General features: G+C 42.6%; 1 protein-coding gene across 3 annotated transcripts; it reads right to left on the bottom strand.

Annotated features, from left to right (window-relative positions):
• Positions 1-899: 899 nt before the first annotated feature.
• Positions 900-50,237, bottom strand: LOC311112544 (activin receptor type-2A-like). 3 transcript variants are annotated; one of them, XM_084155679.1, is made up of 11 exons: positions 49,073-50,237; positions 19,400-19,607; positions 18,341-18,462; positions 17,345-17,499; positions 8,292-8,441; positions 7,730-7,873; positions 6,922-7,067; positions 6,513-6,627; positions 6,096-6,234; positions 5,707-5,837; positions 900-5,004 (listed from the first exon to the last, which is right to left on the bottom strand). In XM_084155679.1, exons 1-11 carry the CDS (start codon positions 49,125-49,127, stop codon positions 4,810-4,812), a joined length of 1,560 nt encoding a protein of 519 aa, XP_084011805.1. In that variant the 5' UTR covers positions 49,128-50,237; the 3' UTR covers positions 900-4,809. The 3 variants fall into 3 exon arrangements, with proteins under 3 accessions (XP_084011805.1, XP_084011807.1, XP_084011806.1); XM_084155681.1 differs by having other exon boundaries at positions 18,353-18,462; XM_084155680.1 differs by having other exon boundaries at positions 18,341-18,459.
• Between the last annotated feature and the right edge of the window lie 3,452 nt (positions 50,238-53,689).

Raw genomic sequence — 53,689 nt, 5'->3', positions numbered from 1 at the left:
CTGTAGCTGTAGTTATGAGACAGTGAGCAAGACTGTGTTGAGCTCAGAACTTCAGTTATCATAGTGAATGAGTAAACATTATTTTAGGATTTATTCGATAGATTGTGAGGCAGGATTACTATTTTATTACACATAAATTATTTGGCCTGATTTTCATTCTTGAACTTTGTCTGATTATTGTGATAAAACACTTGAATTACATCTACGATGAAGAACCTTTAAACTTTCAAATGGTTCACAATGGTAAGGATGTATGAACAGAAGGCTATGTAAAAGAGGGTATATTATTGTTGGGAATTACTGTACATACATTTCCGCAACATTTTCGTCCAGAGGAAATCCCATTCTATACATTATTTTGACAAGCAAGTTGTCATCAAGGTGGGTCTGCATGACATCATCATCATCTCAGTAGAAGACAATTTCCTACACACTATCCATCATACGTTTTTATAATGTTTCTATAGTTAATTCTTAAGGTATCTGCGTCAACAATGAAGAAAGGTTTTCTTTTAATTTGAAGAGAGTCGATAAGCTTGTCAACGGTAATATTCTTCAATATTGGGTCCAGATTGAGGATTGGTTTTGGACAACCACTGAAAGACATGGGACCCCGAACCACCCCTCACGGACTGACAATAAATGATCAAAATGTTTCTGCCATGTGTACATTCACTGTGTGTAAATAGAATGATTTGGCTCTACTTATTGAATAAAGTCAAGCAATCTTTTCATCAGTGTATGACCCATAATTGTTATAGTGATGCATGAAGATAAAACCTTAGACCCATTCAATGCTAAACGCTGCCAACTAGTGGTCTGTTTTCGGAACCAACATTATTAGGTAAAAACAATTCACAGATGATTTCAGATGGACAACATCACAATGACACATCACATTGAGCAGTCACTATACTTTATTTTAGGGGGAATAGCATACAATTTCTCTGTACAATATTTAACATCCACTTCCAACCAGGCATCTGAAAAAGTTTGTGAAATAACTTGCAAAGCATAAAAATGTCCACCTGCCAATAGAACAGTAATTTGTGCCAAGTCGCACCGTTTGACTATCGCCAAATACTGAACCAAAGCTAACCTAGGTTTAGCTTTAGGGTTGTTTTGAGAGGAAGTGTGTTACGAGAAAACACTGTCTGCTGGTCACATACAAGGGATAGCATTCTTGCAAAACTGCTGGAATATTGTAGCAATGGTATCTCAATGTTGTAGTGTAACATCTGGGGTCTGAGCTAGGATGTCAGGTAAAACAATGACTGTTTTCACACTACTGAGCCAACCTGAACCATACTTTGCTGGCTCTGATATTTTCAGATCACATTGTAATTTTCAGCTTTCTTCCAGCAGCTATGGCGGATGCTTAACCAGGTCACCCCAGTACAACTCGGTTCGGCTTAGTTTGGCTCACCTCAGTAGTGTGAAAATGGTATAACTGTTGATTCAGGGTTCCATTTGAGGGAATTTTCATCAGACCACCTTAGAAAGAAATGAGTCTCATCTAGGGAAGGAAGAGTGACCGTTTCGGGCCATTTGGGCCATAAATTGATACAATTTAAAAACATAGATATACAAAATAAACAGGTAAAATCTAATTATGGAATAATTAATTGATCAGGGATTTTTCAGCTTCTTTGTGATATATTCTAAAAACAATAGAAACAACCTCATGCTACAATCTAAAAAACGACATGTATATTTACATAATGTGCATTTCAATATTCCAGTCAATCTGAAGTCAAATGTTATTGGGCTTTCTGAAGTTTATCTGAAAGAAATCAACTCTCACAAGAAGGCCAAGGTCTGATCAACTTAAGAAGATTGTAGTGTGGTTCGGGGTATAAAACGTCTGTACAGTGAAATCAGCCCTGTAAAAGTAGCTGTGGTTTAAAAATAAAATCAGGTACACAATTATACCCACAAAATATCAGAAATCATCAGGATCACATCATGGCTACATATATTTTTTCAGTCAGAAGCAACATACGACAATCAAAATAACGCAGTAGTACTGTAGTGATTGTATATCTGACTGTTGGTTCACCGCTAACTGCTTGGAAACTGGTGCCCCTTCCACTCTTCCTCCAATGCCCTTTGCTTGGTAGTTGCTATTGCTGAGCACTACAGGGTTCCAGTGTGTGGGAGGGGATTCACAGTAATGGCCACCATTTTATGGCTTCTCAATTCATCTTTCCTTGAATTGTCGCATCCCCTCTCCTCACCTCCTCCTCAACCATATTAGGCGAGGAGATAGGATGTGTCAAGAAAAGACGAATTGAGATACAGCCTACATCCGCTGCGAGACCACTGGCCAACTACAGCCTTCACCCCCAAGAGTAAAGACACAATCTAGTAATGCAGTTGGGCCTTCCCTAAGTCCCTTCCACTGTCTTTCAGAAAGAGGTAAAGTAGTGTTATTGTTTGAGTTGGCACCTGCCCACCTGCTCTCTGTCTAATCCTCAAAAGCTCAGGTCTGCTCTGCAAAGAATTAAAACACCAATAGACAAGATTAACTGTTTAAAAAATGCTACAGTTTTGTGAAAGTTGCTCCTGCAGCAATGCAAGTATGTACGCACTTGGACCATTCAGCACTGGTTGCATATACTGTAGTAATTACTGAAAAGCATAGTATTGAATCCCTGAACGTTGTTGATGTTGTTGTTGTAGTTCCAGTTAAAACACTGACTAGGTGTGAAGAGAGATAATGCAAAGTGTCAATGTCGCATCAGTGTCAATGTCACTCAGAAGGCAAATCTGAGCTCATACAACAAGCTATAAATGGAATACAGAACACATTCACAAATCAAATTCCGGAAGGACGACGAGAGACATCCTTGTTTTGCACAGGGTGGGTCTACAGTAGTAATGTTGTCACACTGATTAAAGGCTGAGGAGGAGGACAGAGTTGAGATGATAGAGATGCTAGAAATTGAGATGTTTTAGCTCTATGGTTGAGATGACACCAGGAAGAGAGAGTCAGTGTGAAAGGTCACTCGCGTCTCAAAGCAGAAGGGTAGTAGCAAGGGACAGGGAGAGACAGAAGGGTAGTAGCTAGGGACAGGGAGAGACAGAAGGGTGGTAGCTAGGGACAGGGAGAGACATAAGGGTAGTAGCTAGGGACAGGGAGAGACAAAAGGGTGGTAACTAGGGACAGACATAAGGGTGGTAACTAGGGACAGGGAGAGACAAAAGGGTGGTAGCTAGGGACAGGGAGATACAGAAGGGTGGTATCTAGGGACAGGGAGAGACATAAGGGTGGTAACTAGGGACAGGGAGATACAGAAGGGTGTTAGCTAGGGACAGGGAGAGACAGAAGGATGTTAGCTTGGGACAGGGAGAGACAGAAGGGTGGTAGCTACGGACAGGGAGAGACAGATGGGTAATAACTAGGGACAGGGAGATACAGAAGGGTGGTAGCTACGGACAGGGAGATACAGATGGGTAATAACTAGGGAGTCGAGACAGAAGAGTAGCTTCCTGAGCTTATTTAAAAAGAAGACCAAAGGATAACCAAAAGGCATGCTCACATCATTAAATACTCAGTTGACACAGCAAATCAAAATAAGAAAGAAGTGCTTTTTTAAATCATTTTCAATGACTTAGGGGGTTATTGAAATACTTTTAAAATGTAGGATTAAAATGTTTTCATTAAAAACAAAGGAAGGAAGGACAAAATAATGCACAAAAAAAATCGTACAAAGAAGAAAAACAAGAAGGCAGAAACACGTGTGTAAATGTATTGCCATACATTTCTTTGCGGACTAGTTTTAAAACTGTGGTGATAATTATTCTATTTGCCACAGCTGTACAGTATACAGTTCAATAATACCAAAGTAATGATGTCATCTGAATAGTTTACAGAGAGATTGTTGTAGTCATAGAAATATAATTAATAGAACTAGAAACAATAGTAGTTCTATTTCTATGGTTGTAGTGTTGTAATGAAGATGGAACTGAGGTATACCTTGTTGACTTGATGGAGGTCTATGGTTTTGCTTTCGAAGTAGTAATGCTTGGAAATGGATCACCCCCCCTAAAATAAAACTTGATTACCATTGTTTTGATATTATGTACAGCAGCAGTACACGTGACATTCAGAAGCTGTTTCTTATTGGCATTACAATTGTCATTATCATTATCATAACACAGAAAGAAAACAGCAAATGCATTTTGAAAACAAGTTGCCCTTTTTTTTTTACTGAGCTGTGAGAGTAATTCTTGGAGACTCCATCCTCTTCCTCTTCTTTTGCTTAGAAAATAGAACAGAAGTCTGTTAGGAGGTCCTAGTGTTTTCTTCGTATATATAAAAAGAAAATGTCCCTTTTGCCCAGCTCACAGGGTTTGTTATGACCTAGTGTTGTCCTTTTGAAGGATCCTTTTTTGCCCAGCTCACAAGGTTTGTTACAACCTAGTGTTGTCCTTTTGAAGGATCCTTTTTTGCCCAGCTCAAAGAGGCTGCTGTTTTTCTTTTGAAGGACTCTGTTTTACAGTTTGAGGCTCGCAATGGGAGTCCAACACATCATGATAGTATAAAGTGGGTAGAAACCAAAGCAGTGTGGGAGGGCACAGCCAGGTATTTTCCTAAATGACAGTAGTGTAGCGCCCAGCACTAAAACACACCACGCCATGCCAGCACGCCAATCTGAGGGGATCAGGGGTCAGAGTTTAACCCAGGATCATCCAGAGTTCATGATCCTGAACGGGCCACTCTGATTGAACAATGTATACCTGAAAACATCAAATCAAAACCGCTCCATGTCCACCACCTGACATGTCCAGTCAATGTCCGTCCATTCATAGGCTGGACTCTTTGGGCGGGAAGTCCACGTTGGTCACCATGGTGACGACAGTGACGATCTCCTCGGGGGCGATGATGTTGGTCTGGCGTTGCATCTGGATGATGCGTTGCTCCACGCAGCCCGCCGAGAGGCGTGCCTCCGCCTCGTGATCCCAGCACTCATCGATGGTCTCACACAGCATCACCATGCCCTGGGACAAGCATAAGAGTATATATAGGGTCATTTAAGCAGAAGCAGAAGCTTGAACCCATAACCCTGATGTTGCTAGCTCTATGCTCTAACCCAGTGGTTTCCAACCTTTTTCGGTTACTGTACCACCAACTGAATTTTGCTACTTAAGTAGTTTTTTGTGATATCTGTACATTACTATTTCTATTTTTGCCAACTTTTCTTTTACTTGAAGAAAATAAATGTACCTTTTACTACATACATTTTCCCTGACACCCAAAAGTACTCGTTACATTTTGACAAGAAAATGGTCCAATTCATGCACTTATCAAGAGAACATCCCTGGTCACCTCTACTGCCTCTGATCTGGTGGACTCACTAAACACAAATAATTTGTTTGTAAATTATGTCTGAGTGTTGGAGTGTGCCCCTGGCTATCCGTCAATAAAAATAAATAAATAGACAATTGTGCCGTCTGGTTTGCTTAATATAAGGAATGTGAAATGATTTCTACTTTTACTTTTAATACTTAAGTATATTTTAGCAATTCCATTTACTTTTGATATTTAAGTATATTTAAAACCAAATACTTTTAGACTTTTACTCAAGTAGTATTTTACTGGGTGACTTTCACTTTTACTTGAGTCATTTTCTTTAAAAGGTTTCTTTACTGTTACTCAAGTATGACAATTGAGTACTTTTCCCACCACTGATCCTCACTCACCGCGTGTTTCTGCCAGCACTCTCTGAGGCTTGGCCGTAACTTCTTGTGGACCACCACCTCCTGCATGTCCTCTAGAGACGGGTGCTGTCCCACCTCCTCCTCGAAGGGCAGTGTGTACTCATCCACAGGACCTGCAACAAAACACACACACACACACACACAGCGTGAGATACAGAGAAAACACACACACCAGCAGAGAAACCACACACACACAGTGACTCCTTTTGGGATCACATTCGGCACCGTAGGTATTCTGGTCGCTTCCGTCAGCTCTACATGGAGTCAGCAGTCGGCCTTGTCCCCGAGTCATTGATCCTTACTGAGACGCACAAGGTCAACATAACCGTTGCAAACACACGAGGACACACACACACGGATTTCCTTCTCACCGTCTGCAGCGGTGCAGCGAGCGGCCAGCTCCCACAGCACCAGCCCCATGGCGTACATGTCTATCCTCAGGAAGGAGTCTCTCTGGAAGTTGATGGCCCCCTCCAGCACCTCAGGGGCCATGTAGCGCCTCGTGCCCACCTGGAGAAGCACAACACAAGGCTACAAGGTCACACTCTGTCTCATGTCAACAACACACTGCCTTAAGGTCATAGTTCACTCCGGAATCAACGTTTGTCCGATATTCACACACCTCTTACGGACCTCAATGTGGGATATTACACCGTTTTTGAAGTCTGAAAATGTATTTGATTTTGAAGTGAACTACTGTATCACTACATTTGTGGATAATGTATTCACCGATTCTGCTCTTTCTGCAGGTTAATACAGCATCAGAATAACCAGCATCATTATTTTACCTGGCCGTGGGTATCTCCTGCTGACTTCCCAGCTTCAAACTTCAGGGCCAGGCCGAAGTCCGCTATGCAGGCTGTCAGGTTGTTCTTTAGAAGCACGTTCTTACTCTTGATGTCCCTGTTGGAGCCAGAGAGAGAGCGATAGAGAGAGAGAGGGAGATAAGAAAACAGCAGACAGAGGAACAAGCAATCGAGAAGTGGGCCTCAATTCTATTGATGTGATGGAATGTATTTGTTCTACCAGCTGTCAGTGCTCCGGTCAATGTGTTCTGTTGTATCATATTTGCCTGTGTGTCTGTTTTTGTCCCTGTGACCTATGCTGGTGACAAACCCAATTTTCCCCCTGTGGGGAACAATAAAGTTTTTTTGATTCAGGGTAGGACCGGGCCGGCCGATACCATCCTCCACCCACCTGTGTGCGACGGCGGGCTTGTGTCCGTCCTTCAGCCCGGGGATGTCCTCGTGGAGATAGGCCAGGCCACGGGCCAAGGTCTGGGAGATGTGGCACAGCTCGTTCCACGACACCACGTTGGCCTTCAGGTAATCAGTCAGAGAGCCCTGTGGGGGAAAACACAATTAGTGTTAGTAGTTGTAGTAACACTGTCCAACCACTGGAGGGCAGACAACCCGCTTCAGGGGCTGACCCTGTGCTGCTTCCAGCCTCTTGGTATATGTGTAGCAGAGGAGGCTGGTGGGAGGAGCTATAAGGGGATGGGCTTATTGTAATGGCTGGAATGGAATTAATGGAATAGAGTCAGACAAGTGGTTTCCATTTGTTTGATGTGGAACCATTTATTCCATTTCAGTCATTACAATAGTCCATCCTATAGCTCCTCCCACCAGCCTCCTGTGGTGTGTGGTGTCTGGTCGGTTGTGGTTTTAAGAACAAATAGACCAGGGTTCCCCAAATGGCGGCCCGCGGGACAATTTTATTTGAGACGCGGTGTGGGTGAACGGATGTCTTCAATATTATTCTACAATGTAGAAAATAGTAAAAATAAAGGAAAACCCTTGAATGAGTAGGTGTGTCCAAACTTTTGACTGGTACCATATCTGTTTGGGCTTCTTGCGGTCAATTTGCAATCTACAAATTATTTGTAAATATGTTCCGGCCCACTCACCATCCGCTCAAGAAAAAATCATCCCGCCGCTGAATCTAGTTCATGATCCCTGAAATAGACAGATGTCAATTTGGATGGACAATGAAGTTGTATACGTACGTTGTCGTGATAGGCTGTGATGAGCCAGAGGTCTATGTCCATGTTGTTGTCTCTCTTCTCCACGCCGATGAAGTGGAGCAGGTTCTCGTGTTTCATCCCACTCAGGCTGTAGATCTCATACTCGTTCTGCCACGACAGCTTGTCCTGCAGGCCACACACCAACACACAACATTAGGTCCTCTGTAGCTCAGGTGGTAGAGCATGGCGCTTGCAACGGCAAGATTGTGGGTTCGACTCCCTGGACCACCCATATGTAAAATGTTTGCACACATGACTAAGTCGCTTTGGATAAAAGCGTCTGCTAAATGGCATATATTATATTAGCTATTTCACCTTGTGTGATGTACAAATATGACATAAATCAAACACAATAACGTATACAGTGTTACCAATGACTCCCGAGAACAGTACTACAGTGTTTCACTTCAGTGTGCCTTAAAACATGAGGATCAAGCCAACTTTCTAAAACAGAGCTAAATCGTAACCAAACGACCAATCTATCAAAATTATTTATATAAAGTCCTTTTTATATCAACATTGTACCTCAACATCCAACTCATACCTGAATGGGGAAGACCTTGACAGCCACGTAGTCGTTGAGGAGCTGAGCCTTCCACACACAGCCGAAGCGCCCCCTGGCTTTGATCTCGATCAACTGCAACGGCTTCTGCCCCATGATGGGAGAGGGAGGGGTGTGTGGCCCCAGTGGGTCCTGTAGGAGAGGGCAGACAGGAAGACAGATAGACAACAGGTTGGTACAGGGATCAATGAAAACACTAATACGCTCTGTACTACTGCTGTGCCATAGGGGCTACAACTCAGTGTTGGGCTCAATTCAATTTCAATTCAGTCAATTGATTCAGGAGGTAAATTGAAATGCCAATTCTAATTTCCACTATTGCTTCTCAGTTGAGAATAGTGGCGAAAGAACAGGTGCATGGCCTCACAGTATTCAGTCACCACATGAGGCTGATACACCGGATACAATTTTATTGTATCTAATTAGTTCCGTCATTGCGCTAGCAGGAACAGTCCTTTTAAACTCTAAAAGCTGTGTAATTGCTGGGCACACACTTGGGAAGACAGATCATTATTAAAAAGAGTCCAGACTAGATAAGACATTGATGGGAACCTGATGAGATTTATCTGAAAGATTTTTATCAAGGAAGCCTGTATTAATTAGAGTGGTGTGAGCGTTTAAAACACTGTCCGACGACGCCAAGGTTGTGGGTTCGATTCCCATGGGGGAACAGTACGAAAAACAAAGTATGAAAATGTATGCAGTCGATCTGGGTAAGAGTGTCTGATAAATGACTGAAACTATATAAGTTGAATGCAACGGTGGTAGAGGATGGCTCCCTATGTAGTGCACATTGGACTCTGGTCAAAAGTAGTGCACTATATAGGGAATAGGGTGCCTATTGGGGCGCAGCCAGAGTCTTCTCAAAGATATCTCAAGGACTTCACAGGGCATTAGCACGGTCAGTCCTACTGTCTTTTCAAAGAAATGGACTGACATCCGTTTTCAATCAGATCATTCCATGTTATTAAAGGCCTATTTGAAGACCAAGGGTATCTTTTACAAATCCTCCCACATAAAAGGTAGAGTAAATAAGAGACAGAGGAGAAGAGAGGAGAGGTCTGGGACTTAGATGAAGCTAGGTAATAAAGAGAGGGGCCTTAGATTATTGGGATGTGTCCCAAATGGCTCTCTATTTTCGGAACTACTTTTGACCAAGGCCTACAGTGGCTTGCGAAAGTATTCACCCCCCTTGGCATTTTTCCTATTTTGTTCCCTTACAACCTGGAATGAAAAATGATTTTTTGGGGGGTTTGTGTCATTTGATTTACACAACATGCCTACCACTTTGAAGATGCAAAATATTTTTTCTTGTGAAACAAACTCTACCAAGTCAATACTTTGTAGAGCCACCTTTTGCAGCAATTACAGCTGCAAGTCTCTTGGGGTATGTCTCTATAAGCTTGGCACATCTAGCCACTGGGATTTTTGCCCATTCTTCAAGGCAAAACTGCTCCAGCTCCTTCAAGTTGGATGGGTTCCGCTGGTGTACAGCAATCTTTAAGTCATACCACAGATTCTCAATTGGATTGAGGTCTGGGCTTTGACTAGGCCATTCCAAGACATTTAAATGTTTCTAATTAAACCACTCGAGTGTGGCTTTAGCAGTATGCTTAGGGTCATTGTCCTGTTGAAAGGTGAACCTCCGTCCCAGTCTCAAATCTCTGGAAGACTGAAACAGGTTTCCCTCAAGAATTTCCCTGTATTTAGCACCATCCATCATTCCTTCAATTCTGACCAGTTTCCCAGTCCCTGCCGATGAAAAACATCCCCACAGCATGACGCTGCCACCACCATGCTTCACTGTGGGGATGGTGTTCTTGGGGTGATGAGAGGTGTTGGGTTTGCGCCAGACATAGCGTTTTCCTTGATGGCCAAAAAGCTCAATTTTAGTCTCATCTGACCAGAGTACCTTCCATATGTTTGGGGAGTCTCCCACATGCCTTTTGGCGAACACCAAACGTGTTTGCTTATTTTTTTTTTTAAGCAATGGCTTTTTTCTGGCCACTCTTCCGTAAAGCCCAGCTCTGTGGAGTGTATGGCTTAAAGTGGTCCTATGGACAGATACTCCAATCTCCGCTGTGGAGCTTTGCATCTCCTTCAGGGTTATCTTTGGTCTCTTTGTTGCCTCTGATTAATGCCCTGCTTGCCAGGTCTGTGAGTTTTGGTGGGCGGCCCTCTCTTGGCAGGTTTGTTGTGGTGCCATATTCTTTCCATTTTTTAATAATCTATGTAATTGTGCTCCGTGGGATGTTCAAAGTTTCGGATATTGTTTTATAACCCAACCCTGATCTGTACTCCTCCACAACTTTGTCCCTGACTTGTCTGGAGAGCTCCTTGGTCTTCATGGTGCCGCTTGCTTGGTGGTGCCCCTTGCTTAGTGGTGTTGCAGACTCTGGGGCCTTTCAGAACAGGTGTATATATACTGAGATCATGTGACAGATCATGTGACACTTAGATTGCACACAGGTGGACTTTATTTAACTAATTATGTGACTTCTGAAGGTAATTGGTTGCACCAGATCTTATTTAGGGGCTTCATAGCAAAGGGGGTGAATACATATGCACGCACCACTTTTCTGTTATTTATTTTTTATAATTTTTTGAAACAAGTAATTTTTTTCATTTCACTTCACCAATTTGGACTATTTTGTGTATGTCACATGAAATCCAAATAAAAATCAATTTAAATTACAGGTTGTAATGCAACAAAATAGGAAAAACGCCAAGGGGGATGAATACTTTCTCAAAGCACTGTATATGGCTCTTGTCAAAAGTAGTGCACTATATAAGCTAGAGGGTGCCATTTGGGATGCAGACGTGATCTGCAGGGTTGAAAACAAGGAGGGTGTGGCAGTGGCTGCTGTCAGATGTAATGCCATGTATATAGCATATTTATATCTGGGTACTGTATCGCATGAAGAGCAACCTGATATGAGTGGCCTGGATGGGTCATGCCTCTCCCTCTGTGGGGTGGTGGCTTAGGGCAGGGTAAGTCTCATATCAACAAAGTGGTAGAGGGAGCAAGTGTTACAAATTGTGTGTGTGTTCCAAATATAAAATGGGTCAAGTCAGCTGGTCCTCTGGATTAAACTAATCACTTCCACGTGTGACTTTCGAGAGAGAGTAAGATGTCACCATCAATGTGGCGCCCCAAAACAGAACAATACGTAGTGGCTGGTTCAATGTCCACTGGAGGGCATGGCCACCATTGACGGAGAGAGGAACAAGTGAGCGGGTGGGAGGGGAGGTTGGGGCAAACTCTCGCTGCCATCAACAGCCAGCCAGGCAACAGCTCTGACATTGGCCACGGTCTCTGTAAACACATCAGACGCCTGCCTGCCCTACATACTTACGCTTGACTTTTCCTCCCCATAGTTTCAATAATTCATCAGACGCTTGAATGCTGAGTCGTAAAAAGCAGGATTGAAAACCATATTGTGTTTAATGGAGAGACGCCCCTGGGCGCTAATAAAAGGCCCTCAATAGAATTCCACCCCGTTTATGATGTTTTGAAAAAGGAGATAAAAAAAACAAAACAATTGTGTTGTTTATTTACGGGCGATTTACGATCTGGTCCGTCCTTGGTGGTGGTAAGAGGGTTATGAATCTTGGTGTGTGTCCTGATTGAAACCCTATTCGCTATATAGTGGACTACTGTTGACCAGAGCCCTATGGACCCTGGTGAAAAGTAGGGCACAGTATATGGGATAGGGTGCCATTTGGGAGGCAACCTTGGCTAGCAATGTAGCAATACACGTGACAAGGAGTGATCGCATTGAAGGACTGTTTTGTTTCTAAAAGCCTAAGTCCTCAGGAACCATGACACAGCCAAGGAGGCTAAGGAGCATTCATAATAGATACCAGCTGTACCACAGGACAATTGGGAGGAGGTCAGCCTAGGTAACCCTGTTGATGAGGTGAGGGCAATTCTATCAGATCCACTGACTGTCTAAAGACCTAGGCTGAGTCTCAAATGGCACCATATTCTCTATATAGTGCACTACTTTTGACTGGGGCCCATGAGCTCTGGTCAAAAGTAGAGCACTATTTAGGGAATAGGGTGCCAATTGGGACGCACCCCTAGACCTGCGTCAGTGGCAGACAGTTCAAGTAAAGCACTACAAAAGCAGGAGCAGCATCTCTTTCTCTAGAACTGTTATGATCTGGGCTGTGTACAGTAACCAGTCAGTCACAGTGTCACCTGACCCAGGCGCCGTTCACGAGTTGGTTGGGCGGCTGAATGGCGTGCATTACACTTTGTCAGCACACCACACTGTACCACAGGAAATAAAATAAAAAATCTGACGTCATCTGCACACACCCACCCACCCTGATGTATGAGGCCTTCAAACAATCAAACATCTCAGCTACTTCAATTACAGCAATTGACTTATGACATTGAAAGCGCCACATGCTGCTGGGGGTTAACAATAGTCCTTTGTTGCGAAACGTTGGCTAAATGTTGACCAGTGCCACATCAAAGGCCATATTTGTATTTAAATTGGTCCAATGCCTCTTTCATCCATGTATTAGCACAAGACATGGACTGCGTCCCAAATGTCACTGTATTCCCTACATAGTACACTACTTTTGACTAGAACCCTATGGGCCCTGGGCAAAAGTAGTGCACTATATAGAGAATAAGGTTTCATTTCAGAGGCAGCCTTTCCATATTCAATGGATTCCAACCCCTCTTTCATTTATATGTTGGCACAAGACATCTTAGTAGCTACCCTTGGTTGCATTGCAACAGACAAAATGTGCAAAATATTATCATCAAAAGTAGACATCCATGCTAATAGAATGCATTTAGTACATTGACTGATTCATGCACTTTGTTTGGTCATTGGTTGATTCCAGTGTATTTTGCATTACGAAGGATAAAATAATACATGACGTCCATGCAAAAATATAATTAAAAACATCCATAAAAGCAACGATGACTCACATATAAAGAGGACATTTAAAAAAAATAGACAAAATAAAGCCATCCCAAATAAATAAAAAAACAATCGGGAAGCAGTCAGAAATTAAATGGGCCCAGTTATCAAGCTCCCTCCCAACCAAAACCCACTGAAATTGAAAAGTGTTGGAGTTTAATTAAACTTATCTTACCTCTATCATTATATGAAAGGCGTGCTTGTTATAGGATAGAAAAGAGGCAAAAATAAATTATTGTTTTCAGTGAGGGAGGTGAATCCAGGTGAATCCAGGTGAAAGCTATGATCCCTTATTGATGTCACCTGTTAAATCCACTTCAATCAGTGTAGATAAAGGGGAGAAGACAGGTTAAACGGGGTACGGTAGTAGGTGCCAGGCGCACCGGTTTGTGTCAAGAACTGCAACGCTGCTGGGTTTTTCACTCTCAACAGTTTCCCGTGTATCAAGAATGGTCCACCACCCAAAGGACATCCAGCCAACTTGACAACTTTGGGAAGCATTGGAGTCAAAATGGGCCAGCATTCCTGTGGAACGCTTTTGACACCTTGTAGAGTCAATGCCCCGACGAATTGAGGCTGTTCTGAGGGCAAAAGGGGGGAGCTGCAACTCAATAATAGGAAGGTATTCTTAATGTTTGTACACTCAGTGTAGGCTAGTATAGAAGTTAAAAGTATAGAGTACTAATAGAGTACTAATAGAGCAGCCATCTCCTTTTTTTTATACTCAACTGTCTTTATACAGATGTAGGATCTTAATTTGATCACCCTGTTGCACGAGAATTTTCAAATTAAAACTTGATTTTCTCTCACGAAAAATGTATCAACCCCTACAAAAATGTCCTTTAATTATAATCCACATTTCCTGTTGCTGCAGGATTATTTTCCTGCTGTAGCAAACTGGCTCAAATTAAGATACTACATCTGTGCGCGATCGTGATTGTGGTGACCCTTGAAAGGTTGCCAATCCCTTCTTGGCCACTCTCACTCTGTAACAAAGCACAGTAAGTGTTTACCTTTAAAAAGGCTCATTAATAATGCAGAGGCCTCAGCTCAAGTTCTATACAGTAAGACGGGTGGTTAGGAGAGTGGCTGCTGTGCCCAAGCAGGACAGTCCTAATTGACGCCCCTGTCAGAACTAGCCCTGGGCCTGTGTATGTATGTACTGCTTCTAGACTCTCTGGCAACCTCTAGGACACGGGCTAACGGTGTCCTAGCATTTCCTACATTCCATTGTTCTATTCATAACAAATAGATGGATGCTCTTAATATACAGTGCTATGAAAAAGTATTTGCCCCCTTTCTAATTTTCTCTACTTTTGCATATTTGTGATACTGAATGTTATCAGATCTTCAACCAAAACCTAATATTAGATAAAGGGAACATAAGTGAACAAATAACACAACAATTACATATTTATTTCATTAATTTCATAAACAAAGTTATGCAACACCCAATTCCCCTGTGTGAAAAAGTAATTGCCCCCTTACATTCAATAACTGGTTGTGCCACCTTTAGCTGCAATGACTCCAACCAAATGCTTCCTGTAGTTGTTGATCAGTCTCTCACGTCGCTGTGGAGGAATTTTGGCCCACTCTTCCATGCAGAACTGCTTTAACTCAGTGACGTGTGAGTTTTCAAGCATGAACTGCTCGTTTCAAGTCCTGCCACAACATCTCAATTGGAATTAGGTCTGGACTTTGACTAGGCCATTCCAAAACCTCAAATTTGTTGCTTTTTAGCAATTTTCATGTAGACTTGATTGTGTGTTTTGGATCATTGTCTTGCTGCATGACCCAGCTGCGCTTCAGCTTCAGCTAACAGACGGATGGTCTGACATTCTCCTGTAGAATTCTCTGATACAAAGCAGAATTCATGGTTCCTTCTATTAAGGCAAGTCGTCCAGGTCCTGAGGCAGCAAAGCATCCCCAAACCATCACACCACCACCACCATGCTTGACCTTTGGTATGATGTTCTTACTGTGGAATGCAGTGTTTGGTTTTCGCCAGGCATAATGGGACCCATCTTGTCCAAAAAGTTGACTCAAGTTTGCCAAAAAGCACCTGGATGATCATCAAGACTCTTGGAATAACGTTCTATGGACAGATGATTCAAAAGTATAACTTTTTGGACGACATGGTTCCAGTAATGCCTGGCGAAAACCAAACTCTGCATTCCACAGTAAGAATATCATACCAAAGGTCAAGCATGGTGGTGGTGGTGTGATGATTTGGGGATGCTTTGCTGCCTCAGGACCTGGACGACTTGCCTTAATAGAAGGAACCATGAATTCTGCTCTGTATCAGAGAATTCTACAGGAGAATGTCAGACCATCCGTCTGTGAGCTGAAGCTGAAGCGTAGCTGGGTCATGCAGCAAGACAATGATCCAAAACACACAATCAAGTCTACATGAAAATTGCTAAAAAGCAACACATTTGAGGTTTTGGAATGGCCTAGTCAAAGTCCAGACGTAATCCCAATTGAGATGTTGTAGCAGGACTTGAAACGAGCAGTTCAGGCTTGAAAACCCACACGTCACTGAGTTAAAGCAGTTCTGCATGGAAGAGTGGGCCAAAATTCCTCCACAGCGACGTGAGAGACTGATCAACAACTACAGGAAGCATTTGGTTGGAGTCATTGCAGCTAAAGGTGGCACAACCAGTTATTGAGTGTAAGGGGGCAATTACTTTTTCACATAGGGGAATTGGGTGTTGCATATCTTTGTTTATGAAATGAATTAAATAAATATGTAATTGTTGTGTTATTTGTTCACTTATGTTCCCTTTCTCTAATATTAGGTTTTAGTTGAAGATCTGATAACATTCAGTATCACAAATATGCAAAAGTAGAGAAAATTAGAAAGGGGGCAAATACTTTTTCATAGCACTGTACATTCTCCAGGCTCACCTCACCTGTGTGTCACGGCTGCTTGTCTGGCTACAGCAGAGCTTTAAATGAACCCACATAGGGCAAATGATACGGAGGGACGCTTTTTGGAACAAATCAGACATGACAAAGTGATTAAGAGTCGAAGTGGGCGAGTTTAGTCCGGTGTCAGAGATCAGCTGCTCACAAGGCACGGCAATCAGCACTTCTGTTCAAAGGAGATGTGTTATGGATTAAACATGGATGCTTTAAGGGCCCATGGTTAGAGCCAGCCTCCAGGGGAGGGAGAGAGAGAGGGGAAGGGGGGAGACGGGGGAGAGAGGGAGAGAGAGCCTGACTGCATTATTTATTTGTTTGTGTTTTCCCCCTCACTCTCCCTTTCAGGCCTAAACCTCACCCTGGGTGCTCTCCTCCATGGCATCGTGGCCATGTATTGCTGGGCTAGGGAGGCCAGAATAGTCCCAGCTCACCCCAGAAATAGATGACAAACACAGGGAGCCTGCCTGGCCCTGGGGTGGAAATGGAGGCCGAGGAGTGGGGTTAGGACACACTGTTCTGTATGACACAGTAACCAAGCACAGCAACCAAACACTTCCCGGCATTGTGGGCTCCCTCTCAAACACACTGCAAAGGGCAACAAGCGGAGGGAAGGCAGTGGCAGTGTTCTGGTGACATTTGTGTTTATTGAACGGTTTACAAAGAGCTGTACAGGAGCAAGCTTGAGGGAGCCACCCTTGTCCGACCTATGAGCACAGAGCCCTGTCCTCAGTGAGCTTAACCAGGGTGAACAAACGACAGCTTTGTGTGTGTCCGTCGTGTGCCTGTGTGTGTGTCCACAGTAAGGACTTCGAGTGCTGAGCAGATACACATTTCACAGTGTTAGTGGCAGGCTGTGCCCACATACACTGCACGGACCACACGCACACACACACACTACCGCACACAGTCTGAGTTGGGGCTAGGCTTCCTGTCACTCTCCAGCTAATCACATTTGTGTTCAGTTCAGATCAGCAAGTTCCAATGTTCTCTTCTGCCATCCATTGTTTTGCATCCGTTTTTCTTGGAAATGTTAGTGAGTCACTCCTATATCAACATTAAAATACCAAGCACCGAGGAGTGCGTCTTCCATTTATTCTGTACAGCCGAGACAAGTATGACGAATCATCGGACATCACACGCACACACACACACACTCTTCAGTCTTACCTGTGTTGGCACCAGGACGGGCGGGTATGCCAGCTTGTGATGACGGTACATCCAGAAGGAGAAGAGGACGATGGCGGCGATGCCCATAATGGGCACCAGGGAGTACAGCAGGGTGTTGAACAGTTGAGGCTTCTGGGTAAACGGGTTGGAGGTCGCTGTGGACGGGGGACGAAAATGAGAGGTAAGGGGGACATAAAGGCGCGGGAAGGGGGAGGATGGTGGAAAGAGAGGGAAGGGGGGTTGGCGAGGAGAAGGCAGGAAGAAGGAGGGAGAGAGAATACACCTTAATACAGGTATGCAAATGTACTTTGTTCCCCTCACATTTTCATCACGCCATACAAAATGGTATCAGAAGACTAGTAGTGCAACACTCTAAAAATAGTTCCAACACAGCACAACACATCTGGGAGGCTTCAACAAAATCCTCTAAATAGTGAGATTAATAGTAAAATGCAGTTCATGAGAATTTAAGCCAGCAGCCAAAAATAACCGCCTAAACAACCAAGTGACCCAAAAAACCAATAGCTAAGCCTTACTGTGCAGTACACCCACTTCTCATATCACAAAGATGTAGTATTCGATGTGATCAGCCACTCCTATGCTTTCACAGTTCTCTGCCATCACAGTTCTCTGCCATCACAGTTCTCTCCAGCACAGACACAGACTGTGGATTGCATTATTGTTGCGGTTTCCCTTCCTGTGACATTGAGGATGTCTGAGGCTGGGCTGGGTGGCCCCAATGGGCCACACTAGCTGCTACTGGCCCCCGTAGAGAGGGGGGACAGTGGCTAGCCTGGACACAAAGTTTCTAATTAAAGCAGTAGACCTATGGGCCCTGGTAAAGTAGAAGACCTTGTGTCTATAGTGTTTGTTGGGGAATTTGCCCCAGTGCCTCTTGGGTTAGGTTGGGTTATTCTTACTGACTTATTGTCTGTGTTTGGCTGAAAAACTGACAGAGGATGTGACATTACACCAGCTTCCTGTGTGTGAACTTACATGATGACTTACTTTGGACAGCCTGTGTATCGGGGCTGTATAAGAACTTCTCGTTACACATGTTGCCTTCGCAGCAGCAGAAGAAGACGTCCGGACTCTCTTTCGTCTCCACACATTCACTACTGCAGCAGAGAGAAAGAAAGACAGAAAAAGAAACAAAAGAACACCTCTGTTACAAAGGTAGAGAGCTGAGTGCTGGCAGCCCTCCACTGAACCGATCCCTCTCTTTCTCTCGCTCTTTCTCTCTCTGGAGAGGAAGAACTACATCTTTACAGGAAGAGACAGACAACCACTCTGACAAGTGCTGTAGTAGAAATGAGAAATAAAAGACAGGCCCTAAGCAGAGCTTTATGCACTATACTAAAAGCCAATTTAGGCTTGATCAAAAAATGTGGTCGGAGGCGCCGTATGGATGGTGTGACTCAATTGCGGAGCCTCCGGAGGCATGCAGAGCCCAAATTGAGCTCCGTACCGCATCGCCGTCCGCCTCTCAAATTTTGCAAATAGTGCCGCATTGACATGATTGGTTGACGGTAGGTGAGGGCGGGAGGTCCTGTATAAACCCAAACTCACTTCCTTGACAACTTCCTTCACAACAGCTTTGTGCTGCTTCGCGAAGCGCAAGAAGTATGAATTCCCTGACTTCTGCAGAGGCCGTATCACCGTAAATTCTGCACGGCCAATGCAGACGTCGGAATGACCATGCAGCGCCTTTAAAGATGTACTAAGTCAACCGTCATACAAAGGACAGTATGACCTAAACTAATAAGTGTTAGTCACCATCTGCAGGAAAGGACTGAAGTACAGTGCTTCAGACCACCAACCCTTACACTTAACCACTAGCCCTAAGTCTAAGAAGAATATATTCCATTTAGCAAATGCTTTTATCCAAAGCGACTGTTTTCGTGCATACATTTTCACGTATCGGAGGTCCCGGGAATCAAACCCACTATCCAGGCATTACAAGCGCCATGCTCTACTAACTGAGCTACAGAGGACCACTAAGGACCACTAAGCCCTAAGTCTACCGTCTTGCCTCAGAATAAGACACTACCTAACCTGTCATAGCAGTTGACATCGTCCAGCCAGCAGCCCTGCTTGACGATCTCGATGGTTCCCGAGGTGTTCTTCCAGGTGGCGAAGCAATGGAGCCTCTTGTCCTTGTCTCCGTAGCAAGGCTCGATGCCACTGCGGTTGGTTCGCTCCTTCTCCCAGCTAGAGTTGTAGTAAACGCACTCCTGTGTCTCCGAGCGACCCAGGATTGCACCTACAGGACAGAGCAGGAGATACACAAGAAGAACAGGTCACTCACAGCCTGTATTTTACATACAGTGCATTCGGAAAGCATTCAGACCCCTTCACTTTTTCCACATTTTGTTAAGTTACAGCCTTATTCTAAAATTGATTAAATAAATACAAATCCTCATAAATCTACACACAATACCCCATAATGGCAAGGCAAAAACAGTTTTTGAAATTGTTGCTAATTATTAAAAAATATATATAAAAAATACCTTATTTAGTGCATTCAGACGCCTTGATTTTTTCCACATTTTGTTACGTTACAACCTTATTCTAAAATTGATTAAATTACATTTTCCCTCAATCTACACCCAATACCACATAATGACAAAAAAAAAATATATATATATATTCAGAACTTTTGCCATGAGTCTCGAAATTGAGCTCAGGTGTATCCTGTTTCCATTGATCATCCTTGAGATGTTTCTACAACTTAATTGGAGTCCACCTATGGTAAATTCAATTGATTGGACATGATTTGGAAAGGCACACACCTGTCTATATAAGGTCCCACAGCTGACAGTGCATGTCAGAGAAAAAACCAAGCCATGAGGTCGAAGGAATTGTCCGTCGAGCTCCGAGACAGGATTGTGTCGAGGCACAGATCTGGGGAAGGGTACCAAAAACTTTCTGCAGCATTGAAGGTCCCCATGAACACAGTGGCCATCATTCTTAAATGGAAGTTTGGAACCAACAAGACTCTTCATAGAGCTGGCAGCCCGGCCAAACTGAGCAATCGGGGGAGAAGGACCTTGGTCAGGGAGGTGACCAAGAACCCGATGGTCACTCTGACAGAGCTCCAGAGTTCCTCTGTGGAGATGGGAGAACCTTCCAGATGGTCAACCATCTCTGCAGCACTCCAACAATCAGGCCTGTATGGTAGAGTGGCCAGACGGAAGCCACTCCTCAGTAAAAGGCACATGACAGCCCGCTTGTTTGCCAAAAGGTACCTAAAGGACTCTCAGACCATGAGAAACAAGATTCTCTGGTCTGATGAAACCAAGATTGAACTCTTTGGCCTGAATGCCAAGCGTCACGTCTGGAGGAAACCTGGCACCATCCCTACGGTGAAACATGGTGGTGGCAGCATCATGCCGTGGGGGTGTTTTTCAGCGGCAGGGACTGGGAGACTAGTCAGGATTGAGGGAAAGATGAACGGAGCAAAGTACAGAGAGATCCTTGATGAAAACCTGCTCCAGAGCGCTCAGGACCTCAGACTGGGGCGAAGGTTCACCTTCCAACAGGACAACGACCCTAAGCACACAGCCAAGACAACGCAGGAGTGGCTTTGGGACAGGTCTCTGAATGTCCTTGAGTGGCCCAGCCAGAGCTCGGACTTGAACCCGATTGAACATCTCTGGCGAGACCTGAAAATAGCTGTGCAGCGACGCTCCCCATCCAACATGACAGAGCTTGAGAGGATCTGCAGAGAAGAATGGGAGAAACTCCCCAAATACAGGTGTGCCAAGCTTGTAGGGTCATACCCAAGAAGATTCGAGGCTGTAATCGCTGCCAAAGGTGCTTCAACAAAGTACTGAGTAAAGGGTCTGAATATTTATGTGAATGTGATATTTCCGTTTTTTAAAATTTTGAATACATTTGCAAAAAAATCTAAAAACCTGTTTTTGCTTTGTCATTATGGGGTATTGTGTGTAGATTGATGAGGAAAAAACTAACAAATTAATTCATTTTAGAATAAGGCTGTAGCTTAACAAAATGTGGAAAAAGTCAAGGGGTCTGAATACTTTCCGAATGCACTGTACAACATAGGCTAACAGAGCTCATAACAGAGCAGAAATTGCCTCAACTAGTGTTCATCATATCATTTGTTCAGTTCACTGGACAGTAGTGTACGGATGCCAAATAGCTTTTACTATCTGACTGATTGATTAACTGACGGGAGGCTAATTGTGGTATTCTGGTTATAGCCTATGTGTCCTTAAAAGACACAGACAGATGGAGTGCACACACAGGAAAACAACACATACATTTTCAAATAGAACAGCTAGGCTATTGATGTGTACAGCAGCTTCCATGTATCTGAGGTAGGGGCCTAACTTTAGCTACGTCATGTATTTTTAAGCAGGGCACTGACTGAATCAGTCAGGCTGAAATAAACGGGCTACAGAAGTCAAGTACTTTTGGCCTGAGCCAGAGTCGGGCTGCAGCAGTAGGTCATTTTCAACAACAACGTAAACAGCATGCAGGCTGAGGGCGCACTCTACCAAAATGGTGGTGGATAAGGAGAGTTTCCCCCTTACTATGTAAAGCGCTTTGGGTACCTCAGTTGGTAGAAAGGATCTATATAAATCCAATCCTCACCTTTGGTGTGCTTTGCACTTGCCTCACACAGTTAGAGAACTGCACACACAGGGAGGGCCAAAGTCCAGCAATAATCATTAAGGAAGGAGCTTTGCCCCTGATGCATGGGGGATTTGTTAATTCGATTTATAAGGGCTCAAGAAAAGATTATTCCATACAAGCAGACCTCAGTTTCCACCTATTAAACAGGCGAAACAATTTTTCCAGATGGTAAGAGAAGGAGCACCATCTCAATGCTCTGTCCTACTGCTCTTAGCTACCATTCTTCCAGTGGGAACCCTCTAATTCCCACCTCACAACCCTGAGAAGACCCATGTTTGGGAACCAGACTCCAAGCCCTCTCTCCCTTGCCTTGGCCCAGCCTGAAACTGGCCCGACCCTGGTCCTCCTGCTGCTTCAGCTTGCTCTGGTTGGTTCTCTCACTCAGGAACTAAGAACAGCTCTGGCAGTGGGCTGTGCTGCTCTGTGCCCAGGCTGTAGGCTGTTGTAGGGCCGTTTGTATCACCTGGCAGCCTGCCCCTCTGGTTTCTCATACCCTGGCTTGGCTTGGCAGACCTGGGCTCAACAACACCACGTCACTGCCTTACTCACTGCCTGCCAGGGCTGCTATGTGTGGGTGGGAGGCCAAACTCTCCTCACAGGAGCAAAAGGCAATGCTGGGAATCAGATGGAGGTGGTTATCTTCTTGTATACAAGAATATGCTGTTTTATGGAAGCCTTTGGGCAATTCCACGGTACCGGAATTACGCTTGGACTCAAGAGTTTTCACTTAAAATGTATGGAAAACAAAAACCATTGATTTAAAAGTTTAACAAACCATACCTATGCACAATGACTACTTTTTACAATTTCCACAGAATTATTTCACAAAAACTCATTTACTGTTAAGAATGATGCAAAGTTTGGTAAGAGAATTACGGTAAAATCTCCCTCTGTTTATGCAACTCTTAAATATCTGCTCTGAATTAAGATTGAAAAATGTCTGCAGAAAGAATGGGGTGTCAGCTATGACATGACACATTGAGTTTGAAAACATTTATTTTGGTTATTGAACTACAGTAGGTAGTAAGTGGATTTACATCTGGTAACAGAATTACGAGAGAGAGAGAGTGAGAGTGAGTGTGGGAGGTTTTCCAGACGGTTTTCACAGTCTTGCTTTGACCACCAGACGACAGAAGAAGAAAACAATGTATGAGCTGAACATAACAGTATGCCAATGGAAGGGAGAACAGAAGCAGGTGAGCCAACTGTGGTTTGTGACTACTATGATTTCTATTAATTCTCCTACCGATTTGGTAACAAAATTACCTGTTTTAATCACTTAGCCTAATAATTAATAAATAAACTTGATATCAGCTCCCCATTCAACCTGACAGAGCTTGAGAGGATCTGCAGAGAAGAACCCAAGAAGACTCAATGCTGTAATCGCTGCCAAAGCTGCTTCAACAAAGTACTGAGTAAAGGGTCTGAATACTTATGTAAATGTGATATTTTAATTTTTAATATATGTGCAAAAAATATGTATAACCTGTTTTTGCTTTGTCATTATGGGGTACTGTGTGTAGATTGACTATGTTTTTAAAAATGTTTTATCCATTTTAGAATAAGGCTGTAACGTAACAAAACTAGGAAAAAGTAAAGGGGTCTGAATACTTTCCGAATGCACTGTACACTGGGGTTGCTGACCAAGAAGACATGTAATGTTCCTGAGTGACCTAGTTACAGTTTTGACTTAAATCAGCTTAAAAATATATGGCAAGACTTGGCTGTCTAGCAATGATCAACAACCAACTTGACAGAGCTTGAAGAATTTTTAAAAGAATAATGTGCAAATATTGTAAAATCCAGGTGTGCAAAGCTTAGACTTAACCAAAAAAGGTGATTCTAACATGTATTGACTCAGGGTGTGAATACTTATGTAAATTAGATACTTCTGTATTTCATTTTCAATAAATCTGCAAACATTTCTAAAAACATGTTTCACTTTGTCATTATGGGGTGTAGATGGGTGCAGAAAAAAAATCTTTCAACCATTTACAATTCAGGCTGTAACAACAAAATGTGGAATAAGTGATTGTTTTCAAGTAAAATGATAATTAAAATAAAAATAGCTTCTCAGCAAAGAGAAATTTCTCAAGCAAGAATTCTGCTAGGACTGTCGGAGTGGTTTGAGTGGGAGGGGAAAACAAAAAGTAGCTGTTCTTGGCAGAGAGGTTTGGGACTCCTTGTTGGCCTATTAACTCATTTAACGCATGGTGATGTCACCATGGAAGGACAAAACTCCCTTCCACCAAAACAGGCTGAATTTCAGCAGTGTTTTCAAACAGCTCTTACACAAAAAAGGGCCTCATCGTCATTTTCACAATTCACAATATTATTTCAACCTCATAGTGTGGAAATATACAGTGAGGGAAAAAAGTATTTGATCCCCTGCTGATTTTGTACGTTTGCCCACTGACAAAGAAATGATCAGTCTATAATTTTAATGGTAGGTTTATTTGAACAGTGAGAGGCAGAATAACAACAACACATTTTAGAAAAACGCATGTCAAAAATTTTATAAATTGATTTGCATTTTAATGAGGGAAATAAGTATTTGACCCCCTTTCAATCAGAAAGATTTCTGGCTCCCAGGTGTCTTTTATACAGGTAACGAGCTGAGATTAGGAGCACACTCTTAAAGGGAGTGCTCTTAATCTCATCTTGTTACCTGTATAAAAGACACCTGTCCACAGAAGCAATCAATCAATCACATTCCAAACTCTCCACCATGGCCAAGACCAAAGAGCTCTCCAAGGATGTCAGGGACAAGATTGTAGACCTACACAAGGCTGGAATGGGCTACAAGACCATCGCCAAGCAGCTTGGTGAGAAGGTGACAACAGTTGGTGCGATTATTCGCAAATGGAAGAAACACAAAATAACTGTAAATCTCCCTCGGCCTGGGGCTCCATGCAAGATCTCACCTCGTGGAGTTGCAATGATCATGAGAACTGTGAGGAATCAGCCCAGAACTACACGGGAGGATCTTGTCAATGATCTCAAGGCAGCTGGGACCATAGTCACCAAGAAAACAATTGGTAACACACTACGCCGTGAAGGACTGAAATCCTGCAGCGCCCGCAAGGTCCCCCTGCTCAAGAAAGCACATATACAGGGCCGTCTGAAGTTTGCCAATGAACATCTGAATGATTCAGAGGAGAACTGGGTGAAAGTGTTGTGGTCAGATGAGACCAAAATCGAGCTCTTTGGCATCAACTCAACTCGCCGTGTTTGGAGGAGGAGGAATGCTGCCTATGACCCCAAGAACACCACCCCCACCATCAAACATGGAGGTGGAAACATTATGCTTTGGGGGTGTTTTTCTGCTAAGGGGACAGGACAACTTCACCGCATCAAAGGGACGATGGACGGGGCCATGTACCGTCAAATCTTGGGTGAGAACCTCCTTCCCTCAGCCAGGGCATTGAAAATGGGTCGTGGATGGGTATTCCAGCATGACAATGACCCAAAACACACGGCCAAGGCAACAAAGGAGTGGCTCAAGAAGAAGCACATTAAGGTCCTGGAGTGGCCTAGACAGTCTCCAGACCTTAATCCCATAGAAAATTGGTGGAGGGAGCTGAAGGTTCGAGTTGCCAAACGTCAGCCTCGAAACCATAATGACTTGGAGAAGATCTGCAAAGAGGAGTGGGACAAAATCCCTCCTGAGATGTGTGCAAACCTGGTGGCCAACTACAAGAAACGTCTGACCTCTGGGTTTTGCCACCAAGTACTAAGTAATGTTTTGCAGAGGGGTCAAATACTTGTTTCCGTCATTAAAATGCAAATCATTTTATTACATTTTTGACATGCGTCTTTCTGGATTTTTTTGTTGTTATTCTGTCTCTCACTGTTCAAATAAACCTACCATTAAAATTATAGACTGATCATGTCTTTGTCAGTGGGCAAACTTACAAAATCAGCAGGGGATCAAATACTGTTTTCCCTCACTGTATATAAAACACAGGAAAATCACATTTTCGACTGCACTGGGCCTTTAAAGATATGTGGGTTTGTGGTAACGGAATTACAAGGCAATGTTTCTTAAACTTATAGGAGGCAAGTCATTTCTACAAAACTAAATACAAGTGTTGATATTAGTTGGCAGGGGTCTTTACTTCAACATGATTGTGTTTTGATGTATTTCTAATAGCCTACCTTTTTCTGGTAGATGTCGTCTAAGACTCCTATTTCATAGGTTTGACCAGAAATCAAAGCCTTTGCTTATTCCACATTTTTAGGATAGAAAAATGCTTGACAAATGTATACATGCCTCAACTTCTCAAATATAGACTAGTTTCATTTGACACCCAATTTGACATGCTCCTATGAACTTCACGTTGGTCCTCATGCGTCCTTTTTAGATGGAAATTCTCCTTTACATAAATTAGCCACTGTAGCTCTACAGTATATACTAAGAATTGCTCAATTCATGTTCTGACTTGATCGCTAGTTACTGCTCCTTCAGATACCAATCAGGGTGAGTGCATAGCATAGCCCACACAAAGTGTCAGATATGCCTTAAGAACACATTCCCTCCAACGCAACAGCACACAGCAGCCCTGCGTCCCAAATGGCACCCTATTCCATACATAGTGCACTACTTTTAACCAGGGCCTCTGGTCAAACGTAGTGCACTATGTAAGGAATAGGGTGCCATTTGGGACACATTTTAGCTTTATGGTACAAAACAACTCTTTGTTTGAACCACATCAAATGTATTGAAAAGGAATGATTTATTTGTTTGCAGAGAGATGATATATGGGTGAGAGTGAGAAACATTTCAATATGAATCAATTAGTTATTTGTTGTAGTGATTTGTGAGATTCAGGTTAAAATCTAGATTAAATAAATGATGGGTGGATGTTTGTAGCGTCATGCCATTTCCTTACGAAATACTGCAATGAGGATTTCTGGGCAGGCGTGGATATGAATAACTATTAAATAGAATAAACAGGCGCAATAAAACAAAACAGCCTGAAAACAAACAAAATAGCTTAGAAACCTAATATCCAGATATTGAAGTTCAGAAGCAGAACTAAAGCATGACTGCAGTCCAGGCTGACTGCTCAAAACCAAACCATTCCTAACCACAAGCATCTGTTAAACACAACAGATACGTGTGACATATTTTCAATGAAAGTAGTTCATCCTTCTGTTTAACAAAAGTAATCCGCCGGAATTAATGTAATCCACAAAGCATGTAACAAAATAGTCACAACACTTAGCGAAACTAGCCTGGAGGATCCATATGGTTTCAAGCCCCATCATAAATCGGAGCTGTTTTTTGTGGTTCGCCAAAACAACACTCAAGAGCCAGGCATTCAGACTTAACAAAAACATCCCTCACCACAGGTTTACAATGAGCTAACCCGCACACTTCTGTCAACTCATGATCCCTTGTTAGAAGGAGCTGTAGTTGTAGCGTTAAGATAACACAATGTCGGAGGAAATGTCAATATCCAGAGGTCTTTGCGCTACAGAACACATGGTGGTACTACTACTGTACATGGAGAGAGAGCAGTGCAGCTCACAGCAATGCTTACTCTGATCTGCCCCCTGCTCAGAGTGTAGCCTAACTATCACCCTGCCCAGAGTGCCCTCCATTTCTATCTCAGAGAACATCTTTGTCCTTAGATGTACTGAAACATGCCCACAGTGTAAGCATCAACTAAGGTTGAGTGAACATTAATTGGCTACTTTCAGTACAAGCAGATGTAAAGTGAACATTGTCCACCAGACGACCTCCCATTCCCCACAGGCTGGTGGACTACAGTACAGGGAGTAAGTCTGAACTTGGCAGCCTCACCAAAGGCTCCCCGACTCCCTGCCTGACTCGCTACCTGTCCAGAAGCCAAAAGGTGATGCTGGGACTGAGAAGGTAATCATGTGAGCTAGAGCCTGAGGCCCGGAGCCTTTCAGAGCTAAAGGGCTACGCTCAGTCCAGTGGCTCTGGCACGGGTCTGAGACAGACAGGCAGCATGGATGGATGATGGCTGGATGGGCGAGGGAGAGAAGAGACAGAGAAGAGCGTGAGAGAGAGAGAGCAGCATCTGAAGGAGCTACTGTTGTTTCCTCGTTTCGCTGGGGCTGAGAATTAAAGATTAGAGGCAATTCTACACATTTTGTAATTACTTATTAATATATCTGAGTGAGAATGACTAACAAAATCAATGTGGCCCCCCTAGAGGTCAGGGCCCCTGGGCAAGTGCCAGGTCGGTATTCGGCCATGATTAATACAAGTTTGGATAGCTGGCTAGATTAACTACCAATCATAGCTGACATGGCTAATTGAGTGACTGTCAGTGACTGACATAACAAGAGAAAAACTGCTGATGCACAACCACATTTCGAAATTGCACTTTGTGTATTCTATTATTCTTACTCTCAACAGTAAGTTGAGACCCAGACTGAGTTCCTTAACCCCCCAAAAATGTCACTTACAGTGGGGGAAAAAAGTATTTAGTCAGCCACCTATTTTGCAAGTTCTCCCACTTAAAAAGATGAGAGAGGCCTGTAATTTTCATCATAGGTACACGTCAACTATGACAGACAAAATGAGAATTTATTTCTCCAGAAAATCACATTGTAGGATTTTTAATGAATTTATTTGCAAATTATGGTGGAAAATAAGTATTTGGTCAATAACAATTTCTCAATAACAATTTCTCAATACTTTGTTATATACCCTTTGTTGGCAATGACACAGGTCAAACGTTTTCTGTAAGTCTTCACAAGGTTTTCACACACTGTTACTGGTATTTTGGCCCATTCCTCCATGCAGATCTCCTCTAGAGCAGTGATGTTTTGGGGCTGTCGCTGGGCAACACGGACTTTCAACTCCCTCCAAAGATTTTCTATGGGGTTGAGATCTGGAGACTGGCTAGGCCACTCCAGGACCTTGAAATGCTTCTTACGAAGCCACTCCTTCGTTGCCCGGGCGGTGTGTTTAGGATCATTGTCATGCTGAAAGACCCAGCCACGTTTCATCTTCAATGTCCTTGCTGATGGAAGGAGGTTTTCACTCAAAATATCACGATACATGGCCCCATTCATTCTTTCCTTTACACGGATCAGTCGTCCTGGTCCCTTTGCAGAAAAACAGCCCCAAAGCATGATGTTTCCACCCCCATGCTTCACAGTAGGTATGGTGTTCTTTGGATGCAACTCAGCATTCTTTGTCCTCCAAACACGACGAGTTTAGTTTTTACCAAAAAGTTATCTTTTGGTTTCATCTGACCATATGACATTCTCCCAATCCTCTTCTGGATCATCCAAATGCACTCTAGCAAACTTCAGACGGGGCCTGGACATGTACTGGCTTAAGCAGGGGGACACGTCTGGCACTGCAGGATTTGAGTCCCTGGCGGCGTAGTGTGTTACTGATGGTAGGCTTTGTTACTTTGGTCCCAGCTCTCTGCAGGTCATTCACTAGGTCCCCCTGTGTGGTTCTGGGATTTTTGCTCACCGTTCTTGTGATCATTTTGACCCCACGGGGTGAGATCTTGCGTGGAGCCCCAGATCGAGGGAGATTATCAGTGGTCTTGTATGTCTTCCATTTCCTAATAATTGCTCCCACAGTTGATTTCTTCAAACCAAGCTGCTTACCTATTGCAGATTCAGTCTTCCCAGCCTGGTGCAGGTCTACAATTTTGTTTCTGGTGTCCTTTGACAGCTCTTTGGTCTTGGCCATAGTGGAGTTTGGAGTGTGACTGTTTGAGGTTGTGGACAGGTGTCTTTTATACTGATAACAAGTTCAAACAGGTGCCATTAATACAGGTAACGAGTGGAGGACAGAGGAGCCTCTTAAAGAAGAAGTTACAAGTCTGTGAGAGCCAGAAATCTTGCTTGTTTGTAGGTGACCGAATACTTATTTTCCACCATAATTTGCAAATAAATTCATTAAAAATCCTACAATGTGATTTTCTGGAAAAAGAATTCTCAATTTGTCTGTCATGGTTGACGTGTACCTATGATGAAAATTACAGGCCTCTCTCATCTTTTTAAGTGGGAGAACTTGCACAATTGGTGGCTGACTAAATACTTTTTTCCCCCACTGTATGTCTCTTATGCCTGGAACCGGCCCTGCATGGGGGACCTGCTGCACTGCTGTGTGTGTGTAAACAAAACTATTCATTAAAGACTTGGCATAGTCATAGCAGAGGGTGGAATTGCGCACGTCTTTCATTAAATAAAATAAATAATTTACTAACTGCCTTAAGCAGAGATGAAAAGGATTAGTTGGGATGCGTTTGTTCAGAGACAGTAGATTACGATGTTGGAATCTTGCAAGAATATTAAAATCGGCACAAAGACACAGAGCAAATATCCTAATGAACAATGATTATTGATGATTCGCTTGTTGATTTTGTGAGAGATAAGGCCTACAGAATTCAAATAAACTCCACACAGAATTGCTTCAAGCTGGGTGCATCTTCACCTAAAAAAAAAAATAATCCCTGTCCTCGTGATGATACCCAGAGCCAAGATGGAGTGAAAGGGAATTCATTTGAGAAATCGCCAGTCATTCATTCAGTCGCTCCCCGAGTTCAACATTACACCAGCCTTTACAATGGACTGATTTCAGGGGTCACTCCAGGATAAACTGAAGTGAAGAAAAGATGTAACAGAGTACTGGCTGCTGTCTTTACCTAACCTTTCCTTTGTGATTTAAAAGTTATTGACTGAGGAAGCCATAACTCAGATGGAACTGAGAGACGAGAGAAGTTAAGAGCCTCATCATTAGGGGCTTAGTGTCTTGCAGGTACCACTCTGTGAGGGACTGGCAGGGGGGACAGTCCCTACAACACAGGTTTTGCGATCGGAGATATGGTTCTCTAGAAAAGAGAGTCTTAGGTACTACAGGTAGGCATCCCAGGCTAGCCAGATATCAAGGTTTCTGCAGCGTGACTAATGTTTCTCAGTAGCTGGAGTGTAGATCAGTCCTGAATCCATCTCACGTTCAGCTTACTAAGCCTTCAGGTAACCTACCCTCAGGAAATGCTGCTAGGATCTAGCCAAAGGCAAGTGTGCAGAGGTCTCACGAGACTCTTACCACTGGCTTGGTGAGGAGAGTGGTGGACATGGGTTGAGAATTTGTTATTGGGCAAGTTCAGATACTACCTCCATGTTTCACTCAGTTTCTTTGGATAGTTTTCTACCGTTTTGTTCCTACTGAATACGACCCAGGTTCTCTGCAGTTGGGACCAGGAACATCTTTTACTACAACTAGTCTAGCTGGAAGAGTGACTTGTTTCGGTATGTCAAACTGCAAAATTGGGGCAATTACAGTCAGCTGTTTGTCTGACTGGAAGCACAGCAGCTGCCGAGGCTCGTAGCTAATAAGTAGGAAGCGTCCCAATTGGCACCTTATTCCCTATATAGTGCACTACTTTTGACCAGGCCCCATAGATCTGCATGGTGAAACACTGCTTACTTCTGCAGAGCTGAGATCCTACGGAGTCAGCACTAATTGTAATGACATAATTATACATAGCCTAATGTTTCTTTTTCCAGGACCATTATGCTTTCACGTGACGTTAGGAAAACCCTTTACGTCAGGCATTTTAGCGTCCAGTTTAGATAATTCAAGCAGTGTCAAGAAGCAGAGTAGCAGGCGCCTGCAGAAATCGTTTTTCTTTCTCTTCTCGGCTATGTCGAGAGTACCGGGGCATCATATTACATCACCAACAACAACTGGCAGGAAAATATATGGTGTGTAGAGACGGGTCCCTTAAACAGCTAACAGCTCTACTGACACCGGGGAGTGTTCGACTTCTAGAACCCCTTATTACTACTCAGTTACACTCAATTGACTCCTTCAATCTAACAACTGTATTGCACAATTACAACCAGCTTGAGTATGAAGATGCAGCGTTATCTGATTTATGTTCTGTTCTATGCATTACAGATCTACCCACAGCCACTGTGGAGCACCCGGAGTCTGGCGAGCGAGACTACAGATATACCTACTATGTCCTGGACATTGCACCCACTGAATACCATGCCCGTGTTCTGCCATGATCAACGACATAGGAGGAGCTATGGAAAAACACTGGGCCTGGTTTCTCTCTCTGTGATGTGGCTGAGAGACAGGGGTGGTTAGCTATACTGCTGCAGTGTAGGGTTGCTGCTGACTATCAGCCAGCTTGCATTATGCAATGAGTAGAGAGACAGGAGACTCACTGCAGGCGGAATCATGTGGTTGTGCACCCTGCTGCAACACACACACACACACACACACACACACACACACACAAACACGGCCCCTATGCGGCTGGATTCCAGGGATTGGGTTACAGTTATATAATATACAGTAGAAGTGCCACTGTAGCCCATCAGGAGGACTATTGCTCTCCACTCTCTGGCTGCCTGGTGTAATCACCTTACTGTGACAGGGTGAGGGATGCTGGACCCTTGGAATCAGCCACTTATGGCCAAATGTCGAGCAGCATCTCTTGTGACTGTTAAGTAGCAACTAGCAATACTTGGAAATGGCTTGTGTATCCTTATTGGCTATTCAATATAAATAATTTCTCTATTCATAGTAAGTTGATACGGATTTCAAACAAAGCACACTGAACCGGTTAGTCGTTAGCCGGACCCGTTCACAAAGCCTGCAGTCTTTCCATACAGGCGTTAAAACCACCAAACTCAGCAACAAGCATCCAATCCCCTTAATCCTCGCTGGAATGTCCAACAGCCTATCAGCCTCCACTTCAATTATACTGCTGATGGCCAGTCGCTTTGCTTACGGCCAAGGCTACAGCATTCAGGGCACCCAATGAACTAGTCTACTGTACAGATACCCATATTCCAGTGCCCTGCGCCAGCCTAATGGGCTACAGCCAGCTCTGTGCACAGTGTACATTCTTACAAATTATTCTACAGGAAGGAAATAACATTTTTAAACTGATAATTATCCTCAGCAGTGTTGGGTGTAGGGGCAGGGGGTTGGGGGCAGGGGTAAGGGCACTGACCCCAGCTAGCTAAATTGTCTGGAATTATCTTGAGGAGGAAAATTGTGGTAAGCCTCATTTATGACCGTAAGGGAAAGGGGAAAGCATAATTCAATGCTTATCTTCAGAGCAACTCAACCACGTAAAAGCAAATGACTGCTCACAACCACCTATAGCTGTCCTCGCAGTGCTAGCTCTGCCACTAGAGATCCTGGTTCGAATCCAGGCTCTGTCGTAGCCGGCCGCGACCGGAAGACCCATGGGGCGGCGCACAATTGGCCCAGCGTCGTCCAGGGTAGGGGAGGGAATGGCCGGCAGGGATGTAGCTCAGTTGGTAGTGCATGGCGTTTGCAACGCCAGGGTTGTGGGTTCGATTCCCACGGGGGGCCAGTATGAAAAAAATTAATATATAATGTATGCACTCACTAACTGTAAGTCGCTCTGGATAAGAGCGTCTGCTAAATGACTAAAATGTAAAAAAAAAAAAAAATGCAAAATGACTACTTAGCTGAAAGGACCATTTCAGGCCTACTTAATAAAAGCATCTCTTAATACACTATTGTACTCTGTGTTCTTTCTTTCATCCACAGGGCTCGAAAAGACCTAACTGCACATTGCTCATGTTCTACAAGAAAAGCCTACATTTGCAAATAGGCATTTAAATAGCCCATGATTATTAGTAGTTGGTCCCCCTCTAACCATTTAGTGTGCATTAGCATAATGGAAGCAAATCAACCCGTCTGTTCACCAAGCAGCAGACACAGATAACCCATCTCCCTAAAACAGACTTCCCTTTGTGCTTTGGGAAAACCTGATGACAGCAAGGCATGAAACATTTTATCGGGAGTAAAAAGAGCAAGGAGAAAGAGATAGTCTTGAGAGACTTGAAACAAGAACATGATAAATGTAGAACAACCAGTTTGAATCAGCCTGGATCTAAGCAAGGCCATACGCTGAACAGCCAGTCTGTCTAGACTACTGCAGTCCTGTGAAGCATAAGGCAACATCTGCAGGACATTTTAATTACACTTAGGACTAGGCCTTTTTCTTTGGGCCTCCCGAGTCCTGAGCACTGAGAAAATTGCATTGTGCTGAAAGTGAAACCCATGGTTTACTAACGTTAACCTTAGCCTAATATGCACACGTCTTACCATAGACATCATACCTTTGTGTACAATACATAAGTGGGTGTATATCCGCAAATTGACAGAATATGGGATGTGCATCTTATCCCTTCAAGACGATTCGATACGTATCTATACTGAACCACAATATAAATGCAACAAAGTGTTGGTCCCATGTTTCAAGAGCTGAAATAAAAGATCACAGCAATGTTCCATACGCACAAAAAGCCTACTTCTCTCAAATGTTGTGCACAAATTTGTTTACATCCCTGTTAGTGAGCATTTCTCCTGCCAAGATAATCCATCCACCTGACAGGTGTGGCATATCAAGAAGCTGATTAAACAGCATGATCATTACACAAGTGCACCTTGTGCTGGGGACAATAAAAGGCCACTCTAAAATGTGCAGTTTTGTCACACAACACAATGCCACAGATGTCTCGTTTTAGAGAATTTGGCAGTATGTCCAACCGGCATCACAACCGCAGACCACATGTAACCACGCCAGCCCAGGACCTCCACATCTGGCTTCTTCACCTGCGGGATCGTCTGCGACCAGCCACCCAGACAGCTGATGAAACGAAGGAGTATTTCTGTCTGTAATAAAGCTGTTTTGTGGAGAAAAACTCATTCTGACTGGCTAGGCCTTGCTCCCAAGTGGGTGGATGTTCTAAGTCCCCAACAAAAAATCTAAGAGATTTTAATTTTTTGGATGTTAAGATACCCTTTAATTCAAGTGCACACCAGCAGACTTGTTTGGGTAGCAGTGTTTCTGTAGCGCACATCTGGTTGCAGAGTTCGCTAAACAAATGGCCACTGGATTGATTAAACATTTAATTTAGAAGGTTTTTGGGAAAGCCTTTCCATCTACCAAAAGACGGTTATCATTAGCATCATCATTAACAGCTATACAAAGTCGACAAACGCACACACACAGATGGGAATTCCCGCGTTGCCTCTTCAAAAAGTTATAGGAAAATACAAAATCACTGATGCATTTAAAATCAAATCTAATTTTATTTGTCACATGCGCGAATACAACAGGTGTAGACTTTACCGTGAAATGCTTACTTACGAACCCTCAAAAGTAAGAAAAATGTGCACTAAAAAACAACTACCAATAGAATAACGAGGCTATATACAAGGAGGGCCAGTACCGAGTCAATGTGCAGGAGTACGAGGTAGTAGAGGTCATATGTACATATGAGTAGTGGTAAAAGTGACTAGGCAATCAGGATAGATAATAAACAGAGTAGCAGCAGCGTATGTGAAGAGTGTGAAAGTGTGTCTGTGTGAGTGCGTGGCGTCAATATGCATGTGTGTGTTTTGTGGGTGTGTGTATGTGTGTGTTGGAGTGCCACTGATGTATGTGTGAGTGCGTGGGCAGAGTTCAGTGAGTGTGCATAGAGCTAGTGCAAGAATCAGTGCAACAAAAAAATATATTGGGGTCAATGCAAATAGTCCGGGTAGTCATTTGATTAACTGTTCAGCAGTCTTATGGCTTGGGGGATGCCAAGCCAGTCAGATGCCAAGCAGTTGCCATACCATGCGGTAGAGCTGAGCAATTAGTCCTTTTTGAGGTTGGTTCGGTTTCGGTTCGATTATTAAAAAAGAATTGCGGTTTTCTATTTGGATGATTTCTTTTGACATTAAATGCACTCTGCATTATGTGGGTGAATGCTTTAACACTGAATAAAACAATAAAAGTCCCATGATGGTAGTGACTGCCCATTACTGCTTATCACTAATTAACCATCATTTATTCACATTACTTTAATAAAATATTTGTTTTATTTGATGAGCAATGCTCCCTCGGGACTGCCTCGCAGAAATATCAGCCCACAGAGAGAAGCACGAGATTGAACTTAAGTCAACTTTCTAGAGCAGTGATCATCAACCGGTCGATCGCAATCGACAGGTTGATCTCCAAGGCATTCCTAGTCGATCGCCAAATATCTGTAAAAAAAAACAATGATAAAGCCGTGTGTTCCTATTTTGGTTTTATTCTTCTCGGGCTGTTGGCGGTAGGTGTACCTGATTCAGCTGCCCTGCGCGCTGGATAGGCGAACTGTTGCCATTTTGAACCATTTCATGTGTTTGAAGGTACAAACTCTGCCTTCCCGGCGGGCCCAGAGAGCAAATCAAGTGCACTATAGGTCTACGGCTGGCCAATGAGCATGTCTGCAGTAATGTAGCAGGCATAAAAGAAAGCTACAGCAAAGTTGATATTGTGAGATTTCAAAATCATGACTAGAGAGAGACTGTCAATGAATACAGCAAAGATATGCTGTTTTTATGAGTGAGTTCATGTTTAAGTTCTTCCTCAGCACTTTCAACACTTTGTATTCAACACTTTTATAAGCCATAAAATGCACATTCTTCCTATTTCCACTCAGTGCTACCACAAGCACTGCAGCAGTAATAAACGCGTAAGAAAGTGTATCTATAGGCTTACGTTGTTGTTATTATTAGTGGCTTGGGTCTTTGTTAATATCGAGGATTTCTCTGTCCATAGGAGTAACATGAATTTGTGCATGAGGCAGAAATAATGTGGTGCGACTCGAATTTCGCCATCATCTGGAAGACGGTGTCCCTTTTTGGTCAGTGTCAGTGGAGGAAAGGTAGAGCGGAGGGACGTTGAGAGGCAGACCCTCAGTCTGCAGCTCTCTCCCTCCGCTGAGACTCACCATCAGATGCAGGCACCATCAGATGCAGGCACCATCAGATGCAGGCACCATCAGATGCAGGCACCATCAGCCCAGTAAAATAAAAAGCAAATGATTTAAAATGTATGCTCACTCAGCTGTGCTTCACAAGTAATACAACAACATATATATTACCGGTGTGATCATATAGCCTACCTCAAATATATATATATTTTTTAATGGCCCGAACAACAATGCATTGGCAGGGCAATTCAAGCAAAGCAAATACGCGGTGATAATGTATTGGGCCTATAGCTTACTGCACAAACCTCATCGCTAATGTACTGTTTTTAATATCTTCATGTTGCATAGGCTTACATTTTTGAAGTCGTGTAAAAAAAATAATCTGAGTGGTAGATCTCGACTTGCATTTAGTTGATTTCCTACTAAATTCAATTCATTTTTAAATATTGTTGAATTCCGTTTTAATGTCTGGATTCCGTGATTCTGTCCGCATCACAGATTTTATAGGACCCTAATTATTCAGGACGGACACAAGAAGGAAACTGGGACACAGTGCCAGCCAACTCCAGCAGCTCCTGTAAGCAACCAAAATATGCTGAGAGAAATAGTTTAACCCAAATAAACTGTAAAAGTTCGGAACGAGTCCAACATTTTGGACACGTGAAGAGCTATAGTGCAACTCCCCTCGCTTCTTGAAAACTGTGATAGCCAAAATTAAGGAGATGTTCTCCAGCTGTGCCATCAATCCATCCATCCACCCTGAAGCCTGGACCTAGTGGAGCCTGTGAGAGGAAGGGGGGGGGTCGAGGCCTGCAACATCTGTCTGGCTTCTTCATCTCTCTGGTCTTGTCTGGTTTGGGTTGCTGGTGGTTGACAGTGTCAACATGAGCCCTGGTGGGGGTGGGAGTGGTGGGAGCATGCTCTTTTTCACTGACTGACACGGTCAGGAATGCCTGGGCTTTGCTCTGGGGCCTCCAGGTTTCCCAGGAGACTATCGACTCAGAGTGACACTAGCAGACCTGGGTTCAAATAGTATTTGGCCTCTTTCAAATACTTTAAGTGTTTGCTTGAGCCTGCCTGGAGTATAAGAAAAGGAGTGGAGTTTGCACTTATGGGACTATTTCATTGGCCCTGATGTGCCAGGCAAGCTCAAACACAGCTTACCCTTGAATGATTTCAAATACTATTTGTACCCAGATCCAGACTCTAGAGAGCGAGGCAGCGGGTAACCTGAACCGGATCCAAAGCCTGGAAAGGAATGGGCCGTGGGCAGGCGAGCGACAGCATTTGAGCTGTTTATTATCCCACACCGTGGACACCAAACCTCAACCACTTCAGTCAGTCAGAGCGGAGTTTGATTTCAGTTTTAGTAGCAAATCTACAGTCCAGCAGAGCATGTCTGTATTACTGTACATGACATGTCAAGATGAGTGTGATTCAAATATAGTGCCGTTGCTTGGCTTTGGTGAAGCCAACATGTCATTACACATTTTTGAGCTGAGGATTTAAGCGGCTGGGCTAGAGCTACTTTACCCTCAGCATATGGCTGTGTAGCCTAACCTCTTTAGCCTTGTATCAAAGAGGATCAAACTCCACATGGGCCTTTGTCCCAAATCAGAGTCAAAGGACTGTTTGAGGCTACACATTTTAATTATTTATTGAGCATCATACTGTAGTACTTTCTTCAGGGTCTATGGTAAGCATATTTACTGTCCTCATAATTCCTACTCACTTCAGTATATAAACACCCACGTTTAGTGACAGATATTCAGGCTTAACACAGAATGAAAGATGTAGAAGAAACAATGTAAATGTGTAACGTGGCCAGAGTGCATCTAGCTAATACTATTACATGTGTCATCAAACCTTGAAAAGATAACCTTGACAGTGTTTCCCCTAGGATTTTTTTCAGCAGTGGTGACAAAGGTAGCAGGGGTAGGTGTTCCCATAGACTTCCAGTCATTGAGCCAATGACTATCCATTTAAAAACGCGTCTCAGCTGCTAAATGAACACTGCTTGACCGACCAACTGTTAGGGCAGCAGCAGCTTTCAATAGCAGAAAGCAGAAAGGATTATCTAGACAGCTTGCTCCCCAAAAGTGAGGATTTGGCATTTAATTCCAGATAGTCTCAAGTCAGCAAGTTGTAGTCTTTATTAATAAGACCAAGACAAAGATGCATGAGGGCCACCACTACCAGACAAAAACATATAGACCCCACTGAAATGAGGACCAACATAAAATAACTTTACATGAAGAACGTTACTGTATGGCACCTTTTCTCATTGATGGTTTTATTTTGCATTTCCTGTATAGGCCTAGAGGTTATGTGATGCCACAGTATGACAAAACACTCAAATGAAAACAGTACAGGTCAGGATGGTATGTCCCCAATGATTTCCCATCTAAGATAGCAACTATTGAAAGTGGGTACTCAGCTGGCAAAATGTAGGGTGTTCGATGACACAAACAACACTGGACGCTATGCATGATCAAATACATTTTCACAAAATGTGGTCCTTAAAATACATAAAACCATTTGAAAACATGAATGTGGAAGTTGTTAACCATGTCTAAAAATCCCAATAGTGTACCTTAGGATATTTACGCGGTATGAGCCCAAATGTAAAGGGCCGTGCTAAAAACGTAGAAACCTGTGGGACAGCCTTTATGAAACCCGCGAAATCGGTGTGCTCATATTTGTTTTTTGCGATTGGTATTACTCACTCTACCAGAGTAAGATTGATGTGACATTGTATTGCCAACAAGTATGGGAACGTCCTGAGGGTGTTTATTGGTCGTCATAAGTCCTTGGACTGAAATATAAGGTAAAACGTTTTTCCTTCGCTTCAGTCATTCAGATGTTTTCAGAGACACAAAAAAAAAACATAACAGGTTACCAAATAGAGACATCAGGGATTAGTCCAAATTCACATTGCCACCTGTTTTCATGACAAGATGCTAGCTAGCGGTGTGAGGGAGTATATGTTGGCTTGACACCGTTCGCTGAGGTAACGCTCTGGGTGAGAGGCAGCGCTGCTCTGCAGTGGCTGTATCAGGGTTTCGGTTTGGAAAATGTGGCGCCGGACAACGTGACTGGGAAGATTTTAATTTACCGGCCATTGGGTGCATAACCCAATAGGGCGTCCATCCACGGTGCTCAGAATGACAGAAATCTAATTTAAATTATGGTAATGCATCTTAATAGAACATGCAACTCATGTAATGAAGCAATTTGTGAGAAAACACCATTCTAAACAGCGCACCTGATGGCGGTTCCATATGGTGACAGAGATGAAAATATCTGTTAGAAACTTATAAAGAGGGGGAATCTAAAGATGCAATAACTTTGACTGCAAGGCACTACAGAGGGTAGTGGGTAGTGCGTACGGCCCAGTACATCACTGGGGCCAAGCTTCCTGCCATCTAGGACCAGGCGGTGTCAGAGGAAGGCCCTAAAAATTGACAAAGACTCCAGCCACCCTAGTCATAGACTGTTCTCTCTGCTACCGCACGGCAAGCGGTACCGTAGCGCCAATTCTAGGTCGAAAAGGCTTCTTAACAGCTTCTACCCCCAAGCCATAAGACTCCTGAACAGCTAATCATGGCTACCCAGACTATTTGCATTGTCCACTCCACCCCCTCTATTACGCTGCTGCTACTCTGTTTATTATCTATGCATAGTCACTTTAACTCCACCCACATGTACACATTACCTCGATTACCTAGACTAACCGGTGCCCCCGCACATCGACTCTGTACCGGTACCCCCTGTATATAGCCCCCCTAATGTTATTTTATTGCTGCTCTTTAATTATTTGTTATTTTTATTTCTTACTTATCTGTTTATTACTTAACTTTTTTTTCTTAAAACTGCATTGTTGGTTAAGGGCTTGTAAGTAAGCATTTCAAATAATGTAAGTGCGCATGTGGCAAATAAAATGTGATATGCTAATATGACTAGGATTGTGCCTTTGGCTTCTGGACAGCAAAATAAAGTTGTGGATATGAAAACCCAATAGAACAGGAGAGAAATGGCATAGCGGTGGGTCCTATAGGGAAGTAAATGGAAATAAATGTACAGAATAATATCATTCAAAATACTTCACCAGAAAGAATGACTTAGCCACAGAGGAATCAAGAATCATTAGCTTCTTTTTTTTATTTTTATTGCTGTGTATTGTCACAAATCACAAGCTCCTAGGCCTATGCCTATTTGGGAAGCCTGCAACTTGGGCAGCTCACATGGAAATAGGCCTAGCTGATTATTGAGTTTCAGCTGTCAGTGAAAATAATCTAAGATGTGAAAACAATGTGTCTTGAGAATAATTTAAAAGGTGCACTATACAGAAATCACGTCGCCATTTCCTGGTTGCAAAAATTCGAGTAGTTCGTCTAATTTCAGTTTGTGTGACAAAACAAGTATAGAGAATGTAGAGAAACAGTGTACCATCTAAACCGCTGTGAAATATATTTTCAATAACCAAAAATATTGTATTTTCAGCTGGTGCACAAAACTGAAAGTAAAAGACGCAAAAATGTAAAATAAACGGGAAGCATAGAAATAGTACACATAGAACAGATCTGCTTCTTAGACTTGCCTTCAATGAGTGACAGATCTATAACTTACAGTTCTATGTGAATTTGGTCGGGTCGCCCAAATAGTTACATATTGCAGCTTTGAAATGTTGCGACAAGAAGAAGGGGAGGGGTGTGTGGCAAAGATATAGGCGATGATTTGTTCAACGAAAATGCGCATATGAAAATCATCACTGGCACGCAGAACAGTGGAAATGGTAGGATAAATTGTAAGCTTCCTCAAACTTTATAAAATAGTCTTCATAAAATAAAATCATTGCCTTCACGTTTCCATGGTCAGACTTTGCCTATAGGCTCCTTTGAAGCAAGGTAAGACATGCCTCGTAACATGAAATAAAACATTCAGGTTTCAAACAAGTAAGTATGTTTTCAAAATGCATACTGCCTCCAGCTCACATTGTTAAGTGGTTGGTGACGCACTGATAGCCTGTTGCCTGCACTTGAATGGTGAATAGGAGGAGCACTTCAATTACTAGTTGAGAAACAAAAACAGCTCTTAAATAGCGCACAAAAACAGTTAACAAAAATCTGTATTTAGAATTGTTGCGCAATTAATGGTTTTATAAAAGCTTGTTTTATTTCAGCAGCAACCAGCTGAGGAGCTACAGGAGAAATCCCACTCAAAATAGGCTCTGTATGCTGTGCGCGTGTGATAGTTGTGTTGGATAAATTTAGACCCCTTCACATTTTTGTTACAGCCTTATTCTAAAATATATATGTATTTTTTAAATGTCCTCATCAATCTACACACAATACCCCATAATGACAAAGCGAAAACAGGTTTAGACATTTTTGCAAATGTCTTACAAATAAAAACCAGAAATATACAGTGGGGAAAACAAGTATTTGATACACTGCCGATTTAGCAGGTTTTCCTACTTACAAAGCATGTAGAGGTCTGTAATTTGTATCATAGGTACACTTCAACTGTGAGAGACGGAATCTAAAACAAAAATCCAGAAAATCACATTGTATGATTTTAAAGTAATTAATTTGCATGACATAAGTATTTGATACATCAGAAAAGCAGAACTTAATATTTGGTACAGAAACCTTTGTTTGCAATTACAGAGATCATATGTTTCCTGTAGGTCTTGACCAGGTTTGCACACACTGCAGCAGGGATTTTGGCCCAATCCTCCATACAGACCTTCTCCAGATCCTTCAGGTTTCGGGGCTGTCGCTGGGCAATACGGACTTTCAGCTCCCTCCAAAGATTTTCTATTGGGTTCAGGTCTGGAGACTGGCTAGGCCACTCCAGGACCTTGAGATGCTTCTTACGGAGCCACTCCTTAGTTTCCCTGGCTGTGTGTTTCGGGTCGTTGTCATGCTGGAAGACCCACCCACGACCCATCTTCAATGCTCTTACTGAGGGAAGGAGGTTGTTGGCCAAGATCTCGCGATACCTGGCCCCATCCATCCTCCCCTCAATACGGTGCAGTCGTCCTGTCCCCTTTGCAGAAAAGCATCCCCAAAGAATGATGTTTCCACCTCCATGCTTCACGGTTGGGATGGTGTTCTTGGGGTTGTACTCATCCTTCTTCTTCCTCCAAACACGGCGAGTGGAGTTTAGACCAAAAAGCTCTATTTTTGTCTCATCAGACCACATGACCTTCTCCCATTCCTCCTCTGGATCATCCAGATGGTAATTGGCAAACTTCAGATGGGCCTGGACATGCGCTGGCTTGAGCAGGGGGACCTTGCGTGTGCTGCAGGATTTTAATCCATGACGGCGTAGTGTGTTACTAATGGTTTTCTTTGAGACTGTGGTCCCAGCTCTCTTCAGGTCATTGACCAGATCCTGCCGTGTAGTTCTGGGCTGATCCCTCACCTTCCTCATGATCATTGATGCCCCACGAGGTGAGATCTTGCATGGAGCCACAGACCGAGGGTGATTGACCGTCATCTTGAACTTCTTCCATTTTCTAATAATTGCGCCAACAGTTGTTCCCTTCTCACCAAGCTGCTTGCCTATTGTCCTGTAGCCCATCCCAGCCTTGTGCAGGTCTACAATTTTATCCCTGATGTCCTTACACAGCTCTCTGGTCTTGGCCATTGTGGAGAGGTTGGAGTCTGTTTGATTGAGTGTGTGGACAGGTGTCTTTTATACAGGTAACAAGTTCAAACAGGTGCAGTTAATACAGGTAATTAGTGGAGAACAGGAGGGCTTCTTAAACAAAAACGAACGGGTCTGTGAGAGCCAGAATTCTTACTGGTTGGTAGGTGATCAAATAATTATGTCATGCAATAAAATGCAAATTCATTACTTAAAAATCATACAATGTGATTTTCTGGATTTTTGTTTTAGATTCCTTCTCTCACAGTTGAAGTGTACCTATGATAAAAATTACAGACCTCTACATGCTTTGTAAGTAGGAAAACCTGCAAAATCGGCAGTGTATCAAATACTTGTTCTCCCCACTGTATCTTATTGAAATGTATTACAAATAAAAAATAGAAATACCTTATTTACATAAGTATTCAGACCCTTTGCTATGAGTCTCGAAATTGAGCTCAGGTGCATCCTGTTTCCATTAATCATCCTTGAGATGTTTCTATAACTTAACTGGAGTCCACCTGTGGTAAATGCTATTGATTGGACATTATTTGGAAAGGCACACACCAGTCTATAGCAAAAACCAAGCCATGAGGTCGAAGTAACTGTCCGTAGAGCTCCGAGACAGGATAGTGTCGAGGCACAGATCTGGGGAAGGGTACCAAAAAATGTTGCAGCATTGAATGTCCCCAAGAACACAGTGGCCTCCATCATTCTTAAAATGGAAGACATTTGGAACCAACAAGACTCTTCCTAGAGCTGACCGCCCAGCCAAAACTGAGCAATCGGGGGAGAAGGGCCTTAGTAAGGGAGGTGACCAAGAACCCGATGGTCACTCTGACAGATCCCCAGAGTTCCTATGTGGAGATGGGAGAACCATCCAGAAGGACAACCATCTCTGCAGCACTAAACAAATCAGGCCTTTATGGTAGAGTGGCCAGACGGAAGCCACTTCTCAGTAAAAAAGCACATGACAGCCCGCTTGGAGTTTGCCAAAAGGCACCTAAAGGACTCTCAGACCATGTGAAACAAGATTCTCTGGTCTGATGAAACCAAGATTGAACTCTTTGGCCTGAATGCCAAGCGTCACGTCTGGAGGAACCTGGCACCATCCCGACGGTGAAGCATGGTGGTGGCAGCATCATGCTGTGGGGATGTTTTTCAGCGGCAGGTACTGGGAGACTAGTCAGGGTTTAGGGAAAGATGAACGGAGCAAAGTACAGAGAGATCCTTGATGAAAACCTGCTCCAGAGCGCTCAGGACCTCAGACTGGGGCGAAGGTTCACCTTCCAACAGGACAACAACCCTAAGCACACAGCCAAGACAACGCAGGAGTGGCTTCGGGACAAGTGGCCCAGCCAGAGCCCAAACTTGAACCAGATCAAACATCTCTGGAGAGAACTGAAAATAGCTGTGCAGCGACACTCCCCATCCAATCTGACAGAGCTGCAGAGAAGAATGGGAGAAACCTCACAAATACAGGTGCCAAGCTTGTAGCGTCATACCCAAGAAGACTCAATGCTGTAATCTCTGCCAAAGGTGCTTCAACAAAGTACTGAGTGAAGGGTCTGAATACTTATGTAAATGTGATTTCAGCATTTTTTTTTAATATATATATACATTTGCAAAAATATCTAAAAACCTGTTTTGCTTTGTCATTATGGGGTAATATGTGTAGATTGATGAGGGGGATTTTTTTTTTTTTTTTAAATCAATTTAAAAATATGGCTTAAATCTTAACAGAATGTGGAAAAAGTAAAGGGGTCTGAATACTTTTCGAATGCACTATATTATTTTCCCCTAATCCTACCACCCCAGCCCTAATTGGAGTAAACTAATGGACAACAATACTTAGGCTTCTACTTCCAACTTATACATACATACATACTATATACATTTTACGGACACAGTATATTTTACAATAGTTATATTTTTTGTTTGTTTTAGTCCCACCCTTCAGCTACCCTCAACCCCTCCCATCCATCTATGAAGACCATCCAGTTTTGATTTCTAATTGCCATATATTTTCCCATTGTGCTGTGATGTTTAACAAAAGTTCTGAACCTTTCTATTCTTATAGTTTCTTCAGATTGTAAATTAAAACAAACATTTTTGCTAAGAGTATTATTATATTATTGATTGATTGACTTTTCAAATGTTGCGAATTTTGTGATTGATGGTTTTAAACCACCAGAGTTCAGCGGCTACAGCCGTTCAATCGATAAAAACAATGCCAAATACCAGTGAATTGAAAATGTGTCCCATCTATCTTGCTATGCAGGTGGCTAGCAAGCAGCTCACGGTCTCAGACTAGGGTAATTATTTGCTGGAAACGGTGCAGTTTGTCCTCCTATCACTAGAGTAACTAATCAACACCAAACATAACATTACAATGTAACCCAACTCAGGTGTAGGCCTACCTTAGAAGTAAGCTATGTTCTTAGACTAGTGTAGCTTTCTGTGTTACAGTTCAGACTTAGTGAGAAGTCTGTGTCAGGCTGTGTGTGTTAGTGTGTGTGTGTGTTGGTGGGGATGCGGTGTGAGTGTGTTAGGATGTGTCTGGGTTGTGTGGTGTGTGTTTGTATGCAGATGGCATGGGCACAGGTTTGGGTGTATTATTTGGCACTCTAGGTCTAATCACCCTGCTCTTTGTTCATGATTATGTAACCCCAATTATATGTACTCTTATCACCCCTGGTGTGTTTATGGGTGGCACCTTACTCCACAGTGTAAACATGAATCGTTGAAGCAAACAGCACTGTACACTTTGTTGTATTCTATTTTCTTCTTTATTATCCTGTACACATGTACAGTGCATTCGGAAAGTATTCAGACCCCTTGACTTTTTCCACATTTTGTTACGTTACAGCCTTATTCTAAAATGTATTAAATTGTTTTTTTCCTCATCAATCTACACACAATACCCTATAACGACAAAGCAAAAATAGGTTTTTAGAAATGTTTGCTCATTTATATTTATTAAAAATGTACATTTACATAACTATTCAGTGCCTTTGAAAAACATCCCTACAGCATGATGCTGCCACAACCATGCTTCACCGTAAGGATGGTGCCAGGTTTCCTCCAGATGAGACATTTGGCATTCCGTCGACACAATCCTGTCTCGGAGCTCTACGGACAATTCCTTTGACCTCAAGGCTTGGTTTTGCTCTGACATACAGTCAACTGTGGACCTTATATAGACAGGTGTGTGCCAAATCATGTCCAATCAATTGAATTTACCACAGGTGGACTCCAATCAAGTTGTAGAAACATCTCAAGGATGATCAATGGAAACAGGATACACCCGAGCTCAATTGAGTCTCATAGCAAAGGGTCTGAATACTTATGTAAATAAGGTATCTCTTTTCACTTTGTCATTATGGGGTATTGTGTGTAGATTGCTGAGGATTTTTATTTAATTTAATCAATTTTAGAATAAGGCTGTAACGTAACAAAATGTGGAAAAAGTAAAGGGGTCTGAGTACTTTCTGAAGGCATTGAATATAACCTGTTACCAATGCTGCTGCTGCTCGTCATGTTTGCACTGTTACGGTCCACTTATGACCATATAAGTCACCTTTGCTGCACCGAGTACCATATTAATGCACCTACATACAGATATTTGATTTGGGAGAGAGAGACGCCCACGTTGGTGTGTGTGTAGGGAGGGGGCTGTCTTTTTCTGGTCTTAATGCCCTGACAAAAAACTAGCAAATGTGCTAGTGGGATGCCTCAACTTCCTGATGTCTTTGAGGTGGCGGCGATTAGGCTATATATGCAGATATTACGGTAACAGCACATGAAGTAGTATAGGCAGTATTGCAAAATGCAGTATTACAAGCCCTTTTTATTTTGTTTTACTATTACTGTGCCCATAAAGTAAGAGAGAGATCTGCTTGACTGGCTGGCAGTGTGTGTGAGACCATGGGAGAAAAAGAGATTTGGTGAGTGAGTGTCTTTTTTTGCATGCATGTGTCAGAGTGAAAGAGATATGAAAGAGATCTAGGACTACACCATGTGTTTGATGTATTTGATACCATTCCACTCATTCTGGCCCAGCCATTACCACAAGCCCGTTCTCCCCAATTAAGGTGCCACCAACCTCCTGTGACTAGGCCAGATGTGAGGGTATTGTGTTACAAGGTCACCTGCTCATAATTGACTAGTTAAAATGGGATACATTGATTGTTCAAAATCATTGTAATTATATTAAATATTCACAATAGTTTATACAATTCAGTCAACTACATACATTAAAATGCAATAGATTGAAAATACAATAGATTTAATATAGGCCTAAAAATGTTTTAATGTAATCTCCTCCCCTTTTCAGGTCCTGTGGTGTCTACATTGTCACACTTTCACATATACATAAATATGCACGCACGTGCATATCACTCACTCATTTAAAAACAAGTTAGTTTGGTGTGTCAATTGTCCTATTGCAGCGAATGGAACATTACTATTCACTATTTTTATCATCTTTATTTAGTATCGCTTTATTAAGTTGTTACAACCTCCCGGTTCTGCATAAAACATCAACATATGTTAACAATTTGACCACTTTACTTTAAATGAGCTTAACATGCTGTATTCTTTCAATTCCGTACATACTAATTAGCATATTACATTTAAGTTGCATAAAGTAGTATAAAAAGTTGCGTTCTAATTTCATAAATTGGTTCAAATTCTTACACAATCTCAGTTTTGCATAAAGCATGATCATTTGTTAATATGACCAACCTACCTTAAATTATGAAGTTACTGTAATTATGTATTCCTTACTGCCTCATTTGCATTTTAATGTAATACATTTTACGTTTATTTGAATCATCTTTGTTCTACGCCAGCCCTAAATATGCCACAACAATATGACCACCCTATCTTTAGATAATGTAAAAAAACGTGTTGAATGTAAGAATCCAGACAGGTGATTTGGTGCCATTATTGACTACGGATTAACATTGACCAGTCCGCAACCATTTGACCTTTTCCGATCACTTGAAAATAAGATCTCAGTCCCATCCTCATGAAATAAAGTGTTGCGTGTTCCTGAGAAGCTTCTATATGACATGGAATACAAAGTATAACACCTGAACCACAGTTTCATTTTGACCCCTAACACCCTACAAAATGGTAGATGGCGTAGGTGATTTATGGCAAGTTCCCCTCAGATGATAGCATCATGGATGCTTCTTTGTGATTTGTTTGTTTTGTCAGTGGTCTTGGTGCACTGGAAATGTAATCCTGCACACAGAGGAATATTCCAGGTAGATCCACACACAGAGATTCCTCTCTTACATTATGAATCAACAGATACCTGCCCACTTATAAAAGGCCCTGACTGAGAAGACACCCAAGTGCATTCAAGTATTCAATCATTGCTGCTGTTGCACATAATGTTTGCCATGCAACAGATTGCCTTTGTTTTAGTTTTTTACATTACAGGAGGTATCAGTAGACTTGTTAATGAAAAAGGCAAAAAAAATCGGGATCCCTGTTCAAGCAAAGTATAATAAACTTTAAAACGAGGCGAGTGTCACTGTCAAAGGCCAAGACGCATTGTATCACCTGACCGTGTACAATACTACAGTACAATATTTCTAACAACCATACATACAAAGACAGTTATTTTACCAACAACAGATATCCACCCACCTGAGGAAAACGAGATGAGAAAAACAGCAAACGCAAGCTCGCTAGCGGCTCCCATTTTCAATCCAATTGAAATCCTTTTATTTCCGGGAAATAAACACAACACACAGTTGCAAAGGTTTGCTCCTCCACTGTGTGTTGTGAAGGTCTGTGCAAAAAATGACAAATGTAACTAGCCAGCTAGTTTGCAAGCTAGTATTGTCAACATAGTGCGGTATTGACACTGACTTTCCAGTTGGCAGGTGTTTGTTGAGAAGACCCACTCCAAAATATCCACTGCACTGGCCAGCCAATAGGCTTGCTACTACACAGTTTAAGGTCCTGAAGAATTATGTCCAAACATGTGGAAGAGGTGAGGGATACTTGTGTAGCTAACTAGAGGCTACAAAATGGTTAAAATCGTAGCTGACTGACTTGTTGCAGGTTGGTCTAACTATCCATCTAGTTAGCTGGTAGCATGTTACAGTAGTAGCTAGCAAGATTACTAGGCAACTATTCTACTGTGCGTAAGATTAATGTTAGCTTTCTTTACATTCATTTTTGTTAACTTACCTAGTTAGACTAATACCAGGTAAAGTATCTAAGCAGTCAAATTAGCAACAATATCATGGAACATAGCTAATTAACCCTCAATCATGAGATATGCACGTTAGCTAGTTAGCTAGCTTCAGGTAGTTTAAATCGCTACTTAGTTTGCTAGCTATCGTAAATGACCTAGCTAACTAGCTAGATAAGAAAGAGTTCCACATCTCGAAGACGTTTCGATGCACCACATTTCGTGGACTAACGTTATATTTGATAAATCTCATATTTTGGTCCTCACAACGTTGTCATCTTCCAAAATGTAACGAACATAATCCGATTCCGAACAGAAACATTGTATTTCCCATTCCCGATGGATTGCAATGTGTTCTGTGAGTTGGCTTTAGCGAGCTAGTTGAGCACACCGTAAAAGCTGGCAACCAGTGTCTGTAAAAATCTTATCCAATTGCAGTTTTGGAGCAACCAAGATTTCATCAGAAACGTCGTTGGGAAACGCACGTTAGATCAACAGCGAATTCGTTTTGTCAACACGCTGCTGTCAAGTCATGAGTGTATCCAAGACAAGAACGGCAGTACAGCATTTTCCCAAGCGTGCGATGTCCTCAACGTTTTCCTCTTCTGTGACCAGTGCCACAGTTTCAAGATGGCGTTTGGTGAGGATTGTCTTTGTTTTTTTCTTTACTCCACCCTCAGACCCCTCCCCTCCGTTTACTCGAACCCCCTCTCGTCAAATTGAAAGCGAGCTCAACAGCCTAAAGATGACTGGAATCCAATCAGAGAGGAAGATAACCATTCATTTTTGGGGTACATCTCAATAGTCTTCGTGGATTCCTCCTTTTATGTAATCGCGTAAAGGCGAAATAAATATGATGGATTCTTATAGGAAGTTGTTTTACCTGTCCTGTTCCGTTTCAGATCAACCCATGAAGGAAGAGAGACAATGCCAAAAAGCCATAGCTGACTAAACTCAACTCCATGAAGGAATTTTCCCAGTAAGCAAAATGACATTAAAAATACGTATTTTAGATGTATTTTCCAGATGTTGACATCAGGTGCATTTTAGGTGCGGAATGAAAGGTGAAAATACGTATTTTTCCGGACGTACAAAATACGTATTTTCCAGATGTCGAAAATACATATTTTCCGGATGTCGAAAATACGTATTTTGTGGAAGTTGAAAACACTTAATTTCCAGACGTTGAAAATAAAAAATGTACGGACGTTGAAATCAGGTGCATTTTAGGGGTTGAATGAAAGGTGAAAATATATATTTTCCTGACGTTGATTCTATGGCCAAATTTCAACTGCAGAAAGTATTCAGACCCCTTTACTTTTTCCACATTTTGTTAGGGTACAGCCTCATTCTAAAATTGATTTTAAACATGATTTTCTCATTAACACACATTACCCCATAATGACAAAGCATAAACAGGTTTTTAGAATTTTTTGCACATTTATTAAAAGTATAAACCTGAAATATCACATTTACATAAGTATTCAGACCCTTTACTCAGTACTTTGTTGAAGCACCTTTGGCAGCGATTACAGCGCATCGAGTCTTCTTGGGTATGATGCTACAAGCTTGGCACACCTGTATTTGGGGAGTTTCTCCCATTCGTCTCTGCAGATCCTCTCAAGCTCTGTCAGGTTGGATGGGGAGCGTTGCTGCTCAGATATTTTCAGGTCTCTCCAGAGATGTTAGATTGGGTTCAAGTCCGGGTTCTGGCTGGGCCACTCAAGGACATTCAGAGCCACTCCTGCGCTGTCTTGGCTGTGTGCTTAGGGTCGTTGTCCTGTTGGAAGGTGAACCTTCACCCCAGTCTGAGGTCCTGAGCGCTCTGGAGCAGGTTTTCATCAAGGATCTCTCTGTACTTTGCTCCGTTAATCTTTTCCTCGATCCTGACAAGTCTCCCAGACCCTGCCGCTGAAAAACATCCCTACAGCATGATACTGCCACCACCATGCTTCACCGTAGGGATGGTGCCAGGTTTCCTCCAGACGTGACGCTTGGCATTCAGGCCAAATAGTTCAATCTTGGTTTCATCAGACCAGAGAGTCTTTAGGTACCGTTTATGTAAATAAAATGTGGAAAAAGTGAACGGGTCTGAATACTTTCCGAATTCAGAAAGTATCCAGACCCGTTCAGTTTTTCCACATTGTGTTATGTTACAGCCTTATTCTAAAATGAATTAAATACTTTTTTTCCCCCTCATCAATCTACACACAATACCCCATAATGAAAAAGTGAAAATAGGTTCTTAGACATTTTTGCAAATAAATAAAAAATAAAAAACTGAAATACGGTATTTACATACAGTACCAGTCAAATGTTTGGACACACCTAATCATTCCAGGGTTTTTCTTAATGTTTTACTATTTTCTACATTGTATGAGTAGGTGTGTCCAAACTGTTGACTGGTAGTGTAAGTATTCAGACCCTTTGCTATGTGACTCGAAATTGAGCTCAGGTGTATCCTGTTTCCAATGATCGTCCTTGAGATGTTTCTACAACTGAATGGAGTCCACCTGTGGTAAATTCAATTGATTGGACATGATTTGGAAAGGCACACACCTGTGTATATAAGGTCCCACAGTTGACAGTGCATGTCAGAGCGAAAACCAAGCCATGAGGTTGAAGGAATTGTCCGTAGAACTCCAAGACAGGATTGTGTCGAGGTACAGATCTGGGGAAGGGTACCAAAAAATATCTGCAGCATTGAAGGTCCCCAAGAACACAGTGGCCTCCATCATTCTTAAATGGAAGAAGTTTGGAACTACCAAGAGTCTTCCTAGAGCTGGCCGCCCGGCCAAACTGAGCAATCGGGGGAGAAGGGCCTTGGTCAGGGAGGTGACCAAGAACCCGATGGTCACTCTGACAGAGCTCAAGAGTTCCTCTGCGGAGATGGGAGAACTCCCAATAATTTATTGGGTAAAACACCAACATTTGGGCATCAGTGTGCCTTCTTCAGCCTTTTTCAGGGAATCCAATTTGTGCAATATGTTACATATTTGTTGTTCTTAAGATCTCGGAGCACATCTTTAATATAGGAAAGCGGAGTCAACTGAAGATTGCAACAGCATATTTATTATTGCTCCCATGCCACATGCACTTATGTTATCTTTTTCAAAAGCTTTAAAACTGGCAGCAATGATGTTCAAAGTAGTCCAACCTACAGAATAAACCAACAGACCACTTCAACTACAATAACATTCTCAATAACAGTTACAATATTGTTTTTATTGCTATGACTTTTATAATTTTACAAAATAATTTTTATTGCTATGACTGTTATATTTTTGTTTGTGTACTGTAGCTGAATGCACGTACTAAATAACAGCATCTGCTGAATGACCAAAATGTAAACACTTGCAAAGCATGCTGGTATTATCCTAATGAACTCTGCCCTCAAAGTACAAATTTGCTCGGTGCAGACCAGATCCAAATCTGAACGAATCATAGACGTCTAGCCTATGTTTCACAAGTTTGAACATCACAGTATAGTACGGCACAGTAGAGCACATTAGAGTTTTATTCAGTAAACTAAATTATAGTAGAGTAGAGTAGAGTACGGTACAATACAGTATGGTAAGGTACTCTACAGTTTAATTTAGTAGAGTACAGTACAATAGAGTAAAGTAGGGTACAATACAGTACACTATACTTTTCTTTACTATGCTCTACTGTATTGTACTGTACTATACTCTACTTTTCTTTACTGTACTGTACTCTGCTCTACTGTATTGTACTGTACAATACCCTACTTTTCTTTACTGTACTGTGTACTGTACTGTGATGTACTGTACTCTGCTGTGCTCTACTCTACAGTATTGTGCTGTACTGTGCTGTTCAAACTTGTGAAACATAGATGTCTATGATTGGTTCAGATTTGGTCCGGTCTGGACTGGGCCAAATCTGAACCAATTATAGACGTCTATGTTTGGGCCAAATAACGTCTGTAGACGTTGAAATCAAGGCCGGTCCAGACAGGACAAAATCTGAACCAAACATAGCTGTCTCCTTGGACGTTGAAATCAAGGCCTATCCGGACTACACCAAAAAAAAGACGTCTGGTAAAA

Source organism: Coregonus lavaretus (genome assembly GCF_964263955.1).
Source record: "Coregonus lavaretus genome assembly, chromosome: 38".
Classification (NCBI taxonomy): Eukaryota; Metazoa; Chordata; class Actinopteri; order Salmoniformes; family Salmonidae; genus Coregonus; species Coregonus lavaretus.
Note: the sequence above shows the minus strand (reverse complement) of the source record. Positions and strands in the feature narration are given on the sequence as shown.

Bases quoted from the DNA above. Each gene is read 5' to 3' on its own strand.
- LOC311112544 (XM_084155679.1), bottom strand. From the start codon at position 49,127: ATGGGAGCCGCTAGCGAGCTTGCGTTTGCTGTTTTTCTCATCTCGTTT. The intron at 8,442-17,344 runs GTAAGACTGAAG...CCTCTCCTACAG, and splicing joins CCGTCCTGGTGCCAACACAG to GACCCACTGGGGCCACACAC. The intron at 7,874-8,291 runs GTATGAGTTGGA...TGTGGCCTGCAG, and splicing joins TCAAGGTCTTCCCCATTCAG to GACAAGCTGTCGTGGCAGAA.